The sequence below is a fragment of the Anas acuta genome, chromosome 3 (genome assembly GCF_963932015.1).
Source record: "Anas acuta chromosome 3, bAnaAcu1.1, whole genome shotgun sequence".
Lineage (NCBI taxonomy): Eukaryota > Metazoa > Chordata > Aves > Anseriformes > Anatidae > Anas > Anas acuta.
Genome location: NC_088981.1, coordinates 63,212,346 through 63,284,434, shown reverse-complemented (window position 1 = coordinate 63,284,434; position 72,089 = coordinate 63,212,346). Strand labels below are relative to the sequence as shown.

Here is a 72,089-nt window from a genome sequence, read left to right as displayed (position 1 = left end):
AGTAAGAAGTAAGTTAAAGATCTCAGAAAGAACTAAATAAAAATAAGGAATTGCAGAAGAAAACTATATTTCCTCCCATTAAAACATGAAAACAGGAGGAGGGATTTCATCCAAGAGAGAAAAAAATCAGTGAAAATTTCTTGTTGAAAGGTAAATGCACTTGTATTTTCTACAGATGTTTAAATGGGAGCCAAAGAAACGTTAACAAATAGTGAAAGATAAAAAGTTTAGAGGAATCTTAAAATAGCATTCAGGCTGGTATCAATGTTATATTTCAGCTGGGAAAAAATCTGAGCAACAAAAGAGTTGTCCTTGCAGTTTGAGAGATCTGTAAATAGCATCAGGAAAAACATATCTGCTTTGAAATTTCATATTAAGTAACCCAAGGGTGAGACTGCTTGTTGCCATGTGTCTCGGTAGAAGTACCATGCTCTTTGGATGCTCTTTATTTTTCAGACCTTGGTTTCCCCAAAGCAGGGCATGATCAGCACTGTGCAATGCCCCACGGACTGTGTCGTACGTACAGCAATTAGTCCCACAGCAGCAATAGCAGGCATCTGGTGTAACGTGCTTCAGTGTTATTTTCTGAATAGTCCCATGAAATAAGCCTTTTATCTCTGTTTCTTGAGATAAGTTCTCTTGTGAAACATGGATCCACTTTTGCTTTAGGAAGTGAGTGAGGAAAGTCACAATGTGCAGAACAAAGCTCTTGGGTATGTGGACAGCACCCAATAGCTTTGAGCTAAAAGTCTGATCTCATTCTGTATGCCCTCCTGCCAGAAACGTTTAGGGAGATTAAGTCTGGGTCTGAGTCTGGTCTGAAGGTTTGTTGGAGAGAGGCCTGGAGTTCCTGAAAGACCACAAGGGATATCAAAACTCCAGCAGTGAGATCCTCCTCCATGAGGGTAAGGTTTAGGTAATACTTTCTCACAGTCCTTTGGAGGGGTGACTCTGTGTCCTGCTCCTTGAGTGGGCACATCATTGCTCTGAGAGGCTTGCAGTTATCAGAACACTGATGTGTTGCTTTTTATATTGCTCATTTACTGAACTACAGTCTTCCCAGGCCAGCCCAGAGCATATTTGCTTTTTAGATAAAGGAGCCTCTGCCTTAGTCTAAGTTCGTACTTTGCAGACCTTTCCATAAAGCCCTGCTCTTTGCTGCTCAAGCCTATTCAAGCTCTTTGTGGTATTTTCCTTGCCCTTCCCACAAGGCTGTGTCTGGAACATGCTGAAAAACATCCTGAGAAAATGTCCCCTCATTTAACACAGGTTCCTTGTGTTTTCTACTGCCTAAGCACCTCCAAAGGCTGGAAACCTGTAGGCAGGGTATTTTGTGCATGGGAATTAAGTAGGAAATTCCATATATTGTGAGAAATACTACCTACTATATTAAACTGAGGTGGAATTTAGCCTTCATGGACTTAATGGTGATTCAGTGCCACAGTTTCTCAGGGGTTATTGTGCTGCTCTGTATGCACAGCTGAAGCCATTGACTCCTAAAGCCCACACTAGGAGGGCAGTCAAAGCCATCTCCTGGGATTCCCGATGCTGTCTGCTTCCGTACACCTCAGGTGCTGCTGAGGCTGGCCTCCTCTCTCTGAGCACCAGGTAAATTCAATTACTGTGTCTCCTGCTAGGGTGAGGTAACCAGACATCCCAGACTCCCTGCTTGGCTAGAAGACCTGTGATTTTTAATAGCCATTAAAAATATATTTATTTTTTGCTGTTCTTGGCTGATCTTCTCCTTTCATGCTGATTAACAATGCTCTGATCTTTTATTGCTGCCTTTTAGTAACATAACAGCCTTCCAAGATGGAAGAAGGCCATGCTATTCCTCTAACTGGTGTTTATGTACCCTGTAATAATTTTTCTTCCATGGCTGCTGCTTTTGCTAGTTTCTTCTACAACATATTCCATACATTCTGTTTTAAATATAGGGGTCTTTTTCTTAATTTTCCACAAAGTCTTTTATGTGCTATTAATTTAGAGATTTGAGTGTAGCTTCTTTGTCTGCAATCCTTGAAGATTTAAGTTACTAGTTATGATTTCATGACATTGCTAACCATTTCTCCTTTTGTTATAAATGAAATATTCTCTGATATGTATTCTTTTGATTAGTCTGAGATTATTTTCCGTTAACATCTCAGGGAGTAGGTAATGGGATATGAAAATGTTTGCCACTATCTTGCTTCTACATGTCTGGACTAAGAAAGTTAAAAGAATGTAACTGTATGAGAAGGTTATTTTTTTTTTTTCTTTCATCTATTTACTTATTTATTTATACATTTGATTGCTCTAATTTGATCCTCAAGAAGTGATTTTTAATAGCTGTTAGAGTGTGACATTGCTAATGAAAATGAACAGATTGCCATTTCACTCTACAATAAAAACAAGCCTGTGTGGTGATGTTATTAGAGGAAAAATTCTTCATGTGTAATTGATATTTTCCTTTCCTATATTTTATTTGTTTATAGTGTAGCAAAACAATTTACAGCTAAAACAATTGCGTGTGGCAAGCAGACTGTTTCAAATGAAATCACATTTGTTCTTCCAAGTGGCACACTGTCAGATCTGTTGAAGATTTAAGTAGCAGACACATATACACGAATCCCTTTAATGTGTTTCTTTTTTTAATAATAATAATAATAAAAAACGACATGAATGGAAACTCTTGAAAATGAACTACAATCACAGAAATGTTTCAGCTTTTGCAGGTGGGCAAAGGAAATTCTATTTCAGTGTATAAATCACTAAAAAATGCCTTGGCTCGCAAAGCTTCTGAACCTTGCTCTGTGCAGTATCAAAGGATTATGGGTGTTATGGAAAGAGACTGTGGATTAGGCGTATTAAATAGGGAGATTACCAGGGGATACATGGCACACACATGAAGAAGACCTTGTGGATAAAGCGATTTACAGAGTGGAAGATTTTTCATCTACCTTTTGTGGCTTGATGCCTTCATTAAAATAAATAAATAAATAAATAAAATTACTCTTCCAAAACATGTTGTTTGGTATTGCTGCACTCAGTGCTTTATCTCTCTTTCTCTTGGTTCAGCTTTGGATCAGTGGGTGTCATTCAGGCTGAACCTTGCTGTTGCTCTGATGCTTTTGTTCTTACTAGAGAAAGAGTTATCTAAGTAGCACTAATAATATACTGTGTAATGACAAGGTCACAGTGCTATGTAATACAGATGCTAGTGGGATAAAGAGGCAGAAAGTAGTATTTTATCTCTAGGAAAACTTTTGAAACAGGTCTCTTCAGTCTGTTTGAATCAACCCAACTGACAGTGATCCTGGCTATGTCTGGAGTCATGTGGTGGTACTCATCTGAAGCTAGTAACCTACTGCACCCGAAGGCATAGGGAAGTTTTATTTCAAGGTCCGTGTCAGCTTACAATAAAATTGGCATGTGGAGGTTCTTTATGTAACTGCAGTTATGTTCACAGGATGGCTTTGTTTTAAAATGTACTTAATTATACACCGCGTATAATGCAAACATGCACATGCAGTGGTATATTTTAACTCAGCTGGGTGCTTGTGACACAGATGAAGCATACAGGCAGTGAGCAGCGGGCTGTTTACAACCTGAACAATTAGTTGTCTCCATTGGCACCACTGAAGCTCACAGGAATACTTCTGACAGTCTTTCCAGTGCCCTCTTTCAAGGGTATGCCATTACCTAAGCTCCAAATTAAATGTCAAAACTGAGCAACGTGAGGACTTGAATGATCCCTGAACAAGACAGCATTTTCTGTGCAGGAATGTTTTATCCATGCTGAATAAATCTTACAGGATCAAACCCATAGATAGTGAAAAATAAACAAGATGTTAGAAATCCACTTTAATCACACCAGGCAGTTATTAGTAACAGAACAAAAGGAAAAAGGAATAAGTTATTCTGAGTATCTTCCTTTTTTTTTAAAAAAAAAAGAAGTCTAATAGAAAAATTATTTCCATTTGCTTGAGCTGCTCTTTTCCTATCCCGCTGTCTTCATCTCTCAGCTGCCAAGAGGAGAACGATGTGATTCATAGACTTTTTAATTGAAATTGTACACAGCCAAATCATAGGGCTGCTGCTCCCTTGGAAGTCAGTGGCAAAATTCCCATTGACTTCAACAGAAGCAGACTTGGTCTATCAATGGGTAGGGAAAAATACAACATCAGCCTGGGTGATCCAGAAAAGGACTATCTGAATGGGACATTTGGGACACCATGCCCTGGTTTGTGTCCTCTGTCTGGTACCTTACATTACTGGTTCCTGCATGGCTGCAGGTCTTGTGGCTTCATCTGCCTCTTTTGTGAGCCTGCTTCTCTGGCTAACTGATTTTATAGTTAACCTCTGATGTTTAGCCTAGATTTGTCATCTCATTGTGTTAGGCTGTTCCAGCACGTCCTGTACCTTGTCAAATTAGGACTATTTCTCTTTGTTTATTTTCCCTATTCTGTGTAGAGCAAGATTTCTTAAAACATCTGATCTGAAGGTTTTCTTTGTTTGCTATAAAGATGACACCACTGTCGCTCTGCTTCTGATCGCATTCCTTCAAACCTTTCATGATTTCCCTATCCTTCTATGAATATTTATCAGGTTTTTCTACCCTAAAAGCATCTCTATGTAGCATGCTGGATATACAACTAGGGTTGCAGTGCCAGATCCTGGGTGGTGCTGAGTGGCTTGGTTTGATCCAGCAAAGCACTTAAGCACTGCCTCAGAAAGAAAGCAAGTGAGTAATGCCAGAAGCAGAAGACAGTGTCACTCCTTACATGCTTTATTGCTGAGTGGAATTCAATAGACTTGTCAGCCTCTGGCTAATAAATGGGAACGTTTGCAGAGCAGCTGGCAGTACCAGGGCTGTCAGACTCACAGAAAGCAGGGAGACCAGGCCTGTCTAGCAAAGCCTTTGCAACGCTGACAGAAGGAGGACATTTTCTAAAGAGAGAGATGCTTTAGTTAGATGTATGTTCAAAATCTACAGCTGGAGTTCATTATTTTGTCTCATTTTGGTCTCATTTTGCATATTACTCGGAGGTCTGGATGATCAGTGAGCTTGCTCAAACTATCAGTGATCTATGGGCAGTGTAGGTGGGTCTTCACCTCTTCCACCACTTGGGAAAGATGTTGGATTGATTAGTGCCAGAGACTGAGGATCTCTAACACAGTGGTTCTCAATCTCTTCCAGACTGCGACCCCAAGTCACAAAAAGAAGGAGTTTTGGCATTCCTCTTCTCTGATCCTAATAAAAGGAGGGTGTTTCTTGCACATGTGTATGTATCCCCGCGGACTCATCAGACCACTAGACTGATTTTACTATTGTTTACCCACTGAATTGATTCAACATCTGAAGCACTGCAAACATCATGTCTTTCACATCCACTTACAGTGGAGTCCTCCATGGCTTTGAAAGCCAGTCTAAAGCCTCGCTGCATGCTTTTGCACCTCCCAGTCTTAAAGTGGCTTCTCCAGCTATTTAGCTTTCTACCATGCTACGTCTAAATCTTCTCTCTGGAATGCATGGATCACCATTGTTCATCTGGGAGAAGGGGAGAAAGATGGTTCATATAAAAAACAAATCATATGTTTTGCAATGGGGAAAGCGTTTTCTACTCATAAAATTAAATTGATTTTCATTTTCAGATAGCTGCACAGTCAAATTATACATTATAAGAAATCCTTGCAGCATAGACAGTTGCAATTCCCCATGAACTTGTGATCTTACTGATCAGTTCAAGTGAAAATAATTAAGTCAGTTCTGCCAAATCCCCAGCACATGTATTTCTGGTGAGCTAGGCAGCAGTGCACTGTTTCAGAGTACTGCACTAAACATCTGCACACATTTGCAAATGTAGATGCATTGCAGAGTGACATTTTCTCAGTAATATCTGTAAACTGCAAAGAAAATACCGTAGCTCCTGGATGAAAAGTTTGCTGTAGGTCACCCATCTGTTCTTTTTTTCTGAACTTCTGTTCATTTTATAAATGCAGTTTATGCTATTTTGGTCCCTCTTATAAGTGCAATTTAGGCTATTTTGGTCAGAGACCTTGCCATGCCATATAGTTTGGTCTGCTGCCTCTTCCCACAATTTCCATGTTTGAAGCAATTTTCCTTCAGGAAAGAAGGTGGCTTTTCCTGCCTGTGAGCCAGAGCCGCAGACAGTGGACATCTGGGAGGCAGAGCAGATTTGGGGCAGCTACTCTGAAAGAGAGGGTTGGCACAGGAGGGGTCCCACCCACCCCTGCTCCTCCTCCCCACTTTTGGGACTGTGATGTTTAAGGAGTGCTGGGAAGAGCCATGCAGCTCTACATGGGGATCAGTGTTCATTTGTGCCTCTCAGTGGTAAAGAGTCAGAGGGGACAGGCCTAGGGGAGACTTTATTCTTTCTGTCCCCAGCAGCAGTGCCAGGGTCATGCTCCCTCCCCTTGTTGGCTCCTGAGTCCCACAGGGCTCTTAGGGATAGCATTGCCACATGGGCACAAAGAACAAGGCAGTGAGATGCAGCTTGGAAACTTCCCTTTCATGACCAGCCCCTCCCCAAATGTCACGGTAAGGCAGTAGTGCTGCGTTTGTGCTGGCATAATTCAAGGCACGTTATGCTAGGGGTGAAACTGTACAGAGTTTCTCTAGGTGGTATTGAAATTCTGGATTTTTGTCATGTACTACCTTACACTAGTGGAACAGGAGAGATGTTAGTCTGTTTTATCTGGGTACACTCTCTCTGAAACCATTATGTCTCCAAGCACCTGCTCTTTGTGCACTAAATAAATTTTGTGGAAGTAGAGAATTATATTATACTCTGACTAAAATCCTAAATGAGTTTTCAATGAGCTGTAGGTTAAATTTGCATTTATCTTAGTATGCTGAATAGTGTGAGGTTTTTCTCTGGTCTGCTTAAACATGTCAACGGATCTATAGCTGACAGTAGCAAACCGCTGTATCAGATCAAATGATGGGTAAAAAGGCAGTTTTGCCTGGAAATTTTCATCGTGATTTTCTTTCCCTCCTCCCTCCAAGTTTTCAAATGCTGCCGTGTACTTGACACTTCCCAGTGGACAATAAATAACCTATTCAACTAAGGTAGGTTTTATGGGAGAGAAAAAAAGCTGCGAGAGCAGTGAGAAAAGATGTCTCTTGTGTTATGATGCTAAAATGATGCTGCTAGGAGTTAAGCAAACTCAGAAATTCAGATCTTGCCAACATCTGGTCTGCATCAGCAGAAACCAAAAGCTTATAGCAGTCTGGCTGGATCATTACACGGTGTCTGTGTGTGTGTGTCTTGACTCCTCCTGATGTTACCTGAGAGATCACTGGACAGGAAGATGCTCCCGTTTCTTCAAACACACACGTTTGTGCGCACACTAACCAGCATTAGGTGGATTCTTACTTGCTTAGCCTCCTCACGTCATTCATTGCCAGTAATGTGAGCAGTGCCATCTCTCATGGTCAGTCAGTTCACCTAATTTAAGTGTCTTCCTCTTCCACCAGGACTATAGGAGACCTCCGGAGAGGTACTGCGGTATGGGGTGACCACAGGAAAAAGCAGCAGGAGACATGTTGACCTAAGCTGATTATTAGCTGGATGCTTGGCTGGGAGGGGAGGAAGCTGGGGGTTAGAACGTGCTTCTTGGGATGGGCATACATTTCCCTTCAGTTTGTCACTGCATTAGATGTGGATTAAAGAGAATCCTGAGCAGACCTGGGAGAAGGGGCTCAACCCCCTCCTTCCAAGATGCATGCCCTAAACATTATCTGCAGTCCTGTTCCTTGTTGCCTTTTCTCTGGCTGCCTCTGTAGCTCTTCTATGCCCGGCTGCACTGTGGCTCAGTTTCAAGAGGGAGAGAGAGGAATGCTCCTGCCCGGCGTACCCTATGATCTGGTGGTTAGAGCACTTTAGGGGAGTGAGTGGGCTTAATCCCTCTTAGGCTGATCAGTCCCTTTTGCTTCCTGCTCTAAGCCTTTGCTACCCAAAAGGCAGAGACCAGCACTAATTCTGACTGTCTTTAACTCTTCACGCTTTTCCTAGAGACTTGTGTGGTGTTTCAGTGTGGTGTTCATGCCCCAAAATGACTCAGCAGCAGATTTTTATGTCTCTGTCTCTGCAAAACATGCACTTACAGACATAAAATGAATAAAGATGGAAATGCCCAAGGAAGATTTATATCTGAAGAGCAAATTAATCTGTGTTAAATAGTGGAAGGAGGATTAGATTACTGTTTGTGCAAACCTACTCATGCCTGTAGGTAACATTTAGAGGAAAGAATGGCACCTCGATTGTCCACGGAATTTCACTTGCGGTGCTGCTCAGGATGTGAACCTGAAGTGCTCCAGTTCTTGGGAGTAGCCAACTCTGTTTTGTCCCTTCAGGAATCCATAGGACCTGGATTTCCTGGATTTCTATTCAGGAAACCAAGAATTCTTCTTGGTTTAAAAGGAGGCAGAGCATCCTTTGGAGACCTATTTCTGTACGCCAGCACCCTCACAGAACCAGGCACGTGTTTTCTGCGGTTTCCAATTTCCACTACTTTGGTTACACTTCTCCTTGTGTGACTACTGACAGGGCTTTTCTTTGCAACTTTTTTGTTTTTCTTTTCTTGGGAATAAAAATTTTAAATGACCCATGAATCTTATGGGTTCTTAGTAAATAAATAAATAAATAAATAAATAAATAAAAAGGCTAAATATGCTCCTAAATATTACAACGTGTGATATGCTTCTAAAGTTACTGTTACTCTTGTCAGTTAAAAGAAATGCTAATGTAAGAAAAAAGATTTTTAACATCTTCTGTCATAGTGTTTAGGAAGTTTATGTTCCATCTTAGCCAGCTCAAATCATCCTCCTATGTTACAATTTATTTTATTTTTTGTTATCTTTGCAGAAATGTTTAGGAAGTAATGAACCGAGGCTGTCCTAATACAGTTAGATATCTTTGCACCTGGGTATCCCTTACAGCTAATAATATTTCAAAGATGGTTTTCTTTGTTACCTCCCTCCAATGTGGAGCATTCTTAAGTTACTCTGATTTGCTGGTAGTTAGAGAGAGACACAAAGATGGGCTTCTGCACCCCTCTGTTTTTTTTTCCTCTTTTCTGGATCCATCCCTCACTACCTTTTCCTCTCCATTCTTAGGAGTTGCATTGCATCTCATTTTTTGTCTGTGCTTCTGTTCTAAAGACAAGTGCTTCTGCAAAGCAATACTGTGCTGTTGAATAGTGAAGAAAACACATTGGACTTGTGGACTAGTAAACTGCTGGATTTTAACTGTTAAAATAAAAAAGATTTGATTAGTAAAAGCAGAAGATAAGTTTTCAAGCTTTCTGAGTGCTCCTTAGAGGACCTCAAAGTCAGTGATGGAAAACAGGAAACATACATTCCTATCATACGTTTTTTTCCAATTTCCAAAACATATATAATTATGGCAAATCCTGTTTAAATTATATTCTGGAAAAAATTATTTAAATAGTAGAAGATTCCACTGCATTAGGAAAAAACTTATAGCTGTGTGAGAGAGTCTGTGTCTAGCTGTCTAGAAATGTGGTTGAAGTCCAAAATGACCCTGCTGGAAGGATCAGAAATCTGCTGTCTCACCTACATGGTCAGGGACAGGACCTGACTAGGATAAAGGTGGTCAGGGACAGATGTACTGGGGGAGCAGTGGTGCCTAAGCTAAAACATTTAGGATGCTAAAGGCAGATTTCCAATCTCCTTGGCACCTGTGGGAGGTTAGGAAGGGGCCATTTCACACCTGTTTCACCTCAGTAGAAGATCTATCAGATTATACCTTTTTGCCTTTCAAAATTTTAGAGAGCTGGATGGAATATCATGTTTTTCAAATGTTTTTGATTTTTTATTTCTTCAGGAACTTCTTTGCCATTTCCCATTGTTATGTTGTGAAAGAAGATGAAATTTTAAATGCTTCTCTCACATAATGCAGTGCTAAGAGATTGAGCTGGTTGGGTGGTAGCACTTTCACTAGTAGGCTTAGATCAAATAGATGTCTGGAAATACCCATGTTCTGGTTAGAATTAACTAGAGAAATATAGAAATTACCACTGAAGCTACTTCCAGCCCTACTTGTACACATTCAGTGGAGCCTAAGGTTTCAAGCTGGCTTCAAAGTCAAATGATCTTCCTGTGTTTTATCTGTGGGACAGCCACAAAGCAAGTAGGAATCTCTCCTTTCCTTTCTGGTAGGCCTTGGGAGATGAGTCACAGGGGGAGCTCCTGGGAAGGAGGACGGTGCTTGAAAAGATGGCCGTAGGTGTGGGTAACCCTTCTGGTGGGAGTGCTACCTGCAAGGTCTCGAACAGCATTTTGTACTTCTCAGTCCTGGGGCCCAAGGCACTGTCTTTGCTGCGGTTTTGAATCATCACTTGTTAACATATGAGCTGTGTCAGGGTGAAGGAAAGCAGCAGGTGGCTTGGGGTGGAGGAGAGGCAAGACAGGGGACACTTACCTGCTTCTGTTCTCTCCAGGGCAGAGACGGACAGGCTGAGGAAGTCTGTATTAGCTGACTGCCCCCACTTATCTCCATGCTCTTCATTTCCCAGGCTCACGCAGTGCTTGGAGACGTGTAATTCATTTACTGCACAGTCTGGTCCTTTGACTCTGGGTCTGGGCAGTGGCAGGCAGAGATCACAGTGGCCTTGATGACAACTTATGACCATGGGGTGTCCAGGTGAAACAACTTGCTCTCGGGCTACACAACTCTCACAGAACCACAGAATTATCTAGGTTGGAAGAGACCTCAAGATCATCGAGTCCAACCTCTCCTCACTGCTTACCCAATACAGGGTCTTTGGGAGAGCAAGGGAGTGTGGAGATAAGCTGTATTTGTGCTTGGGGTAGGGCTCTCTGCATTTGAGGTGTTTTGGTGGGGTTTGCCTGAGGAAAACCAGTGCTGTTCCTGCCACAGTGGTGCAGAGAGGCTCATCTGGATGCATTTAGGCTTTGGTGCAGTACCTTTAAGCTCTGATAGACCTCACTGATTTTGTCTACTTGTGTATTTAAGCAGGGGCTAGCTTTTGGTGCTGGGTTGGTTGGCACTATAATGATCACTAAGTAGCCTGAATTCCTTCCCTTCCTCCTCCTTTTTTAAAAGCTGTCAATATTTTATTTTTAGAAAGAACACAAAGAAAGCAATGGCAAGGGGAAAGAGGAAACTGCTCCCAGTGTTAAAACTTGTTTTGAATTGTGGACATAATAATGAGATGTATTGCCTTTTCTCATTCTGCAGATTAATGATTGATTTACCAGGAAATGTAATGTTATTGCAAATGTGGGGCCTAATTTGGATTTTGGTTCTTGGGAGTTGCCTGGGTGGGGAAGGAAAGCGGGATCCAGCCCTTATTTGTGCTCCTCTTCTCAGCCTTGGGAACGTACGTGTTCAAATAACATTTGTCTCATTCTGTTTGCACAACCTGCTGGCCACTGCCATTTGCTGAAGTAGACCAAATAACGTTAGCATGAGAGAGCCCAGACTGCACACTTACTCTGCCCTGTCAGGCAGTAGCTACATTTTAGAAGGAAACCGCAGCACAAAAGTGGGATCTCAGGTTCCATGCAGTGTATGCAAAGCAGTTTCATTTAAAATGTCAGGTTTACCTTGGCAAAGCCACTCTTTAGTAGGGATTAAGGCTGCAAAAACCACTGAATCATACTCTGTGTTTCCATCTGTGTGCCAGGTCACAAACATAAATTGTAACATTGGCCCTTATCCGTCATCACATAACGCTCTGGCATACTTTTTCATTCCCCGAATATGAGTGGAATGAGAAGGTTACTTGGAAAGTCATCTGTCTGAGAAGCTGTCCTGTTACAATTAACAGGCAATCTTGAATTTCATCTCTGGAAGATTATGAAGTGGAGGGGGGAGGGAATGGGATGTGTATGGTTACCGGAGTCTTTGGTAAGTCAATCAGAACACGACACAAAAGACCAAAGTAGAAAGGTTGGGACAATCAGACAATGCTACTTTTTAAACAAAATGTGTAAAGATGACCTCAAAGAGCCACATTTGGATCTAGATATGAGTTTAAATTTCAAGCAACTCTAAACTTCAAGGATATTTAGAGGTGGGAGTTTGATTCGGCTTGCATCTGGTATCAAGAAATTGCTTTTCTTTCTAAAGGCTTCTCAGATGCCAGAGTGAATGAAAGACAGCTCTTAGGTGGGAGCTGTAGGGTAAGGGAAAATAGTAGACAACTAGATGGAGGTTGTAGCTGTAGATTAATTAAAAGTTAACAATGATGACCTTGCAAGTTATTTGAAGCTATCTTCTTGCTCTGCACCTCTTCACATTTGTACTACAAGTCAAGGGCTGATGTCCTTCCCCATGCATCTTTTGCAACACCTGCAGGTTGTGTACAATCTGCTTTTGCTGTACTTTTAAGAGGTCTGCAAATGCCAAGCTAAACCACCCTGATGCTGTAGTAAGGCAAAAATGACTTTTCTGCATATCACTCATGTTTCTTTCAAATATACAGGGGACATTATCCTTCCAATAGCTTTCAGAGAGACCTGCGAAAGAAGCTTCATACTTCAAACTTCTGTGATAAATGCTCTCTCTCTATATATATTTTTATTTTTAATATTTTTCTATTTTTACTTTTTGGTCAGGAAATGTGTTACCATTTCTCCACCAGCTGTAGTGTGGGATATTAGATGTTCAGAAAGGAAAATAAATGCTTAAGGCTTCCTTCCTCTGGCACTTCATTAATGCCAAGAAGGAGGCTGGGTAGTGTTGCTTTAATTAGCAGGCTTTTGTTAAAAGCACTGGTTGGAAATACCTGATTGCAGTTTTACCGAGCTAAAGAAACACAAAAATTACATCCGAGAACAGAACATTGCCTCTAGCAAGAGCAATGCTTATAATATATTTGGCTATATGTGTCACACTTCACAATTTTATTCGTGACTCCTGCTGGGGACTGACTTAGGCCTTGAAGCATGAGGATTGTGTTTCCTGTACTAACTAATTTAACTGCTTGGTGGCTTGGCATCACTGTTTTTATGTCCCCCTCTTACCCTCCAACCTACATGGTGTGTAGTCTTTTGTTAAATAAGTGTATCAGATTTGTTGTCTGTCTCTATGGTGAAGTCAGTTTTGTAGCAGTCCTGATATTTCATTGGTCACCCAGTTCTACTGAAAATGCTTTCCTTTTATGTTTGCTATCAGTCTTTGCTCATATGAAGTAATGCTGAAAAACACAGTGTTTGGGTATTGATGGGGTAGTGGTCTGTGTGAATATTCTGTTTCATCATGGGTATTCTAACACCCACAGAATTTTGCAGGTGTCCAGTGACGTGTAGAAGAGCAAGATCTGGCTGCATGAGAAGGAGTTTCTTCAGCCATTGCTGTGATGTATATTGTCAGCATAAATACAAAGGCATTCCTCCACGTATGGGATGTACAGCACTTTGCAAGGGATTTGTATAGCACGTTGTTCCATGAGAAAATTTTATCACAAACCCTGGCAGTAAGTGTCTGGGTTGCTTCCCAAAGTTTGAAGTTTTCTATTTCCTCTGTGTTTCTTTCTTACCATCATTATCGCTGTTTTGTAACTTATGTAATTCTGTTCTGAGTTCCTGTGCGCTCTTCCCCAGAGCTGTTCCAGCTTGTTCCACAAGCACATATTAGACAACAAATTACAAAAGAACTGTTTCTAAATGGGGAATATTTTGAACAAAAGGAGAAAACTGTAATTATTCCAATGAGGATTCGAGCAAGCCATCAGAGTTAACAGTGCTGCTTTTCCAAATGGGCCACTGTTTTGATTAGCTTATGTGCTTATATAGTCCCCGCTGTGGCAGTGACCGTAACTGAATGCCTGCAACTGCAGGCAGACAGCTATTAGAGCCCATCCACAAGAAGACAACTATTCCGGTTTTCTTCTCATCAAAAGTCTACAGTGACCAAGTGATGCCAGCTACATACTTGTTTCTGTGGGAGTGCTATCTGTTTCTACCATTCAAAATGCATTTTTGTGCAGAACAGTTTAAAGGTATTCTATTAATGTTTTTAAAAAGTGTGTTCTTCAACACATTTTGTGGGCAGTGCCAAAAATTGGCCCTTGAAGCAAAACAAAACAAAACAAATCCCAAAACAACAACAACAAACTCTCATCTCACTGACCACTTGAGGGAGGTGGTGTGTTGTCTGGGTGGTGGAACTGAAACCAGTGTCCTTACTTGCTTGCAATAGAAATATCAGAGTTTTAAATCTTTTGTAGGCAGAAGGGAATAGTGGACTTCAGCAGTGACTGTTTTTCCTCATGAAGCCATTCCCCATGCTGTCTATGATAATTCACTTGCGATTAGCCAATTTCTGCTCTCTGAAGGGCATAGTTTTCACAGAATACAGAAGAACAAAGCTGGGCCAAGTAAATATCTTCATTCTCACCAGAAATGAAGGAAAAAGTAAAATCTAAGAAAGGATTTTAAGAGACAACAGAACAAAATGCAGGATTACAATAGCTATGAAACATATTTTTTAGAATAAGGATGTTTATCCACTGGCCTGAACTCAAGTAAAATTATGAATGCAAAAATTTTTGCAGTCCCTCCCTCAGTGAGTTATGTCTAATATTCAGAGACCTGACCTTCTAGCCCTTTCTCTGTCTCCCCTTCAGTCCCATGGATGTTTGGCCTGGCGGTGCTGCAGAGTGGCTGAGGTAAAGACAATACAAATGTCATTCAACGTTTTCTCATCTGAAGGACTTAGAGGTAAGCCTAGAGTTTGGGGGAAATTAAAAACTGAAACATCTCAGAGCTGTTGTCAGAACTGGGTATTTGGGCCAATATCCTCCAGTGAAAATGGAAAAAAATAGCTGTGCAAAATGAGCAGCCCCATCCTCAGTTTGGGGTGCTGTATATGGCAGAGCTATGTAGGAAAGAGGCACTGCTGCAGCCCTGCTCACCTGCTCATGGTCAGTAGCATGGCTCGTTCTGCATCCCCTGATGAAAGTATCACGAAGCCTGGAGTAGTAATAATGACACCAGAGAACAGCACTGGGGAGGACTGAGAAGTGGAGAGCCCACAACTGGCTAAAGCAGAACACAAGGCTTTGTGTTCCCAGTAGAACAGAAGATGCTGCTTGTCTTTTCTCCTGTTTATCTTAGTGTTTGGCCTTTCAAAGAGAGATAACATTGCTGATTTATAGGCAGACAGCAGTGCTTTATAACCCTGGGACCTTCTTCTATACTTGTCCACCTAACCAGTTGTTCCCCATGTTCTGATATCTGAGTCTTTTTTTTTTTTTCTTTTTTTTTTTTTTTTCCAATCTGGCTTACTGTAGCACTTTGCATTCTTCCTTGTTGAATACCATCCTGTTTTTGTGTGTAACTTTCAGTTTTCAGGATCCTTCTGACCTCTTCATCATGTCTGAAGCTCCACCCTTCCTATTGTCTGCAAACTTAATAAGGTCTTTCTGTTTTCCATCACCTAGATTGCTCATGAAAATGCTCATATACTCACTGAAGGAGATCTCTCCCAACCCTTGGTTAACAGAGTTTAGCTTAAATCTAAACCAGATTTAATTGTTTTCCTAAAGTTTTGTATCTGCTTACTATAACTTAATATAGCCTTCTGTATTTAACGTATTTTAATTAGATGATCTTTTTGAAATATGTTGTATAGTCTCTCCAAGAAATGGGGCACTGCAAAAGTGGGAAAACACAGGATTTTCCAAAATCATTGCAACTGCATCCTGTTTTCTGGTAAGGCAAGGACTATCAGGAAAGAAATGGTTGAAGAAATTAAAGCATTCTCACAGCACAAAAACACTTCTGAACAAGAAAATTCTCTCTCTTCTGCATGTCATCGAAATTCAGTTAATCGGGGACATGAAATCAGCAAGTTGAAGCCTTGACTTTTTTTCAAAGCCCTTATAGATCATCAGGCTTCCTACCTAAAATACTCTAGATTTCATAATCTGCTCAATAGTTTGAACTCTGGTTAGTTTCTGTCTCTTTCTGTTTGTCTGCCATTTTTACTCTGGCATCAAATTAAGTTTGAACCCCAAAACCAAAAATACCTGTATGAGTGCAGATTGCTAAGAAATGGAAGTCTCTTGGAAGTGAGGCTTCTGAGTGACAGCTTTGACACAAATAAGGCTCAGCCTCCATATTAATTAGAACATGATGACGTGTCAGTAACAATATCCTGTAGCTAATAAGTTACAATAGTCTGCTTTTCCTCACCAATAAAATAGATGTTATCCTACACACTTACATCATGTTGACTGCTAATTTTGAGAAGGTCTCTGCTGTCCTACATTTAGCTGGCACTAGTTTAGGAAGTCACAGAACCTCACTGTCCTGGTTTCAGTTAGAACAGAATTAATTTTCTTCCTAGTAGCTGGTAGAATGCTGTGTTTTGGCTTAGGATGAGAAGAGTGCTGATAACACCCCAATGCTTTAATTGTTGCAGAGCAGTGCTTATACTAAGCCAAGGACATTTCAGCCTTTTGCTCTGTCCTGCCAATGGGCAGGCTGGGGGTGCAGTAAGAGCTGGGAGGGGACAGACCCAGGACAGGTGACCCAAACTAGCCAAAGGGGTATTCCATACCATCTGACATCATGCTAAACAATATCTAGGGGTGGCTAGCCGGGGGGAGGGGGCCGGACTGCTCGGGGTTAGGCTGGGCATCGGTCAGCAGGTGATGAGCAATTGCATTGTGCATCACTTGTTTGTACATACTATTATTACTTTCGTATTATCACTATTGTATCATTATTATTATTATTGTTATTATTATTTTTGTTATTATTATTTTCCTGTCTTATTAAACTGTCTTTATCTCAACTCACGGGCTTCACTTTCCATTTCTCTTCCCCGTCCCAGAGAGGGAGGGGGGAGGGTGAGCAAACGGCTGCGTGGTGTTTAGCTGCCAGCCGGGTTAAACCACGACACTCACACTTTTTTTTTTTTCTTTTTTTTTTTTTCTGTATCTTGTCCGCTTAGCCAGTATTTTCATCCATGAGAACTTTTCTACCAGGGTGTTGCTGAACCCCTTTTTGCATATTAACCCAATCAGCTTTCACTGCTTTCTTCTCTTCTCTTCTCTTCTCTTCTCTTCTCTTCTCTTCTCTTCTCTTCTCTTCTCTTCTCTTCTCTTCTCTTCTCTTCTCTTCTCTTCTCTTCTCTTCTCTTCTCTTCTCTTCTCTTCTCTTCTCTTCTCTTCTCTTCTCTTCTCTTCTCTTCTCTTCTCTTCTCTTCTCTTCTCTTCTCTTCTCTTCTCTTCTCTTCTCTTCTCTTCTCTTCTCTTCTCTTCTCTTCTCTTCTCTTCTCTTCTCTTCTCTTCTCTTCTCTTCTCTTCTCTTCTCTTCTCTTCTCTTCTCTTCTCTTTTTTCGTGTCTCTAAAACACACGGCTGAAAGAACCTAGAAATGCATGTTATTCCCATATGGAGACAATAGTAAGTTTGACAATGAAAAAAATGAATACCAAATGTTTGAAGTGCCCCATACAACAAAAAACAAACAAACAAACAAACAGAAAAGGGAACCAATAAGGATGTTTTAAAGTATACACAGTATATATTACTTCATGATCTTTACCAAGACTTACCAAAAACTCAAAATACACAGATGGTATGCAGCTGGGTAGCTAGTAAATGATAACTGCACACACACTACTTCCCAATGCACTATTTTTAACAGGGTTCAACTCTGTCAAATATGACCTTTCTTAGTAACTCTCTTTATTACCATAGTTTTTCTATGTGTTTATTCCTGTTTTTGATACTTAATTTATCACTCAGGAATTTCATGGAATTTGACTTATAAAGATGAAGACTACATAGTTTAAACTCATTGTCTTGTTCAGAAACACCTATTTTTCTTCATTCATGGTAGAGCAAATGATCAAATAGTGTTCTCCTTTAAGTAAGGAAATCAGTTGCTTTAGTTGCTGAAGTCCTTTGGTAGGTATTAATAAAGCAATGATAAAAATGTTTAGAATCCAGTTTTAACTAAATTATTGTTTTATTACATTAAAGAAGAGCCACCAGCCAGAAGTAGTTTCCAGATTAACTTAAAAATTCTTTGTTTCCTGTGAGTTCTACAGCTTACAAACACTCTGTATCTTACGAGAATACCTGCGAACTGTAATACATATTAGGCAGATACCTTGCAGACTTTGAGTACTTAAATATTGTAAGAATACAATTCTCTTTCTTTCTAACTCAAAGGTTTGTATATATTTTATGAAACATTGTAATATAAAAATATTCACAGAGATATTTGTTCCAATGGTGTTGCTTTTACAAGTTGAGTAAGAGTTAATGGTATCCAGGCACTTGGAGGTGAAGAAGCATGTGATTTGTGTGTGCTTATTTTCCATTTTTCTTCTTTAATATGAGATGCCTAGGCTAGTTCCACAAAAGAGCAAATATAGAAAATCATCACATGAAAGACAATGTGATGGCAGCATAGCAGGGTAACTAGGGTGTAGCCTGCTGTAGGGTTCAGGCAGTACAAATTATTTAAAGGAACACACAAGCAAAGAAACCTTATTCAAAGAATTCTGTTGTAAATGTAGCTGGCAGTGGCTATGTGTTTTATTATCTCCTTTCCTGATTAGCTTGTTACTTTACACATTATAGTTTGACCAGTAAAGACAAGGACTCTCGTACTGCTGGTGATTAAAAATATCTCTCTATATACAGAGAGATATTCACATCTATTCAAGATAGCAGAGAAAAAATAGACACAGCAAAAGACTTCCACCACAAGCTATGGTATGGTGAGATTTGTTACACTGAATGCAGAAACACAAGCTATTATAATGCATTTCAGTGCACACAGTTTCCAGGACTAATTGATGACATTTCCATATATAGTTAAGAGTAAGACATTGGTTTTGAAAATAGAATTAAAACTTTCCCTTTTTAGGAGGAAGCACCACTTTGGCAACATAACCAGCCCCAAGTACATTAGTTCTTTTGGTCAAAACATTAACAGGGTACTTTGTTAACAAAATGTTCAGGTCACGATGAGGTCAAAGCATGAACTGTAAGACTTTTTATGAGCTAAATATTTCCAAATAGCACTCCAAGTTGAAAGTGCTGAAATTAAAGCTTTTCTTCTGTAAACAGGGTGTTGCTGAGCTGTTTTTTTGTTTTTTTTTTTTTTTTTTCAGTTACTCAGCATAGGTGATGGGGCTGTGCGATAACATGCACCCCCTGAGCAAAGACAGATGTTATCAGAAATAACTGGGTGGTAGGGACACTTCAAGAAACTTGAAGACAATAAAGACATATTTTGTTGCTGTGTTCTGTCCCTCTTTGCAGCTTGGCAACTGCTTGCCTTCTCTACAGAATGAAAACTTTGTGCAACATCATATTGTCTCAACCGTAGACATGAATCTGATATTCTGACCTCATTTCTCCCATATTCATATTTCTGAAGTCAGGGCTTGATTTGAAAATGCCCATGGACATTCATTCCCAGTGGGGTGGGATATTGTGTAGAGCAGACCAGCTGAACTGAAGGGAGCAGTGGCTACCCCATGATGTCTGAGTGAAGAGTGAGATATAATTTTGGATGCTATTTTACTTTGCTATGGTATTTTTATGCACACTTTGTATAATGGAGAAGGTAAAACATAAATAAAAATTGCATACTATCTACAGAAGTACAAGGTAGTTCTTATCCAACTAAATCCATTCTTTACCCTCATGAGATCACAGGTCAGTAGGAAAAGGGCAAAGTACTAATGGGAGATAGTTTTGAAAAGAAAAGACATGGCTAAAAGTATCTGAATTTTGTAGAGGGGAACAGAAAGTTAATGCAGTTTCCTAAGCTCCACAGGCCAAGCCATCATGTAATACAGACATTTCCAAAACTGAATGTGGGTCTGTGCAAGTTTCTGCTACCCAAAAACACTTCAGGTTTTGTTTTGTTGTAAGAAAAGACTCAAGAATGCTTACCCAAATGTTTTTATGCATATTTCTCTACCACCCTGAATCAAGCATGACAATGGTAACCCTAAAACCACCAGAAATGCTGCTTTCAGCCAGAAACATAATATTATTATATAAGTGCATCTAATTTGTTTTGTACACAAGAGAAAATTGGAAATAAACTGTTGAAATAAATGGCATTGAACTAGAACTGAGCAGTCTGTTTTGCCTGTCAGGCCATCAGTGGCTTCACAGTAGAAATTATGATGGACTTCAGCATCATGGTCTTATTAGACGAGATCATGGTTTTGGAGGTTGCCCTGGGTTTTGTCATGGAAGCAATGAAGCTGAAGAGAGCATAAACTGGCATATAATTTGTGCAAGATGATGTTTTGCAGAGTATAAAATGAAGTTGCAGTGCTGAGAGGAGATTTTTTTGTTACATTCACTTCATGATTTAATCTGGATTGTTGTGCAGTTAGTGTTTACTCTGAATCTAGACCTTTATGTTGTAAAATTATGATGTGGGTAAAAGAAAACTCTGTTCCAGTGACACAAAAGCAGCAACACTTCAAAGACAAGCTGAAAACAAATGATTTCTATTGCTTATTTCTGATCTTCTGAATTAAAAGTGATGTTCAGACTAGTATGCAGAACAAAAACTTCATTAAATGAAGACAGTGCCAAATTTCAATTTCTATTTTTTTTGTAATGTTGCAAAAATTGTAAGAGTGGTTTAAGCAACCAGAAATGAGATCTAGCTTTAATAAAAGCATAATTTCAACTTTCTCCTCATGCCAAAGTACAAAGTCGTGTTATGTCTTTCATCATGGATCTTGTTTAATTTGAAAATCTTGTGCTTTATTGAGATAAAAAGAAAGAAAGAAAGAAAGAAAGAAAGAAAGAAAGAAAGAAAGAAAGAAAGAAAGAAAGAAAGAAAGAAAGAAAGAAAGAAAGAAAGAAAGAAGAAAAGAAAGAAAGAAAGGCCTAGACAAAGGAATCATTGACAGAGACATAGATTATTTTGTGAAACTGAAAAAGTAAAAGGCAAGTACTGCATTAGGAATACATACTTAACTATAGCAGGGGTGCAGATCTGCAACAGTGAGCTGACACAGCTCCTCTCATGAGAGATACTGCTGTAGCTGTGTATATATCCAAGCTGATATAGCCAAGCTACTGGCTTGTTAGTGGGATGTGTGTGCCATGGCCAACCCAGAGCTAGATGTGAGCTCTTTCTACCATGTGTGGGAGGTGTGAGTGATTGTCAACCTGCAAGCAAGCAAGAGGGGTAAAATTATTCAAGTATGAAATGGCCACTCTTTGTGTGAATGTTAATCTGAATGCTAAGCATGATTTGGGGCAGTATAGCTGCTTCAAATCACGCCAGCTAGAGAGAGATTGTGCAACTATGCTCACAGTTTGGGTCCTACAAATATACAAAAGAAAAATAATGAAGTGAGATAACCTTATCAATGACTACTGTTAAATATGGGTGAACAAGAAACACAAAGTACTGGAGCAATCTAGCCAAAAGGAATTTTGACTGCAATTGAAAAAGCATGTTAAAATCCTGTGTTACAAAGAAGAATATATGACTCATTAACAAATCATAATAAAATTTGCAAGGTACAGTCAGATTTAAACTAATGAATTATGTATACTTTTGTTCCTGTTATCCCAATCACTTCATAGCCCAGTCTTTTATGTGTTACAAATCAGTCACACAACACACATTCATCCTGTTTATGGAGTTTCACAGCATTATTTTCACAGTAATTTGTGTAGGAAAATATATTTTTACTGGAAAGGAGAGGTTTACAGAAACTGATGTGAGGACTGATAGACTGATGAAGTCTAAAAATAGTTTCAAAAAATTTTAGATAATATTTGATATTCAGCTTCTCAAGAGCTGCAAAGACTTGAGATGAAAAAAGTTGAGGTGCCCAGAGCAGAGTAGACTTGTATAAGTTCATCCTTAGAGATCTCAACAGGCCAAGGAACAGAAATCCAGTCTTCCTGAATGCCATGGTCCTTGCTCCATATGCTAGGCAGCCGAGGAACATACTAAGGTATAATAAAATTAAACTATTTCTTCCTTAGTTCTCTGATAGTAGTCATCACTGAGCAGACCTATTGCTCTCCAGGCCCATGCTGGCTCTGTGCTGGGATTTTCAAAGTAAGTGCGTTTACTCTTTGAAACATTCTCCTGCAAAACACAGATCATTGCTGTCAGCATCTCCATCCATGGCATATCGAATGCTCCTTTTCAGCTCATAAGGACTGCATTATGCACCACAGGCTTTGGTTTCCCTTTGCACCTGCCCTCCTCAGCCATGGCAGAGTTTCAGACCAGATCTATCACCGAGAGGATCACCTGGACCAGAAAAGCACAGGAAGGATTTCATCACGTTTGCTGCCTTGCTTGCCACACCTCCGTGTCTGCTCCCTGCCAGTGGGATGGCACTCCATGACCTGCAGCACCGTCCTTGGTTCTGCCAAGGTTATGGCCAACAAGAGTCAAGAGGAAACAGAACAACACAAAAAAGTGACATTCTCCCCTCTGACAAAAGGGCCTATCACACCAAACAGATCCTGTTTCAGAGCAGGTGAGAAAAAGTAAGAAGAGCTCCTTTATCAGCCACGTCAGTCTGGAGAGATGGATAGTGAGAGCAAGCTTTGAAAATACCTAACGAGGCAGGGGAGAGCTGGCGGGAACATTTCTACCATAACTTGCATCCTCCTTACTGCTGTTTCTCTGTCCTCTGTGGCCAAATTCTCAGTGTGTCATTGCTCAGGAAGGAGCCCAGAGAGGACAAAACAGAGGCCAGGGTGCTGGGGCTGAAGAGGGTGCCCTGGGGTATCTGAAGTCAGATAGTGTCTACTTGATAAGAGCCTTGACCATGAGAGGCAGCGGGCAGAGGCACGATGTGATGGTGTGCTCTCAGGAGAAAGGTGCAGCTCACCCTACATTTCCTTGCCGGACAGCTCAAGATTTCCAGGACATCTCATATGTGGAACTTAGTCTCACAGGTGTAGCAAAGTGGTGCCTGAGAAACAGACTACCTATTTCTATCCCCTTTGCCCATTCTCTGTGCATTTGTGTTTCTGTCAGAAGTGAAGAAAATCATCCTGAAACAAATATCCAAACCTGCCTCCAAGCAGAGGAGTGGAAGGCTGCATTCCTCTATGTGCTGGGATTTTCTTTTTCTTTCCATGAGCTAATACTGTAAATCCCACAGCAAGGCATGAATAAACAAAAACTAGGAAGGATTAGGATGTACTATTTAGCAAATCATGACTAACGCAGCCCCATCTTGTTTCCTCTGAAAGCATGCCACAAAAGTTCAACAAATATTATTGTGAAATGAACCACGAAGTCTTTACACACTTTAGAAATGGCATCTTCACCCATTTTCCCTGGCAACAAACAAGTGGATTTAGTTTCTAGTTGATGGGAAAATCTCTATATTTAAAACACTTGATAATTGACACAAGGCTGGAGTTTTTCAATTCTTTTCCTCCCTCCTACACCCTTCCTGTATCACAAATATAATTTAGTAGGAGATTCCAAAAGTCAGAGAGTTTTAATCAAGAAGAGAGGCTACTTGCTTCGCTTTTTGCTAAGAAAACACTCCTTCTGTTAAGTGAAAGAGAGATTTGGAAATATTATTGGGACATGTGCCTCTTGTGTGTATAGCAGCTGTAGGTGTTGGGAGGAATGAGATACATATAAAGAGGAGTTTTCTGCTCTACTGACAGTGAGGAAAAAAGTATTTTCTTGTTGAAACATGACCTGTGGTGTTATCAGTGCTTGTGTGTCTATGTGTATATGAGTTTTTCAAGTGATTGTCATAGTCACTAGCCTTGGGACAGACTAAAATATCCACTTGTAAAAGAGGCCAGAGGAAATGCTGGAAGGGGAGGACAGGTTGAGGTTCTGAAATTGCCTGTTATGGTATTATTTATAAATATTTGTTAAAATGACATTAAAAAAATCCCCTATGCAATACAGATAGATCCTTATCCATACACATAAATCTAAAGAAAGGCCAAAAGAAAGAAAGAATGAATATACCTGCTGTTGCTGAAAATTTAATTTTTTATTTTTTTTTAATGCAGGTGCTGTAATTCCATTACCTTGGACATTAGAAACATTTTTGAGTTTCACAAAAATTGATCACAGGATCTTAGTATCTCAGAAAATGTGGCCATGAGTGTCACTATCTTTCAATGCTGGAGGAACAGGCCTAGGAATTTTGGGCTTGCCCAGATACTGCCTACACTGCAGAAAAGCATTTCTTCCACACATGGGATCAATTCCTTTGTGCTCACCAGGATCCACCCATTCCCTTCCTTTTTCCCTTGCTTAGCATCTCCTTCAAAATCCTCACAGGCAGTTCCTTGTGGCTGCAAGAACCAGATTTTGCAGAAGATAATCTTGAAGGAAGGGAAGGGAAATATTGGAAAAAAGTGCTAAGAGTGGAGCAGGATAAAAGTTCTCGTTAAACCACCCATTCTTACTGGAATTTAACTCTTCTAAACTTCAGAGCCTTACTTTAGGCTTTTATTTCCTCTCTGTTTGGAGAAATGTTGTCTTTTGCTTCCAGAATAGGTTTTCAGTAACTGTCTTCAATCTCCATTTAACATTAACCTTTTTGCTATGCTCAGGAAACTCATTCCCTGTTTATTGCTTAAGAGGTCCTGGGGACATCTTTTTTATTTGGATGACTCCACTTTAAATGCAATCACGAGAAAAGATATAACTGGCATTTGATTTCTAAGTGTTGCATGTATGTTCAAAACAAAGCCCTAAGCCCTAACTTTGGCATAAGTCTTTGTCTTCCTCCATCTCCCCAGCTCCACTTGCCAATAAAAGCAACAACCAAACAAACAAACAAAAAAATACAAATCCAACCAACAAAACAGAAGCCAATGCAGGCTAAAAATAAAAGGTCCATACTGATGTCTCTAGAAAAAAATATATTTTTGGACATGTCATAATATAGAGATGTTTTCATCATTGAAGAATGATCAACATCTTAGTAAATGTCAGTCTCACCTGGAGGGAAAATAAATGGATAGGTAAATCTGGGATTGTAATACAGTAGACTTGATGATCTTCCATCCCTGGACGTCTTTAAAAGACGTTTAGATGTAGAGCTTAGTGATATGGTTTAGTGGGGACTGTTAGTGTTAGGTTAGAGGTTGGACTCGATGATCTTGAGGTCTCTTCCAACCTAGAAATTCTGTGATTCTTTGATCTTGAAGGTCTTTTTCAACCTAAATGAATCTACAAGTCTATGATATTTCTAAGATTTTAAAAGCTTTTTTCTTTTAAGAATTTTTTTTCCTTTGGTAATCAGATTTATTTTTTTTTCAAATAACATGTTTTTCAGTGGTGTTGCAGTGTCAGAAGTTACCTGTCCTTTCTTAACAGTTTTGCTATGCTAATGACTTCTTTCTCTGTGTATTTGTTAAGGTTCCTATACACTTTGATACACAAGGGTTAGACTTACATGCAGCCCTCAACATGGATTCATACAGTGGCTTAATGATGTGGAACTATTTCCTGAATGTCAGTATTAATATTAAATTTAGAGGCATAAATGTACGGGTAACTGTCATTGATTTCCCCATCTCTTTTGCTTTCTGTTTATTAATGTCGATTGCTGCTTCACTGTTCAAACCATCAGAATTTCATTCTCAAAGTCTCTGCAGACAGGATTAGTTTCATAGCTCTGAGTAATTCTGTATTCTCAGAAAGCTCAGGTTGTACAGATTCTTGTGGAGCTCCATTGGTAAAGTCGCCCTGGTGCAAAATGACCGGTTATTTCTGCCTTGTTTCTTATCTTTTTAATCCATGTGAAGCCTGTCCACCTTACTATTCCATGACAGCTTCTTGAAGAGGCTTAGTTAAGGAAGTGGTTGAAAGCTTTTTGGGTGTAGTCAACTAGAATATCATAGCAATATTCTCACTAATTAATTTGAAGAAATATTTAATATGACAGTTGTGACTTCCATCTAGAGAAGCAATTTTGACTCTTTCATTTTATATAAAATCTTTCCATGTTGCTACTAATTCTAGATTTTATTACAGCCTTCATAGTTTCCCCTGTATGGAAGTGAGATTTTTTGATCTATAGTTCCCCAAATCTTTCCTGACTGCTTAAAAATTTTGTCACATTCATTGTTTTCTGTTTCTCTAGGAATGAGATTGATTCCAAGTGACAGATTACACATAACATTTTCACATTGATACGTGCATTCCTTCAGAATGGGTGGGTGAATACCATCTGGTCCTTGTGGTTTGCTACTTCTCATTTTATAAATTTTATTCAAAAATCTCTTCTGACATGGCAATTTGAAACAGCCCTCTGTAAAGAGGAGCTGTGGTGGAAACATCCCTTAATAAGTAAGTACTTGATTTAGCTTTTCTTTCATGGACTTATCTTTCTGGAAAACTATTACAGTTGAATTGTCTATTGTCTCTACAGACTCTTTGCCATGTTTCTTGTTTCTGCTGCGTTTGAAACCTTGTTAATTTTTGTTTAATTCCTTCCTCTATTTCATGAGAATTCTTCATATTTTAAATGCTCTCATAAAACTATAGAATTTATGTTAAATATGCAGTGAAACATTACATTTGTAACTAATAAAAACTAAATAAGTGGCACTAACTTAAAAAGAAATAATAAGCTAATGGCTTCTCTTTAAACCAGTGAACTATCTCTATAGTCTTTTTGTGGTCACTCAGTGTTAATGAAGTACAAGGATAATATTTCTACTGAGAAACTTCTAAAAATATTGATTCTTCATTAAATAAATAAATAAATCACAAGATTTGTTTTCCTCTTGGAAAACAAAAAATAACTAAACAATTGCATATGCCACACCTGTTCATGGTCTGTAAATGAAATTGTTCCTTTCCACATGTGCTGCACACTACATTATGTTGCAATTCATAGATGAACTTTCTCGTTCAGCATGAGATCTCATATACTCTCAGACACAAAGGCAGAAAGACAGGATATAAATACACAGCTTTGCCCCTTCCCACATACAACTGCCCAGGGCTCTTTCAGCATCCTCTTCATTCAGCTCCAAAAGCAAGTGTATTAGTTTGAAGCTCAATTTGTCATGAAATCAAATAGTGGGACTGTTGTGAGTGAATGGTGTTATGGGAAGCTAATCTGACTTGGACAGGAGAGAAACTGATTACTAGCTTTTGGTGAGAGGGAAGAAAGAAAACATACAGCTTATGTTATTGCATGTTGAGCTCTTCTGCATTAAATCTGCTTTATCACAGAAGTACCTCTAGACCAGACAGATGAACTTCCAGGAACTCTATCTGGGGGCCAGAAGCAGCTGGATCATGGCAGCTATGTACACACCCACACTCACTCACTCACAGAGGTTTATGTGCCTTAACCTCTGGCAATGTTACTGGCTTCTGGCTGTACACCTTTTCATCACACATTCTTAGAGCCCATAACAAGGGTGAGACTTACTGACAAATGTGGTATGAGGCAGAAGAAGAAGATTAGTTGGTCAATATCAATCTAAATATAAAAAATTCTTTGTAGAATGACTCCCAGGGGATTTGAGAATCAATAACAAAAGTAGATGAAAGCACAGATATGGCACTGCATATTTGCTTCTTATCTTTTCCTCAGATCACGAAGCGTTATAGCCATGTCCTGTTACAGCAATGCAGTGCTGCTCACAGCGAGCTTTGGTGTTTCTTAGACATGATCTCTGCTGTGTAAGCAAAGAACATCTGGATTTGGTCCTTTTTAGCTGCATAATTGAATCACACACATATACACACATGAAAGAAAAGCCTGATTACCTGAGTTTTTCAATTATGCCTTTACTGCAAAATAGCTCCTGTATTTAACAAGAACCAATTATAGGATCTAAATACCCTTTCTGGGAGAACAGTATGTCCAGACAGACATAGTCTTCTCTTTTCTTCTGTTATCCCACAGGTTGCTTGTTTTAAAACTGAAGTTATCTGTGGGTACCACTATGAAGTGAGCTTTGCTATGAAACAAGTTATTAACAGCTTTTGGCACAGGACTGTTTGTTCTTCTTTTAATATCAAAGGCTGTTGTGAGTAGATCCAGGAAATGTCAAGTACAATAAGATGTTTCATCCATAGTGTTTGCATATTTATTTTCAGTTTTTCAAAAGCAGCAATGATGCTTTCTTTAGGTATGAGATGCCTACCTCTCACCAACCCCCTCCCTCCACACACACACACAACACATGTAATTCTCCCTTTCCTTCTCTCACTCCAAATAGCCATAAATGAAACAACGTTTTCCTGAATCAACATAGATCTTTTTTTGTATCCTCGCCTTCCATATCCCACAAACTTAATCCCCCTTTAAGAAAGACTTTTGTACAGAGCTTTCCTTCACAAGCAGCCCCTAGGCAGGGGTTAGAACTCCAAGGAAAATCAAGAGTTAAAGTAAAATTGTTCTTATTATTTTCAGTCTGTAAAAAATTAATTTTGCTTGACAATGGTCTAGCATTGCTTTTGTTTCCAAGACTAATCAATTTGTGGGGAAAAAATGTAGGGATTTTTGTTTGTGAAAGTTATTAGTTAGGAAGGAAGTTGAAAACAGACACACAACAGAAGCCAGTTAATATTCAACCAGTTATCCATCATAGCTTTTTTTTTTTTTTTAGCAGACTTCTTACTGAAGATAAAGTGAGTCCCCAAAAGATGTATTATGTTTTCCTTAAGATTTTCATTTTCCCATGCTGAACAATATAACTCTGATCTCAACCCTACTAACCAAATTGTCGAGGTTTCAAAAATCATTTCTTTACATTATTTACATATATGCAGTATATTTGTTATTTAGAGATTGTATTCAAGGTTTTCTCTTTGCTCATCGATAAAAGTTGTTTACACTGCAGGGCCTTGAACTGATTTTTGTGGCCAGGGATGGCTCTTTCTATTTCATTGCAGCAAGAAATAAATGTTGCTCTCCAAGTCTATATGTTCACAGGAGCTCAGACCTGGAGAAATTTGTTTGTTTTACCTATGCTGTAATACAATAATGAAGATGTAAATCAATTAAAAGATTCCATGATCTTTTTTTTGTCTCGTTCCTTAAAGAAGTCAGTTCGCTGGAGTCTTACAGAAGAATTAATTAGGTTTTAATAAAAAGCTATGTTGATTTTGGTCCCCAAAATTCCTAAAAACTATTTAAGAGCAATATATTCTCCAAGGATAAAATCCACAGCTGTTCACATTGTGAAAGAGGTAAAGAAAACATAAATATTGATCAATTACATAATACTTCCTCTCTTTTTCTGTCATCCTAGGAAGCTCTATGTTCTGTCCATGTGACACACCAGCTTTTCCCGAGAGACCTCTGGACCCTCATCTCTCCTGTACTGCTTCTTGCTTTGACATTTCTCTTGAGGGCTTATTACCCAGTAATTAATTCATTTAACATGAGAATCATGTTTGATTTGCCATAGTGTTTTAATCAAAACATTCTGCAATGCTAAATTAAATATCCCACCACAGAAACTATTCTAACTCTACTACCTTTATCAAAAAAAAAAAAAAAAGAAAAAAAAAAAAAAAAGAAAAAAGAAAAAATTGTATTTCAAAAAGTAGTTTGACACAGGTTCATGGGAAAAGGCTATGTTAATAACAATCAATTGGACAGCACCTTCTTTTAATCAAATCCAGTATTAGTCATAGCATTTTGCTTAGGACGGAGGGCAGAAGTTTGACAGGCCTCCAGTTTAGTCACCTCGTTTACCCTTTTGAATAAGCCCATCAGATGGCACTGTTGCACATCATCTTCTAAAATCTCTCAACACATATGAGCAAATTTTTAGTCCTGTAAGAAAAGGGTTTTGTTGAGACTTTTTTTTTTTCCTGCCATAGAGAGTCTTTCATCAGATAGAGCTATCTGACCTTGAGAATCCAGCATAAGCATTTGAACAGTGGTCCTTCAGAGCAGAAAAAAAATCCTGAAGTGGTGTATAGGTGTATTATAAAATTAGTTGCATTAGGATGGGACTGGTATACAGTGATAACAGAAGCAGAGGTGCAGAGCCATAGAGAAACGGAAAGTAATCTTCCTTTCCCTACTTCTGCCTCTCTTGCCTGCCATGCAGAGGGGCCTCCATCATACATTTCCCACTGGTCAGCTGGTTATCTCCAGATTTCTGTGGACCTGGCCTTCCTGGGCCAGGAGATGGGGCAGAGTCTTCATACTAGATAATGAAAGAAGATGAAGATAAACAAAGAAACAAAGGAGATAAAATAAAAGATGGACATCAGGAAAAGACTTCTGTGATTTGTTCTACATGGCTTCAGCACTGCCCTTGCCTGCTTTACACCAATTGCCATCATGCTGTACATTCATTCTGTATGTGTTCTTTACATTCCCTGTGTTAGCTAAGAAGGAAGAGGCCGTTAAATGTTGATTAAATAGCACTCTATTAGCTACTGAAGGATGTGTATGCAATAGCAGAAATATCCAAACAAACCAGTGAAGCAAAGAGAACAACTGTCCTTTTTCACATTATTAAAAATCTGATTGTGTTGGAAATCCAGCAGAAAGATAGTAAACAGTTAATTTAACCAAAGCAGTCCTATTACCTGCTAGCAACATCTGCTTAGGCTAGCTGTTCTTGGTTTCTTTGCCTCATGACAGCAAACAGGCTTGAATCATAAGTAACAAAGATTCCAAATGTCCTACAAATTGAGTTCCTATCCTAATATAGCATCATATTGTTATGGTTATAAGAAAACATTCTCTGTGGCAGATATTCAGCATCTTAATAAAAAGCTCAATTATGCAAGATCCTAAAATAAAACTGAGGAAATATGTGTGTGTGTTTGTGTGAGCACACGCATCGATGCTGGGAGGACATAGATCATTTCTTCCTGAAAGCTGTTTTTTAAAATATACATTATTTATTAATCCAATTGTAAGATCACTGATTTACTTCTTTTTCATATTTATGCTTGGGAAAAACACCATCCTAGCTTGAGAAAGAACAAGAAATGATTCAAGCAGAAATAGTGTATCCAGTCATCAGAAGCTTCAATACTCTTTAAATGAAACCCCCAAATAATTTTGATGATGAATGACAGAGAAATTAAGCTAGCAGATAGAGGACCAGACCTTCACCAAGCAGAGCTCTATCAGTGTAATTAAATAAATATTGTAGAATATACAACATGCATCCAAAATTGGTCTAATTGAGCGCAATGGGTCAGAAAGTAATACTAGAATGGGTTTACATGTAGATAAAACACATACCAGACTCTTTCCAGTTCCATTGGTTTTAGCCTGACTGTAACCATGACCTTCATCCACTTGTTTCATTTGAGTCAGTTCTCGTTTACACCAGCATGGCAGAAGGAATACGTCCCTTGCTGTGGCCAGATACTTCAGCAGTGATCTCAGTGATGGATTACAGAGTTATTCTTATGCAAGAAAAAGCTGAAAATGTTTGTGGGCTGCTTGATTTGTCTGTAGTCTTGAATTTAAATTAGTTCCATGCTCCTTTGTGAAACGCTCATTGCCCAGCAGGAAAAAAAAATCCCTTAGCTACCCAATCCTGCAAGGGAATTGCAGTACTTGTAGCTTGTGCTAAATGGCTTTCTGTAGCTGTCAACCCATTTTTTTTTGACCCCTGAGTTCCACAAAGCTCTTTCCACTTGGCCAATTTTACTGGAGGGCATAGGTGCCCTTTCTTCATGACACCCTCTTTAAAATGGAACTAGACTGTGGAAAGTCCTCATGGAGTATTTCCTGACATGTGCTCCATGGGGAAGGAGGAATACTGGGGAAGAAACTGACACAGGTTTTGTGTCCTGTTGTAAAGCTACAGATTTTCTGCAAAAGAGGGCAGAAAAAGTTGCTTGCTCTTTCCATAAGTGGTCTATTAGAAGAGGTTGGTTATAATCTTATGGTAAACCTGGATTACTCTCTTCCCACCTCCCACTCTCAATTCTCTAGATAGTGAAGGAATTAAATGACCTACCATATGCTAGTTAATGTTTCAGCAGTCATACAGATGAGTCCTACAAGGATGTGAGTTCTGGACGGGGTAAGCACAATATAGCCATCTAGTAAGGCTCAGCTGAGCACAGGGCATCCTGGCCTCAGTACCAATCATTTTAAACTGACTGCGACCTGAAGATACAAGATGCTCATTAGAGGCCTTAGTAGCCCAATATCATCAGTAGATTGAACAAAGCTGTTCTACTCTTTGCCAGCACAAACGTTAATAAAAGGGACCACATCAATAAAAGTTTCCAAGATGAACCCATAGAATGAGGCACTTATAGACTATTATAAACAATTTGCCCCTTGGCGGTTGTCCGTTATCAGTCCCAGTCAAAGCCTTGATAAGCCTTGCCTCTTTAGGAATCATTAATTTCCTTGGAAATTTAAACAGCTGTCACTTGTGATATTCTTCAGGTGTACATGTGGGAAAGATTAGCCAGTGTTTATAATCCAATCTGTTCATTAAGCGCTTGCCCATGTGGAACCTCCTTTACAGGCTGAGAGTCCGACTTGCAAATCTCCCACAGATAATTGGAGGCAGCCATGAATTATGCGAATAAGCTGTCGACAACAGGGATTGTGTGGCCTTACTAATATCAGCTGGTCTAGTACAACATTTAATGATTTCTTGTAAATGGGATTCAGTCTTTCTGGGCTCATGTGCTTAGTCCCTGTGAATGAGGAGATCCAGGTTGATTGCTTGTGCTTCCTGCATAAGTTGCTTCCTGTTTGCTCTTTCTCTGTGATGTGGCATCTTTCTATAATACAGAGAAATGCCTCACACAAACATAAGGGCTATGTGACGTAAAAGCACTGCCCTGAGGGCACTGATGGTCCTTAATGGCCCAAACCCCCCATCTTCAGCTCAGGGGCTCAATTTACATTCAGTACTGGACATACAGTCCTGTCATGAGCCATACCGTAGGCATGCCTGTCTCCATCCCTGCCTCCCAGATGGACCTTAGACTTGTGCTGTAGGTAGTTTGTATCCTAGATGGACCTCTTGGTTATATGTTATAGCTTGTTTCCAGCCTTGTCTTCTCTTGCTCCTGATTGGGGCCCCAGGGTGGGCCCTGGCTCATCAATTTCTGTTCTGGGGGCTGTTGGTAGTGCCTACTGTAGCTCCTTACTCTGCCTGCTATGTTCATGGGATAATACCTTGCTGATGAAGGCACAGCCTGCGTTGGGATCACTCTTGGCTTGTCCCCCTCTGTGGGTCAGTCTTGTTCTTGCTGCTCCCTGACTGTAACCCTCTGAGAGGTATATGTCCCTTCATTGGGAGCACACTGTCTGTGTCCTTTGGCTCAAGCTCTACTGGTTGCTGATTGTATGTCTGCGGAGGCAGTCAAGTGGATGGGTGTCACTGGGCAGCAGTGTTTTCTAAGACAGTGCTGTAGCTCAAGAAGTCAGGGACTCACACAAGCGTGTTCTTAAGAGCACAAGTGCTTTTAATCACCTACTTATTTCCACTCTTGCTCATTGTGTAACTCCACTCAGGCAGCAAGATCAGTCATCATCACAATACTTGGCATATGATCATTTAGCATGAGCTAAGTGTCTCAGATGGTTCAAGGTTTTGCTAAAGAAGAGGGAAGCAGTTGACAACGTACAACCTCTCCCACTGAAGCTACTGGGAGTGGAAGCTGTTAAATGCCTTGCACTGGGTGTTAATAATAATAATAATAATAATAATAATAGCAATATCAGTCTACTGCTTCTTCATTATTGTAAAGAGACTTTTTTTTTTTTCTTCCCAACTCTTAACCTTTTCTTGAAGTTACTATTAGTTGGCTTGAATACAATTCTCTACATTTTCTTTTTCTTTCAATGCCACTGCCTTTATAATGAAATAAGAGAGACTATATCTCATTTCAGGGTCCACCCAAGCCTGGTTTAGGCAGACTGCAAGGTCTACTGGGCCTTCAGCCAAGATCGCTCATCTAGGCCAGGATGGAAGCTTTGCGTTTTAAGTGAGAGTTTTTCAAGGGATGGGTGGAGGTGCATGTCAATACTTCTGAATGTCATGCTCTGACTTTGAAGTATTTTCCCAGATACAATCAGATTCTGCATATACCACACATTAATTCTGGAATTTGTGATACTGTCTGGCCTCCTTGACTAAGAAATCTTTGATTTTCAGATGGGTTGCATTCTTGCAGCAAAAGTCTGCTTTCTCCCATCACAAACACCAGCAGAAGAATAAGTCTGCAAACTCTGAAGGTGTGCCAAGTATCAGATTGCTAAGAAATGCTCGGTTTGGTTGAACAATTTTTTTTTTTTTTTGCTGCAATGTTAATTTATTGTAGTCAAATGGTTTGTCACCAGAACATGAAACCAAGAACTTTGGGGTATATCTTTCAAGAGCAGCATAGGTTGTTTTAACAATATCATTAAATCTACGGATTCATTTCAAACAATGACTACATATTTATGTTTCAGAGCATGAATGTAGGATGTGGCAGAAAAATAAATGAGTGAATAAGGCAAGCTGCATATGGGACTACATTAGGAGGACCATGGCTTGTTGTTTAAGGGAAGTTATAATTGCTATAGTTCCCCTTTACTTGGTGCTTGTGAAGCCACACATGGGATAGAAAGTTTTGTTCCAGAAGAAGAAACTGGAGAGGGACCAGAGGGACTACCAAGCTGGTTGGAAGCCCCTCTGAAGGGGCTGAACTACATCACGTCTGAGGAAAGCCTGAAGGAGCTGGGCTTGTTTATTCCTAGCAAAGAGTAGCCTGAAGAATGATTTAACAGCAGTAGAAGTAGAGCTACAAAGATGACAGAGCCAAGCTCTTCTCCTTTTTGGCAGATAATGTAAGAAGGGTTAATGGTCACAAATTATGGCTTGGGAGGACATGATGTCAGAAAAAAAACTTTTAGACTAGGAGGGTAGAGTATGGGAACCAGGTAGTGTATTCCAGGAGCTAGACAATTCTCAGTATTGCCCAATGAAAGGACAACAGGCAATGTGTGTAAAGTGAAGTACAAAAAAATCCATTTAAACATAGGAAAAAAAAATCTTTTTATGATAAGGATAATTAAACACTGGAACAGGTTGCCCCGAGAGGCTGTGGAGTCTCCATCCTTCGATATATTCAAAATATGACTATGATGCTCCAGGTCTAACCTGTTCTAACTGACACTGAGCAAGTAGGTGGACTAGATGTTTGTGAGAAGTCCCTTCCAACCTCAGCTGTCCTCTGAGCCCACAAAGCTTGTCTCTTGTTGGTAGACTGGTCAGAATTCTGAACCATTATTTTTTTTCGTATTTTTTTTTTTTCCCCTGTATATGACAGACAGTGTAAGGATGGCCATTACATTTGGCCATATCGATTACTGCCAAAATGTGAACATTTAGGCATTTGTGACCTACATGTTACTTGACTAGGTACAAGGTGACAGTCAATTTTTCCTTAGCCACTAAAAACTATCTTGCAGGAAAGGCAGTATATATCAAATTGCCTTGAAAAAACATTTGCATCCCAGGCCTACCCATTTTCCTTTTGACAGAAAGAGTGTTTTAGAAGAAAGCTTATCTTAACTGCTGTTTACTTTAACAATAGTAAACAATTTATAAGAACAAATTGGCTGAAAGAGGACCTAACCTCTTTTTCTCATACGCTGATCTTATCAGTGCACCCTTGCTTAGTGACAGTGTCTTAACACTGTGTTGCAGTTACTGACATCTTTGCTGTTCTGGGAAAAGTCTCCATCCCAGCTGTAATCCAGAGCTACATGAGCCTCTTCTTTTGGTCTTTATTGAAGACAAGTAATTAATCTTGTGAGCTGAAGGAGGAGGAAGACACTACCTAACCACTTTTTTTTTTTTTTTTTAATAGTGCTAGTAGTTGAAAAGGGCACTACACACTGAAGGCAATATGTAGTTAACCCTAATATATCAATGACTCAGCTGCACTACACTGACATTTAGATGGTGAAGAATGAATGTTATTTCACAGTGTGCCTACACTGGAGGAAAATAATAATACATTCACAGCATGCTACATGCCCAGGTTCAGTTTCACGGTGCTTAGTGCCTTTTCCCTCCTCTCACCAAAGGGGTAGTCTTGCACAATGCCCAGCCAACATGAGGTGTGTGGGGCTACACTGGCAGATGTGGGTTCCTGAGCACTGGTCAGTCAGTGGAGATTAGACTCCATATCCTACCTGCAACATGAGGTATGGCAAGGAGTACAAGCAAACATCAGAACACATCAATCAGGGAGAGAGACTGGAGATGTGAAATCCCAAAGCAGAGGTTCCCATTTCCAAGTTTTGGCACCTGTTCCTCCCTTCTACAGAGTCTGCTTCCCCCTCCACTGATCAGCTGTTCAGGAGGTTGTTCCCTGGGCTGGAGCTCTGAAGCACCTACGTGAAAAAAGCCTACCCTCCCACTTAAAAGAAAGGGTAGTGAAAGCTGGACCATGTCACACAACAGTGACACAAGCAGCTACGTTTGCCAGACAAGGGAGACACCATTCCTTGACTGAGGTGCTCTGTGGCCAGAGACACGTGGGCTTGGGCCCAGTGCAGGGCATGGTGGCCCTCAGAAAGGTTGGGTGGGAAGCACTGAGCAGGACATTGCTTGGTGTTAGCTGGAGAGGGGCAGTGGGTCTGACCTCCAGCTCCTCTCTGCAACCTGGGCAACAGCTCAGGGCTGAAAGCTGAGTCTCAGGGCACTAAGGACTGAGGCATCTCACGGAGTAAGGCACACACTTTTAAAAACAGGCTCATGTCTTCTGCTTCTCTTGCAGAGACAGATTCCTCCAGACCACATCAATCTTTCTGTCCCTTGGTAGGGCCATTAGAGGAAAGGTTGCTGCCAGCACTGGTTAGATTTTTTGGGAGAAGGTGGCCGTGCTGTGTGCTACGTGCTGACCTCAGTGCCCCGTGTGTTTGTTAAGTAGGTTGTAATGGACTGCAGCTGTAGACAGACATCCTTATCTCTGAATCATGGTGGAGTGTACATGATAACGTGCTTCATAGCTGAGGCCCAACTGTGGATGTGCAGGTACTTAGAGAACTTTAAGGCCATGAAAAGGCACAATAGATGTGCCCACTACGTTTTATATGATCTCATGATAAAGCACTGTTGAATAAAAGCTATCTTCATCACTTTTCTTGGACCTAAGTTCTGTCTACACTGCATCTTGGGTGCTCTGGATCCTTCTCAACAAATTTGAGGTAATTTTTTTAGTATAACTGAGTTATATTTTGATACTTTCAGCATAAGCATTTTAATGAAGTTTTGGAATTCTGTTTCCAGGACAAAGTTTGAAATTTTGATATATTTTCTTTTCAGTTCCTCCCTTTCCTTGGCCGTCCCCTGCTAGCATTAGATTAAAGTATTTGCCTTTCTGAATTGCAGCCTAAATGGTTACAGCTGTTGAATCATCCCAGGCTAATCAGGATGAATTATGGTATCTGATATTTGAATAGACTTAGCTCTCTCTCCACTTAGCTTTGTAAATCACTTTGCCTATGTCTATACAACCTTTGACATGAAACCATGATCATGGCATGCACCCTGACACAGCTGCCTCCCAGGCGGCTCACAGACAGCCTGTTGGGGCTAACCAGGTGGTGTGATCAAGGCTGTGGGATGCCACCTGTTGGGATGGTCTCTGACATCACCTGGGCCCAACCCTGCAGTCTGGCTCTCTCTGCAGCAGCTGTGAAGCTGGTGCCAAGATCGGCCATCGGATGGTTCTCCAAGCTGTACCAGGACCAGCAAAGTCTGGAGATGGTAACCAGGGTCCATCAAGAGTCCAGCTCACCAGAAACATCCATACTGAGGAGACAGGTTCAGGGCCAAGCTGGGAAGTTCAGTCACCTGGTAATGGTCAAGTACAGATAGAGCTGCAAATGTTGCTTAGGCAGAAATCAAGGGTGAGGTCTGAAATTAAAAGCAGCTCCTCAGGAACAAACAGTAGAAATCTGCTTCTTACAACTCTTTGCTCATGGCTCTCTGACTGAAGACTGCATCAAAAACTGGCCATGAGACCAGGCAGCCAGTTTTTGGAAAGGGGCAGGGAAGACAGAGGTTGTACTCAGGGCCCTGACAAGATGTGTAACCTTTCCCTTGGAGGTAGCTGTATGTAAGCTATTGTACAATATAGATCTGGCCACAGAGCACCTCAGTCAAGGAATGCTGTCTCCCTTGTCTGGCAAACCTAGCTGCTTGTGTTACTGTTGTGTGACATGATCCATTCTGCAAGCAGGTTTGTGAATGTTTGCACTGCTCTTGGAGAATTTAGCACAGCATATATGTGGTAAAGTTTCTTATCTTACATCATCCTGACTTTGAAAGCACAATAGGTCCTGGTTTAAGACCATTGTGTTTTGTGGGTCACAAATCCGTATAGCGTAGATCATATCCAAAGACTAACAACCCAAAACATAACATGCTTTCAGTATTTGCTCCTCATAAGTCGTTAATACTTTCAACATGAAGCCTGATTCCTCTCAGAGAAATTCATCATTCTTTCTCCCTATAAATAAATAAATAAATAAATAACAGAAGTCCAAATTTTCTCAGACAGTGTGCTGTGTTTTTCTTCCTTATCACACTTAATCATGGTAATGATATGGAAGAACTTGCATTTAGGGTAAGTGATAAAAGCATCAGATGTTTGGAGGGCATTGTTTGGACTCACCTAGGTTATCTGCAGTCCATTTATTCTGGCTCCTTTGTCAGATGTTGTGTTGTGAACTCTGAGGTCCTGGGACCACATTGCTGCATTCTTCTTGTATGTCGACTACATTGATTTTGCTGGTGATATTCACACCAAAAAGTGTTTCCTGACCAAATGAGGCAGCTTGGCTTGTGGCTGTAGTGTTTAAGTATCTGGGCCCTTTTGAAAGATTGGTCTGTTTTTTGCAGCATAACAGCGGTGTGCATTGTGGTACAAATACAACCTCTTCCTCCTCTGCACACAGACACCATTGGCCATGCTAATGAATACCACTATCTTCACTCATCTCAGAAACTGTGAGCCCTGCCTTATGAGAGCTGTGGAGAGATAAATGTGCCAAGATAACCAGAATTTGGATGGCTGTTGGGCAGCCTGTCCATAAAGCCTGTACTCCAACATGGTCCCCAGCATGGTCTGGCCCCAACCTGTGCTTACATTTTTCAGCTGAAAGAACTGTTGGTAAATACTAAAGCAGACAATGAATACAGACTATGTTGTTTTCAGGAAGAAGATGGAACTGGCATTGGAGGTTGGACCCGATGATCTCTTGAGGTCCCTTCCAACCCCTACAATTCCGTGATTCTGTGATAAGGATGTTGATTCATGTTGTGTAAAGTGGCTCAAAAGGTTCCTGACTTGAAGTGAGTGAGAGGCTCTGACATGCAGTGTGTTGAGTGCTTGACTCTGCAAATCTTCTGGCTTAAGGACTGAAAAGTCCTTGAGACTATGGCAGCATTTCTCTCCTCAGATTTTCATTTACACCCTCCTCAGCTGAGGCCTCATAAAGCCAGGAGATCTCATTGTCAACCTACTCCTGGCCCTGGCTATGCTGGCTGTTTGTGGCTCTTTATTTGTTTATTTCATCATCCTTTACCCTGGCTGGATAGCTGGTATAGGAATGGACTGAAGTCTGTCTTTAAGGGGAGATCTAGTGAGAACAATGGCTGTAAGCAGTTGCCAACAGAAAAGTAAGGACAGATCAAGCAGATATGAGTATACCCTGAGGATTCCCAGTTTTATGCTATCTCTAGGTGAGGGATATTCTGAATCAGCTGTAGTTTCTTTGTATTTAGTAAGCTATTATGCATTTTTCTTCCATTAACTTGTTTAGTGTCCTCTCGACGTCATCCACTACTGCCACCAATGTATGAAGAAGCATGTTCTCAAATTTGTTTGGATCAGGATTTATATTATTCAGTTAATACCTTCCCAGTTTTGCCGTGGAGAGAATAGTGAACAGCTGATGCCTATCTACCTCCATGTCACTTATGATTCTATAAACTCTCTGTATTTTCCCTCAGTGGGTTTTTACCAGAATAAAGGATGCTGACATGCTCAGTCATTCCTCATATCTTTAAACTATCTTTAAATGAGCCACCATTTAAAACTATGATTTGATTTGTTGGTTCCAAGGCTGTTGTTCAGAGGCAATTCAGATTTTCTCTGGATAATTAATTTTTCATGGAAGTAGAGCCGCAACTGTTAAAGGTCATCTCCTTCTGCTGACTCCGCAAACACAGAAAAAATATCCACAGCATTATCATTTCAGTGGTAATTGTTTATGATATCCTTTGAACTGTCTTGTAACTGGGGTAAAAGGAATATTTTACCCCTATACCACAAAGACATTCCTATTTTTATAAACTTGGAGGCTTCCTGTAATGCAATACAATAATTTCACAGCTTAATAGACAATTCTCTTGTGTCTGGTTTGCAGTTTAATTGAGGCAGCACACTAAAAAAGAAAGCATGTCCGAAAACTCTTGGAAGGTATGACCTGAGCTATAGCAAGCATAAGTCAAGTGCCTGCAAATGCTTGCTTGTATTTTTTCTTCTTGCAGCAGTCACAATAACCACATGATGTGCATGTAAGCCTTCAAGAAGGCTTGTCCTGAAGGCTCCAGGAATTCTTGTTCAAGTGCTGCTGCACATAAATAACATTACCTCCTGTGGTTCAAGTTTACTGGCCTTGAACCTCCTGCTTCTGATTTTTGCTCTTTTGTAAATGTAAGGGCGCATACTGTCAAAGATAATCTATTAGGATGGTCTAAGAGATTTTCTTAACCACAATAGGCTAGAGGATTCAGTTTGTATGATCAGACTGTGTTTTTGTAAATGTTTCTTTTTATTGGCACGTGTAGCTCTATCATTGCTGTCTCTAAATATATGATATATAAATCATCTTACTGATGCCAGCATCCTAAGAACGATGTATGTGAAAGAGCTTTCACAAATAATACCTCTTGCCCTTTGACCATTTAAAAATCAAAACAAACAAAAAATCCTCCTGTAGCTAAGATGTGATCTGCTTAACTCAACAGGGGGTTTCCAGGACTTGGGTGAATTTTAACCATTCTATTTGACATAAGTCAAGCTGTGTGAAGCAGTGAAATTCTGATTGCTGTGTGGTGAGATGACTGGATAGTGTTACAGTTCCCTCATTAAGAGGTACTGGAGCTAAGCAGGGGGAGTTGAACTTTCCTCTGTATTAAAACAACAAGTGTGGGAGATGAGGAGAACAAGCTGGAGTAAGGGAGTTCACCTTAAAACAACAAAGACTTAACATGCAGTATATCAAGTCTCCTGAACTTCGTCCTGCTTGGTAGTTTATCAGGCAACCACGATGAATAAAATAGCAACAAATGATTTAAATTCATCATGATTTCAGTCTTCTGACCTAATTTTCAGCTTCATTCTTTTTCTCTTCTGTCATTTCATTTATGTGTTTCTACCTCCTCAGCTTGAAGTTTATACCAGTCTTAGCCCTGAAAATACTTGCAGATTGGAGAAAAAAACAAAACAAAACAAAACAGTGAAGATGGGTGAGATGTAAGGCAGAACTTCTGCAAACTTAATGATGATTTCCCATTAATTCTGATGCACACTAAAGTTCTTCAGCATTTTATCCAATTTGCACTAGGAAAGAAATATGGCTCGAGCAGTTTCCACTAGTTCCTTTTGTCAATGCTAACAGCATATTTCCACTGTTAAAATCCATGACAATATATCTGTGCCTTTTTGAAAATAGCAAAGAATTTTCATACTGCTAAGATATGAATCAACCTTATAATATGACCTGAAACTCTGTCAAACTTCACAGAAAGCCTGAATGAAAATCAGAAGGGTGACATTTCAGTTCACAAAGTTGGCATCAGCATATTAGTGTTGTGTGGTGTCAGTAACAGAAAAACAACAATGCCACTACTCCCAAGACCAATGTTCAATCCTGCTAAATTATGTAGAAGCAATCAGTCTGAAAATAATTTGCACTTGAACAGAAGAATGACTGAAGTATTGATCTTGAGGCAAAATGGAGATACTGAGAATCACTGTTGTCATTTACAGCTGACAGAAAGCAAGTTAGGGAAGATAATTACAAAATAAGTGAGCAGTGGAACCAGTGAATCCTGGATTTGTGTCCTATGTTCTCTCCTATGCCCCTTGGGGACTACAACTCCCTCTCAAGTTCTCCTACTCTTTATTTCCCATGTGCTCAGGCTCTCTTATGGCCATGCATGCACTGACTGGCTCTTCTACATGCACATATTGATTAGACACCTTAACTGAGTTGTAGTCTTCTCCTCAGAGACAGCACTAATTCAAGGTGTTGTAAGTATTTTTGGCAGGATAACTAAGTGATGAGGTCGACATTGCAGTTTAATCAGAAAATCCAGGTGGTGGTAAAAGAGGGAAAGGAACCTGGTTCATTTGCTGTCAGTATGAGTTTCCAGCTCTCTTACAACTAAAGTGAAGCACCAGATTTTCCAGCCAGGCTCTGTGCCTCACAAATGGGGCTTGCAACAGCTAACAGCAGCAAGGTCCCTCTTCTGTTCAGCCACTGGATCTCAAAGAACACCTGGGGACTCTGTCCCCTTGGCACAGTTATTCCTCTGGGCTATTGTGTTTAAATTGTGCCACCATTTTAGAAGTCAGTAAGAGAGGACTGATGAGCAGACTAGAGAGCAATCTTAATCACATGTTGTCTTCCAAGAAAAGAGAAAAAAATTGCTCAGTGATACTTCCTTAATGCTTGGAATCACTGTGTTTCCTAAACAACTTACTCACTTGTGGGTTAGATAGGCTAATGTCTGGGCTAATAGCCAGAGTTTAAAGAGGGAAAGAGCAGTCATGCACTTAATTTTTCCTTCCTAAATTATCTGCTTTTTGATTTATCTTGGTAAGCATTTCATTGTGGCAAATGTAGGCTCTCCAATTACTCAGCCCTGGCATGCGATGCTTCTTAAGAATGCAAATTTCTTGGAGCAGGGACCTCATGCTTCTCTATGGCGCCTCACACAATAGGGCATGAGACTGGCTGCAACTGCTGGATACTGTGGCAGCATATTTAAATAAAACAGTGCTCTGTTATCCTGTAGGTTTGAAGTTTGGCCCATGCAGATCCTCTCAGCAGTCTACAGCCTCTGTGCTAAGGAGGCAGAATAAAACGTTTCTCCAACAGAACATTCTCTGTTGCCTTGGGTGTTCTGCATTGCCTTGGGTAACGCTGTGTGATAAATTCACTGCAGGTGCTTCCAAATGTATAGTGTGACAGTACGTATCTGCGGTCTAGCTAGGAAAAACGGAAAAATTGTTAGCCTGGATGCCTGGCCTAGTAAATACATACGACATAACATAAGTCCCAATTCAGGAAGGTACTTAAGCACATACCTAAATACCCACATGAATAGTCAGACACGCTTTTAAGTGTCTTGTTGAATCTGGGCCATACAGAAGCTGAATACATCAAGCAGCTACCCACATCAAGTTCCCGTAAGAGAAAATTGATTTCCAGAGTGTATTCCCTCTGGCTGTTAACACTGAAGAAGAGTGAGTAATAAAATTTCTGCTGTTGCTTCTTGGATAGAGGCTGTGCATATACTCACTTTCACTGAAATGTTTTCTCTCTGGTATTAAAAGTGTTTTGTGCGTTTTGGGAACTATACTAGATAATGTGAAATAAAGATTCATGGGTTTTAGTGTTATTTAGTTCCTGTGTCTTTCATAATATCAGAAGTAGTCAAATAGGAAAACCCTAACAAATACATTAAATAATGAAATAGCTGAAAAATAGTAACATGAAGGCCTTTTGGATCTGGTTGAACTTTGTGGCACGGCTGCTCTTTAAGTGGTTTTGCAGTCTGTGGCATAGTCCTCCCTTTTGTATGCAAAGCCTACAGCTTCAGAGTGAGGCAACTGTTCTGGAATACAGCAGTTGGTTAACCAGTGACTGGTCAGTGTTTTGATGTGTATTTTGTTACCATTCTGAAAAGTATCAGTGTGCTACAGTTGCCTAAGTTATTACTTACAGATGCTTCATGCTACATGGATGCAATACAGAAGACTGTGAATCAATAATTTATCATACACTCAGAGATATGTGGAAATGTGGACCACAGCCTTTAAATTTTTTTTAAGGCGACAAAAGTTCTCTCTTAAAGTACATTGAGTGCTATCTTGGGATTTATACTACCACTATTGTTCCACTGCCTGAACACAGTAAAATTACTGTCTTTGCTGAAATGATTATTAAGAGTGCATTATAAAATAGTCTGGTTATCTGAAATGGTTAATTCAGAATGCTCTTTGGATGGAACGTATCATTAAACCTTACTGTGGTACAATCAGAAGGGTTATTGCTTTACTATCACTAGACATAGATATAAAAAAAAGTATTACTAGCCACAAAAGAAGTCAGAACAAATCCTCTGAACATTAACTCTTCAGGATATGGTTGCTGAATGAAAACATCAAGCTTTTAAAACTGTATTTTTCCCCTCTTAGTTTAGACTGATCTGTATTCATCTGCCCATCTTTATGTATGTTTCTGTTAAACCTGACGCTAGATCACATAATAGAGCTATTCTAATTTGCTGTACAAATCTCAGGACAATCTCACTTGCCTTTATGCTACACCACAGTGCAGAAAACCCCACAGTTACCACGAAAGTAACAGCATGATCCTTGCTGTGTTGTGATAGTCCCTGCAGACTAGGGAATCATTATGTTCTGGTCTAGCCAAACACAGTAACATGGCAGTCCCTTCTCAAGAGGGTTTAATCATTCAGTTAAAACAATGATTTAATTAGCGTGTTGAAGGCAGTAATGATATTAAGAGAAAAATAGGGTTACATGGTTTTTAATTATATGCAATTTTATTTATTTTTTTAATACATAACCTGTAGATAATTAAGAAGAAAATCCAAGAGAGATTAATCATTCTCTGAATAGGGCAGTTGGTATCTTCAGGGATTTGATAAGAAAGGTACATTATGGATAATTTGTGGCTGTAAATGACTGCCTGAGAGAGAGGGGGCAGACTGATTTGGCTTTTTGCAGGAAACACTCCTTTCCCATGTTTCTCCAGTGCAATTTCTGCTGCTTGGATCACCTCAGGTATCTCTAGACTGGCCCAAACCATATATACGCCTTCATGTTTGTGTCTGTGGACAAGAACACTCTTAAGTTACTCTTTTATCAATTTTTGCAGTAAAGCTGTATTTTGTGTAGAACAGTTGTTCTCTTCAGACACCTAAGGAACCCAGAAGGATTTCCTTACTGAAAGACAAGACAGACCTCTTTCTTCACTTCCCTGGTCTTAAATCCATCCTTCAGGGCTTCATTTTATATCTCCTTATTGACTTACTGGTCTAGGGAGTCAATTTCTCTGAGGGACTTTGTCTCCATGTTGAGCATAGGTAGCTATTACTGACTTTGAGAAACACCAGCTTGGCAAACTGGACTACTGTGAGGCTGAGCAAGGACTTTGATCTCAGCCTGTCAAATAGTGTTCATCTTTCTTATTATGAAACCTGAGCATATTAATTATTTTCCCATTTTATAGTTATGCAACATTTTCTTAAGACCATCATTCAAATCTTCCTCTGAATTGTGAATTAAAAGGTAATGCAAAGGTAAGATCCATTTCACAATTCCCAGTGAACGGGAAGATTTCTGGACATGAAAGGAACTGGCCTCACATTTTTGGCTAGAGGCTTCTGAAACCAGATGGTATACATTTTGTACCTAAGCTTATTCAGCGTTTACTGCTGGCTGCTATATTGGTCCTGGCAGCTGCTTGGAAACCTCCTATCCCCCTGAAAATTAACACCTGGTTTCAGAAATACTGAAGTACAAGTGATGGAAAAACTATCTAGCTTCATAAGAGGAAAATTCATGCATTATTAAGTGGTCTGGAAATTTGTTAGCCCAGAAGTAACTCCTCTTCTAGAAGAAGCGAAAAGCAAATTATTGAAAAAAGTAGCCTTGTCTCAAACATGAAGTTCTAAAAAAAAAAAAAATTGTCTGTAAACACATGCAGATAAGTAAATATAATTGAACAACTTTGGAGTGTTTGGAAGCTAAACATGAACTTAAACAGTGTTTTCAGACTTGGGCATCTATCTCCACAGACCTTAAGAACTTTGATGTTTTCAGTCCTGAGAACACTTACATCACCTGTTTGTTATTAAATATTGTCTGCAGATGTTCTGATTTAGGGTAACAAGCTTTACACTTTGGTCTTTATGTCTTAGAACCAGTTACCTTATCTCCAAAGCGCGGATTGTGATTTCCGTATCAACTTTACTGTAGTTTAGTCACGTTGAAATATTCATTTTTAAAGGTCTATTAAGTGCTAAGTATTGGCTAAAGCTGTCAATGTATGTGTGAGTGGAAAAAGGACTAGATTTTTTTAAAGGGTTGAAGCGCCTTCCAGTTTGCTTATCTTAGAAGGTATTAAGAACCATTCTGGTTTTGTTTGTTTGTTTTTCTTTTTAATATAAACTTAGATAAGAACTAATCCCTCTCAGTGGGGTGTTGCCCAAGATATATACTCCAGCATTTTCTCAGCTAAAAAGTTACAATATCACAGTGTCTCTCTCTCTAAAACACACATACCCAAGAACATATATATGCTACAGGTTTCAGATAAGGTTTCATCCCTGGACGCTCATCCTCCTTGTTTCATGTCACTGTGTCTTGCACTGCAAGTTATTCAGCATCAGTGTAAAAAGACATCTACATGGAAGCACTTTTTTCTTAATGCCTGGCCAACGTTAAGGCATATGCATTATGCCAGCATGTATGCCCTGACTTACCTAATAGCCACATGAAGAAGGACACTCTTGACATTCACTTATCACCAGACAGGGTCTTAACAGCTCTGCTTATTACTCTGGGGTCCCCACACTGCTTATTCTGAAGGTGTGGGCAGGTGCCAGGCAGTGACTTAAATACACTGAACTTCACACAATTTGATTTTGAACTAATCACCTACTTTCGACTGCTCAAGTATGGCATTATGTTAAAACTTCAGAAAGCTTAAACTCCACCACTAAACATATATATACAGAATCTCAGAATCACAGAACTTCTAGGTTGGAAGAGACCTCAAGATCATCGAGTCCAACCTCTGACCTAACACTAACAAGTCCTCCACTAAACCATATCCCTAAGCTCTACATCTAAACGTCTTTTAAAGACCTCCAGGGACGGTGACTCCACCACTTCCCTGGGCAGCCTGTTCCAGTGCCTAACAACCCTTTCAGTAAAGAAGTTCTTCCTAACATCCAACCTAAAACTCCCCTGGTGCAACTTTAGCCCATTCACCCTCGTCCTGTTACCAGGCACGTGGGAGAACAGACCAACCCCCACCTCACTACAGCCTCCTTTGAGGTATCTGTAGAGAGCAATAAGGTCGCCCCTGAGCCTCCTCTTCTCCAGGCTGAACAAGCCCAGCTCCCTCAGCCACTCCTCGTAGGACTTGTTCTCCAGACCCCTCACCAGCTTCGTTGCCCTTCTCTGGACTCGTTCAAGCACCTCGATGTCCTTCTTGTAGTGAGGGGCCCAAAACTGAACACAGTACTCGAGGTGCGGCCTCACCAGAGCTGAGTACAGGGGGACAATCACTTCCCCAGCCCTGCTGGCCACACTGCTTCTGATACAAGCCAGGATGCTGTGGGCCTTCTTGGCCACCTGAGCACACTGCTGGCTCATATTCAGCCGACTATCAACCATCACTCCCAGGTCCTTCTCCGCCAGGCAGCTTTCCAACCACTCATCTCCCAGCCCGTAGCTCTGCTTGGGGTTGTTGCACCCCAGGTGCAGGACCCAGCACTTGGCCTTGTTGAACTTCATACAGTTGTATGAACTATATATAAACTGTATATACATATATATAATATATATAGTTTGCAAGATTTAATGTGGTCAAAATCATGTTTATAACACACTTTTGCACTACAAATCAAGCTTTTAGATAACTTGGGAGGGAGAAAAACATGCTTTTTCTCAGTAGTTGCAATCGCTCTTCATTCTGTGCAATATGTCTGTGCTTTGATACAGGGGTTGGTGTTTGGCTCTGTGTCTGCTCGCAGAAGACATACGCATTCCTGAGTTGCATTCATGCATGTTGTTTTACAGAAATGTAGTTGGGCTGTACATGAAAGCAATAGAGAAGGTGGAGAGTGGTACAGTTTTGTAGCACACATTTACAGCAGTGCCTTTCCGGCACTCTCGTCCTTGCACTCCACTGAACTATGTTTTCAATTTTGGCTTTGACATGTGAAAGAGTACTCGTGCTCAGTTCATGCTTTTCTTGCCAAACATTTTACTGATCTTTGGAGTAAGCAGACGACTACTCATGCAACTACTACAGAGAAGTCCTTTTTTTTTTTAAACATTTTTGTTGTGTTTTGTTGTGTTTCACTTGACAGTCAATGAGAGGAGATAACCTTTAAAAGACAAGCTGTACCTATTTAACATATCACACAATATAGATATTGATTTACAAAGTGGCTGAGGTTGCAGCTGATCCTACAGAATTCAGAAAATATTCTGATTCTTTTGTGGACTTAAATTTGAGTAACAGGAAGGTTTATTTATATTTAAAAAATGAATTTTATTAAGAAGAAATGCAAAATAAGAATGCATATCAAACTTATAATGCTTCACTAACTTCTGAGCATGTTGCTGTATAGAACTGTAACATCTGAAAAAGCCCATGTCTCTAAAACACCAGATTAGATGTCATGCATTCATGCACATTACTTGTGGTACTAGTGCATGTACTTGGTACCACTGATTTATGATATGCCAGAATAAAGTTAATGCTGTACAAAACCGCATTAGTCATTAATTGCTACATATAGTAATTCATTTTCCCCATGTGTTCAGTCATTTTTATTTTTTTTATGCATAATACAGCATACTCATGTAGCAGATTTCAGATTATCAGAGAAATGTTAGAACTGGAATTCTGAAATCAAATTTTGCCAAAGAGAGAACTTCTAAACCCAGTCTTGTACTTGTATGATTGAACCTAGTCTTGTACTTGTTATGGACCCAGGAAACAGAAGTACTTGTTTAATTGCTAAATTCAGGTTTATATATGGATGGAACAGCATCTCCAAAGGAAGAGACTCAAAACGAAATCTCTGGACCAAGGCACTGCTTCTAAAGTAATTCAGGACTTTTGCATGTATAGCAATATAAATACATACAACTCATTCTCCCATGAATTTATGAAGCTGATGCTGTAGGTCAGTGACTAGGGTAGTCCCCAAGCACATGGGAGATCCATCTGCTGGACCCTGGTCCTGGCACATTGGAACATGAAATAAGCCCCAGATACAATCCCAACATGGATTCTTTGCTGAGTTGGACTGATGAGCCTGTTTATTTTTGACTTGCAACTTCTTGTTTAGTACTAGCTGCCTCACTGGAAAATGCACTGCTACCATGCAATTGTAACTGCATTACTGCACAGCTACAGGTGCAGCATGCTACACTGAGGAAGGTAGAGGCACAAACACCAGCACATAACAGCAGCAACTATTCTGCTTTGCAGCATGAGACTAGCAGGCACAGCTCTGGCCCCAGACACTCTGGGGCCAGGCAACACTCTGCCAGTCAGCTCCTGGACATGGTCCAGAGGCTGGTACATTGGTACATGGCAGGGTTTGTTGGTTTTGTTCCCAGTAGTCAGGACTGACCAGATCACTTTTTTTTTTTTTTTTTTTTTTTTTTGGTGGGGGGTGAAGAGAGTTTAGCCGTAGGTACCTGCTCTCAGACCTGTGACTAACCCTAATGTTACATTTGTTAAAATGCCTATGAGATCCTATGAGATCAAAAAGGGGAGTCTCGCCCTGAATGAGCAAGCAGGCTCTGCTGTTTGGGTCAAGGCAGCTGACTCGTAATACAGAACAGATGCAAAGAGAAAGTAATAGTTATTTCAAATTGTTCTCTGAGCAGACAATCGTAAATAAAAACACTAAGGAGTTGACATTAACATACTAATGTCTGTGGCTTTCTCTAGACAGGTATTTCAGGACCGTATTTCAGGACCGTATTTCAGGACTTCTGTAGCTAAGGACAAAAAGAGATTTGTCATCCACACATAGAATTCACACATGTAAGAACTGTGGCAGAATGCAATTATTAAATTTATTTTGGAAAGAAAAATCAATTTACTTCTTTGTAAAAACAAAAACAAAACAAACAAACAAACAAAAACAGAAAAAAAAATGAAATGCAACAACGTTAAGAGGACAGACTAATGAAGATGCAATCCTGGTAATTACAGAAATTAGTGAGAGTTCTGAGTTCACTAGGCACCCAAATTGGATTAATCTGCTCAAAATATAATGTTACACTGAAACATCTAAAGTCTATGCATTTATGAACATGTGTTCTATGGTATAATTTTGTTTAATCTTCAGAGGCCTCTCAGAGGCCTCTAAATTTAATCTTAGGCAAACTGGCAAAGTTTTGCCTGACTAAAGAATGCCAAATAAAGCCCTAAAAAGGGATTGCTCGGATCAGAATTACTTGATGTCTCCAGCTGCTTTGTTGTGCACTGGTATTGTAAAGATGCCATAAATTCAGCTTAATTGGAGAGCTAAACTAGGTTTACAGCTGTTTTGCTTACTTGAAGCAGCACAAAACAGCTGAACATACCAATGAGTACGGGCCTTCAACTGTATGACATTTACAGTAAAAAACCTCCAAAACAACAGCACCTAGTCACAGCTTCCCATATTCTTGTACAAGATTAATTTTTTTTCTTTTTCTCCCGATGGTTCACTTCCTGGATACTTTTCACAATGCAGCAGACACAGACCTAGCGACATCACCACGTCATCCGAAAAAGGTGGGAAGAATTCCAGAGAGATGTAAACACATCTTTCAAAACAGCATGTATGTTTAAACCAGTTTGAAAAACATACTGAGAGAAAAAAAAAAATCAGGATGTTAAATATAACCATATTGTTATTCCTGGCTCAAAGCAGGACAGTGTTCAATATCAATGTATTAGCACCAAAAAACCCTGGAATAGCACACACCCACCACCATTTTAGGCAGAGCTGCCTCCGAGCAGCATTTTTATGTTTACCACTTCATTGCTTAGTGGCAGCATTCAGTAAATGGTTTGTACAGAGGTAAAATCAGGATGGTAAATAACAGCGGTCTGACGCTACCTACGTCCTCCATAAGATCTAAGGGAACTATTCCATAGTACATCTAGGAGCTGGTACTTTACTGGTGATATCAAGGAGCCAGAGCCCACACTCAAGTGAATGGACTTGTTTAAGAAACATCACAGCAACCTTATTCACTATTTAAAACATCACTGTACTTTGCAAAATGAAGCATAACATTTTCTAGCATTCATGCTAGGCAGTCTAAATACAAAACGCACATCTGCAATACCTCGGATAAGGTGAGAGTTACACATTAGAGCTGACTTGCATTCTGTCAGCTAACTTTAAAATACATTCTTTCAAAAAATCTTGTATTTGTGTTATGATTCACTGCGTTTTTATTGGGTTAGTTTTGTTATAATTGATCTGTGATGATGCAAGAGTTGTGAATTTCAAACAGAACTTTTTCTTGGCTTTGTGGTAGTTAAGTTATGCTATGTATACTCAAGGTAGACAGCCTCATTGTTTCTAGAAAAATAGTATGTCACTTCCATTTGTTAAAACAGTTCTTATAGCTACTGTGCTTCAATGTACATTTCTGTTGTAACAACATGCTTACACAGCAGTTTGGGGTAAATGAAGAAAAATCGATATGGCTTCTCTTTTCCACAGAAAACAATGGTTATTCTTACATTAAGGCTCCAAAGCAGTTTCTTACAGCAGGGAGCAGTATCTTGCCTCTGTGCAAGGCGGCAGCTACAGCTGCTATCTTTTAGTTTTATTAACCTGAAGCGTTACGCCCTCACTGTTTTTCTTTGTGTCAAGCACTGTTTGAAGAAAGTAGGCTTGTTCTGTAGGAAAAGAAAAGGATCGTATCAACAGTTGTTTATTTACAAAATTGTGGTCAAAGTTACATTTATTTAAGCAATACTTACTGGTGTTGTTTTACATTCATGAAGCTTATACAATAGCCTTCACTCTGAAAACTACCACTTCCAATCAAATTTGAATCTGCAAATGTTACCGTACTCGCAAGGTAAAAATGATTCTAAACTTGTAACAGAATTTTTATCTCAATGGATAATTAATGTTTGAATCCCTTGTCTATGCCCTATATAGCAGGCTGTTTGAAAAAAATGAACAACAAAACACAGAACAAAACAACAACGAGAACAAAAAAAAAACTAGCTGAAAGAAAAACTTATTTAGTAATTCCTATACTACCACACTCTCTGATAAAGTATTTTCCCTTCATTTATGCTTATATAGCAGCAAATATTATTTTTTTTTAATCTGCAGATTTTTCATTTAGATTCTTTAGAAAAGAACTGATTCTCAGTCCTAATCTGGAATAGTTCTATTATGTGTGTGTTATATTTTTCAGTTCTTGCTGTTGTTTAGAAGTGTGTTTGCAAATCTGAAGAGGGCATGGCATATAGTCATATTCAGGAAAATTTCTGTGCACTCAAAATGAATGCAAGTGTAACAAAGGAAATTAAACAGTAGTTCTCTTGTTCTCCAGGGTGCTTATTCTTTACTATTACAAAACTGACATTAAAATTTTCAATTCCTTTTTTTTTCCCAGGGAAAAAAAAAATACTTGAATTATATCTATCTCAATCTTGATAGTTCATATTTGATCATTAATTTATTAACATAATTTTGAAGTCCAATGATTGTATGTCTGCTTACTAAAGAAGTTGGATCATTGACCGAGGATCCTTTTGTGCTAAACTGTTTTGTGTAAATTATACTGCTTATTCTCAGGTGACTGTAAGTTTGTTTTAGCATTCAATAAAACCCTCTTCATTTCTGAAAATCTGCCTGAAAAAATACATTCAGATTACAATTTACTCTGAAGTATTTGTTTTATTTGAAACATTCTTTTTTAAACTCCCTTATTGGCAATGGAAATAACTGAAAAATATTTATTTTTTCCCTCCCCTGTCTCATTGACTGCATAGTACATGAGTATTTTGTGCACTGAAGGCCACTCCTATTGTATCATAGAGTTATTCCATGCACCTGGAAGTCGATAGTCAAATTCTTGCTTCACTACTGCTGCTGTTCTTTCTTCTATCAAGTCTGTATATAATGATAACATTATGGCTTAGCTTCTGGCACACAAAGCAGGATTTAAGTTATTAGAAATCAACTGACTTCATCTGAAATCTAACCTATCTCTCACTTTATTTTTGTACTCTTTGAATTTAGTTTGCTGTAATCTATCATCAGGGGTATTGCAGCAAATTATCTGCTACGCACACATCCCACTGGTTATCACCTACTGTTTACTGATTAAAAAAGTATAAATATTTAACTGTATTTATACTTTTGGCCTGAGATATACTTTGTGATTAGGTGCTAAGTGGTTATAATGTTAGTAAACTCGCGTGTATGTCCTGTTGTGTCAGGGCATTCACAAGACACACGCAGTACCAAGCAAGAAATATACATCTGTCATTACACTAGCCTCATCACTTGTTCCTGCATTATTTTAGGATTGAGGGGCAGAGGATGAGTGGCAATTAGGAACACCAGCGAGGAGATTATTTTTTGGTGTAGGGTTTGATATCTCCAATTGGGATGACCCATTTTCCTCTGCAGTCAAAGGCAGAAGAGAGACGGAAAGACGCATTGCTAAGCAGGCCTTTCTGTATTATACCATTCTGCATTTGAGATGGTACATAACCTGAAAGAAATCAACAAAGAGGTAGGAAAAAACTGTTTTATATCAAACCTTTCTGACAGAAAAGAAAAAGATAAATGATAAATGTAATTGAAATGTTGGTAGTTGAATGATATTAATCGTTGAGTTCTATACCGATGGTCATTACTATTAATTATGTTAATTAGACATGCTTTCAGTAAAGATCTGAGGGTATGTCATTAAGTTTTGTGCTCTCCTTTTTTGTTTATAATATATATGCATAAAATATCTTTTTTGGAAGGCTGATAAGTATTTTTTTCAGAATTTTGCTAGTTTGTGAAAGTTTCTCAGAGAAGGTGGTATTTTTCTTGGCAAATCTGGATTAGCTGATCAGACTACAGGTGCCTGAAGACCCTTCTGGCTTGTATGTAGCCCTTGAAAGCACGACATCTGAAGATGATAACACTGCTCCTTCTGGAATTTGGTGGAGGATGGATGACTGGCATAAAATAGGTGGGTCTGCCTGAGTATATATGAGAGTGAAACATAAATAATCTTAAAATTTGTAAAAGTCACAACAGAAGTTACAAAAACACAATCAAAGTGGCTACCTGGAGATCTTTTTTTTTTTGTTTTCCCTAATTCCATTAGAAAATTCTAAAGGTGACTACTTTTTTATTTATTTATTTTTTTAATGAACATAGTCCCTAGCTACAACAGGTTGATGGACAGTCTCTCGCCTGTGCAGAAGTCAACTGACTTTAGGCAGGCTCTACACAGCCTTAGGAGATCTGATATACAGAATGTCCTGAAAAACTGAAGCTTAAATTGTATAACCTAAAATAAGCAAATAGTGTGACTCTCAAATTTATTTTATGGTTTTGTGCCTTTTTGATTTCTCACTATTTAACATTGTGCCTGAAAACAAATAGAAACAAGGCTAAATAAACAGTATTTTTAAAAAATAAATTATGCTAGAGCTGTCTTTCTCTTTGAGCTGCTAGTATTTACCACTGCAATCCAATTACTGCCACATTACAAATAGTGACAGCCAGAAGAAAAAAGCCGCTTGTCAAAATTGCCATTTCCATCCTTCTTTCTCAAGCAGGAGATCAGCTTAAGTTCCACGGAAGATAAGAAAACATACAATTTTCTCCTTTGTATTTTCTCTTTTTCTGTTTCTCTAATGAAGGGTTCAACCACACCTGAATTATCCTGCATTCAAAAGAAAGAATATATAGGTGTAACAGGAGAGTAGGTCTGTGTACCTCCAACTACTATGATCAAGCCTATCAACTACATTATAGAAGAGTTTACTTCTGCTGAATTGTTATGTTCTGGTTTTGGACAGATCTTTTCATCGCTGAAGACAACATCAAAAGATTTTAGGTTCTGACATTCATATCCAGGATATGTTTTTAAAGTCTTTCATCAGCCACTGAAACTGGATTAGCACCAGAAAATACCTAACAGTTAGTATCTGGCTAGAGGAGAAACTGAGGGACCTTTGGCTTAGCAAGAATCTATAAAATGTGACTTAATTTCAAGATACCACACAATTAAAATGGAGCTCTTCAGCATTCTTTGGGACAAAAATAATGAATTGATGAAGGGCTGATGAAGAGTCTGATTGAAGATAATGTCAGGATCCAGAAACAAAATAATTAAGTTAATAGTTATAAAGGACAGGTTGGTAGAACCACTTTAGCAAGCTGAGATGGGTTTATAAGAGCTTCACAACAGAAGGGAAACACTGCCCTTCAGTTTAATTTTACCCACTTCATTAATACCTTCTAAATTGAAGCAAGTATGATATTCAGAAATTAGTTTTTAAATTCATCTGTTTCTTTACAGAGACAGAGAATAAAATGTTTACTGGTTTGCAGTTCAGTAGTGATGGTCCCAGGTTAGGCCTCTTCTTAGTCACTGAAATGTATCAAGCTGTTTTCCAGAAACACACATAATCTGGAAGCAAAAGTGACAAAACTATGTTACTGAAATTGTCTTGATTCAAACGCTGCAAAGGCTGTTTGTTTTCTTGAAGAAGTCACACCTGGATGGTGGAATTTTAACTGCTGAATTTTCCTAATCTCATCATCAGTATCAGATGGTGCATTTAGTTATAAAATACAGCTCAGTATTCCTGGAAAACTGGGAAGATCCAGCGCTGCAGCTGAAGCCCTGAAACATGTCCAGCTCATTAAATGAACTTGCGTGTTTAAAAGTTGCAATTGTTTAAAAAGTGAAATCCTTAAAATTCTTGAAATATTACTTGAAAATAATGTAGCTGCATGTAGTAAATGGATGCAAAACTGCGACATTTTTGAAATCGCAAAGCATGAAAATATGTCAATTTTGTACAGAATTGCCTTTTATTAAAGGCTGCAAGAGCACAGCAAAATTAACAATTTTCACAATTTCAGTAATTTATTTAAAATATATTTGGAATGATTCTTTTAGCCATTTACATTGTACTTCATAATAGCATCACAGCAAAACATTACAGATTCTATGAGATAAAAAAGGAAAACAGTTATGTTCAAAATTGGAACATAATGTAAGTTTACAGTTATTTTATGATTCACTGCAATGTTACTATTAATCCATATGTTAAGACAAATCAAATAATCTGAACTTTAGTGATTGTTATGGAATTTAATTTGTAAAATCATTTTGTCCATTGCAATACATTATGTTCGGCACTATAATTTTTTCTTGTCCTAAAATTTTCCTATTAAACTATTCAAAAATCATATTTACAGAAATATTTACCAATAAAGAGAATAAATTAAAAATACATATGGAAGCAGAAATTTTAGCTGTTGAAGCTTATGTTCTTTCCATAGATCAGAACCTATAATTTAGTATTTTTACATTGGACCTCTTTGTTCTCAATTGCAGTAATTAATGTCAAGCTTTTCAAAACATAAGGAGAAAGAAAATCTGGTATATAAATAGATTTGAGACTGCATTTTAAAACATTGTTTATATAGCTAAAATCAAAGAATAGCCCATTAGAAATATAAAACTATCAGAACCATGAAAGTCTAACAGTATTAGACTTAATAATAGATTTTATTATTCAATCAAAATTGTTCATATAGCTAACAGATGACTGGAGATATTATGAGTCTTGATTCTCAGCATCTGTCGTTTTATGCAGGTCACTTCAGAGTTGCAAACTTATATGATGTATGCTTTACACTTATGGTGGAGTTGTTTTGCATCTCATTCAGTTTGTAAAATGACTGTCCATACCAGTTTCCTACAGACTCTACGAGATTGCAAGGCCCAATTCTCAGCTAAAGAAAGGTCCGGTGAACTCCTGATTTATCCCAGCTGTAGATCTGAATCTGTTGACATGCTGAATTATTGCCGATCCCAATGCAAGCTCCTATGTGTAGACTGTACGTCTTACAGAATTCGAGCCTGTGTAGCTCCTGAGTCATATGTATTTAGTTAACTGGCAAAACAAATGTTTACTTCTGTCAGTTCTGCTGAGCCAGTAACTGTGATCATTACTAAACTGCAGAAAATAAAAGAAGCTATGTTTTAGTGTGCTTATCCATTTACAGAGAAAAAAAAAAAAAAAAAAAAAAGACTGATTTTAGGATCTGCATTGCTGTTGATGGTTAATGACAAGTGACAGTCAAAGCTGAAAGAACAAGCATGATTTCAGATACCCAACGGAGTATGATGAATTTTAGATGGCAAATCTAAAATTTTCTCCTGCTGTCAGATATCATACTTCTATTTGGACCACATTTGTGTGTATTGCAAAATTAACTAAAATACCAAATCCTTCAGATCTAATAACACACTTTAATAAAACCAGCTTGTATCTGGGTACTTGACAATTGTGCGCACGTTAAAATAAAGGCAATTTATTTATCCTACTGACTTAACGTTTAAACTTGCAAACATCCCACAGGCCAAGGAAAACAAAACAAAACAAAACAAACAAACAAAAAAAAACCAACACACTAATAAATACGCTGAAAAGCTCCATACCTCAGTCTGAAATCCTGACCCTTTCTCCAACTTAAGTACACCGAGTCCAAACAGACCGGGAGGGCCAAGCTGCAGGGGCCCCGCTGCGGGGAAACCTGCGGGGAAACCTCCAGCCGGCAGCACCCGCCGGCCGAGCCTGGGGAGGGACGGGGCGACCCTTTGGAGGGGCGGCTGCCGGGGGAATCGGGGTGTTTGTGCCTGGGGCTGTGAAGTGGCTTCTCTGAGCGTTTTGCCTGGGTGTGGGTGACCGCCGCTCGGGCGCGTTTCGGTGGGGGGTGATGGTGGGAATCCGGCTGAGGCACCGAGCGAGCGCCCCACGGCCCCCCCCTCCTCCACAAATCCCGTCACACTGGCGAGAGGGCTGCTTCAAACTCATGTTTTATGTTTTTGTTTTGTTTTTTTTTGCCCGGCGGCGGGGCGGGCCGGGCCGTTGGGAAGTGCGTCACGGCGGGTGCGCGCCTGCGCTGGGGCGGCGGATTCGAACCGGGGCCGGGCGGGATGAGGCGCGGCGCGCCCCGCGGCACCCTGCGGGGCCTCCTCAAGAGCCACAAGCCCCAGCTGCGCCTGGCCGCCGGCGGGGACCTGCTGGTGAGGGCGGCCAGGGGGGCGCGGAAACACGGCTGAGGGGCTCGGAAGTGGCCCGGCGGCAGCAAGGGAGCCTGGCCTGCTGGGGGGGGGGGAGGCAGTATCTGCGCGTAAATTATTTATTTATTTTAAAGAATTTACTGTAATGTGGTGCTCAGGGCGGTAGCGGGGGCATGCTGTATGTTTGTGTGGCTTGGAGGTTGGCACCCAGGTCTGCACAGCTCAATGAAGGTGGTAACTGCGTGACAGCGTTTGCGTTTGAATGCAAATGGTCCATGTTTTCTCTAATTTGTCTAATAAAAGGAAGGATCTCTTCTTCTGCTTTTGCTATCTGTGGGGTATTTTATGGACCTGGCTACTCTCTACTCGTGCTGAGACCCACTCAAAGCTTAATCATGCAGTAGGAGCTAATCAAACTCGTGCAGTCATTAATAATTTCTTATAGTTATTAGTAACACTTGGTCTGTGTTTCCATGGTCATGTTAATTTGGCTTCAAGGAAGCATGGCTGTCAGAAAAGAGGTAAGTGAGACATCCCTCTAAACCTTGGCCATCAGTCCCTATCTCTGCCTCATCCTGGCACTAGCATTTTGTGGGCTGCAAAGGCCATCAGCAAATTGAATTGATCAAAACTAACAAGCAATATCAATCTTGGCTGGCTTAAAATATGGTTATGCAAGTACTCATCCCAATACAAAGGATGAGATCAAAACAAATGTTAATAGCGTGGGGGAAGCTTAGAATACCTCTTCTGGTGATGTGGAATTAAATGGCCTTTAAATGTTAGGATGCTTGGTTTCTTTTTGTTTTACCTTTTTCTGAACAGGAATGTTCAGGGGTGCTAATTGTGCAAGATCTTCAACCAGGCATATAGCTAGCAGCTCTTTCATTCTCCATTTCTGTGAATAAATAAGCAAAACTCTATCTGCCTATCTGTGTTTATCTTTTTTTTTTTTTTTCCTGGGGGAAAAAAAAAGTTCAGCTGATGTAGTTAAAGCAACAAGTTATGAGAGTTTTTTCCAGCCTTTCTCCAGCAAAGCTTTAGCTTCTCTCTTACACATTCCCTACAAATTTTGTAAGAGTGATTCATCTGCATACTTTGGAAATTTATGTACTAGTTCTTTTAGCAAGAATAAACCATATACATCTTGAACAGGCTGTTTGTCTTCTGCAGGGAAATGAGAGAGTCAGCTATTTTTCATTTTCAGGGGTAGTTTCCTGAATGGTTAAGGCTTTCTTTGAATGCATTGTAGTACTAAGTCCAGCAAGGAGGTGGTGTACCTGCCTGTTTTGTGATATAATCTGGTTATTTACTTTTTTTCTTGGCTCTTCAGTAAGCAAATGTCATCTTCAATGATTGTTCGTAAGAAGTTTGAAAGATCAGTCATAAGAATACAAACATTTTTGTTAAATATTTGAATTGAATCTCTTCTTTCCCCTTTCAGGTTCTCTTCTTCAAGTCTCTTTCTGCGCTTTGAAGCTTTGCCAGAACCTATTTTCTAAGTGTTAACATCCTTCTCTATACACAGTGTAGCTTATAAATTTCCCAAGAAGCTGTTTTATAGAAGGAATATGACAATATTTTTAAGTGAAGAGAAAAGACTAGTGCAGAGGTTTGTCCAATTTGCCTAGAAATCAATAATTTACCTTCTTGAAAATAGGTGAAGGACTTCAGTGATGAGGTTGAGATGTAAGAGCAGTGTGAACTGTGTTCTAGCTTGGAATTACAGAAGGAAAGCACTCGGCTGCTTTTTTATGCTAGAAGTGCAGGTTTGTTTTTATATTGCAGAATGGTCTTGAAGTATGAATGAGCACTTCTGTTTTTGTTATGGGCATAGAATAAAATGAGTAGATTTATGTATCTAATTGAAGACAAGTTATTTATCTAATAAATTGTTAATGTGGCAGCAAAGCAAAATGAGGGAGCTTGCCACTATCGTTCATTAGTTCTGCCCAACAGATGTGTGGAAGTTGGTCAGCAGGCAGTGTTACATTTTCTTCTTTTATTCTTAAAAGTTTCCAACCTTTCTGTTATGGAAAATAAGTATACTGTTGTGTAAGATTTTTTTTTTTTTTTTAAGTAATTCAAAACTATTGAAGTCATATGCTGAGGGACAATAATCTGATCCATAGTGAAGCAATGGCTTTAAACAGGTGTGGCATCACGTAAGTACTTGTCAGGAGCTGTCACATGGATGGTGTTCCACTATTACACCTTTCATTAGCCTTTCTGTATTTCCTTAAATGGAAGCTATATAAATATCGAATAATCTGAAATATTTATTAACATGCTCTGACTTTACTCATCTGACTGTTTCTTTTAAGTTGATAGGAGTTTGGGGAACACAGAGTAATTCCCTTTGAAAGTAGGGAAACATAGGTGCAATGAGTCTAAGAAGATGCATTTTTTTAAAGGCAGTTTTAAAATTTGCAATTTTGTATTTAGGTGCCTCAGCAAGAGGACATGAAACTAGTTTTTGGCAAGTTTTTGTTCCCCATAGCTCTCCTCCTGCAGGTTGTTCCCAGAAATCTAACCTTTATGTTTGTAAGTCTAATAATGAGAAGTATAGTGTTTAACACTATCTCAGTGTCACTACAGATTTTCTTCAGGGATAACTTCCTCATGCAGAATTTAATAGGTTAAAACTTGTTTTGATATCTTGCTAAGTAAACCTGCAGTAGCATCTGCTTTTTGTGTAGTAGGTGCTTCCAAATACAATAATATAGTTGTATGTATTGCACAGTGACATTCCTTTAGTTCAGCAGTTTTAAAATGAATTGAATTTTGTCATATGAACGTTAAAATGCCTGCAGATTGCTTCTGCTGTAAGCGCCCTGCCAAGCTGTTTCCCATAAATTCTAAATTGTAACTTTCCTTGTTAGCTGATCTACAGTCTAGAAAGATATGATGGCAAAACAAATATATCACCTAATTCATATAAATAAAATCTTCATGTTTCAATAATATTCTTGAGCTCTTGATTGAAGAAGTATTTAATATGCTTCACATAGCAAAGTTAATATTGTTTGAAGGCTTAATTTACAAAATGTGCAGTTTCCAATGTTCAGGTTGAACTATTAAAATACTTGACATAATGGCTGTATAACGCTAGGGATTTGCACTGTAGATTTGTTACTACACGGGGGTGTTTTTGATGGCAGTTTTTGGTACGAGTTGTAACAGTTTTTTGGCTGCTGAAATTCTTGCCGCTCCTGTATTGAACATAGCAGGATCTTGTATTGAACCAACATATTGACCTACCAGCTCTTTTCATGTAGGAAGGTTAAGTAAGTGATGAGCTGGGAAAAAAAGAAAGGAAGCTCCTGACAGTGGGGAGTTACTTGTGCCGGAGAAATTAATGTAAATGCTCCTTTGCCCTGGAAAAGGGCAGGAGTCCTTGAACTTGTCTATGGCCCATTTGGTGATAAGGCAGGGATGAATTTGCTGTTCTTTAACAGTCTGACTGTTTCAGTCACTGAAAGCTGATTGTATCTGCTAGTAAGCAAGATGTTTTCTCATTCTCTGCTTGATACTTTTGTTTAGCAGGCTTTTTTTTTTTTCTTTTGTAATAAAATATAATGTAAATCAAATTTTTTATTTCTGTAAGATGTCTGTATGATCACTTCTACAGCACTCTTACAATTTAAATAATCTTAAGTATTTACAAGAGTCTTGCAGTACGGAATGTCATGGGCATCTATTAGGATTTGACCCAAATGATACTCTGTCTTCCTAGGAACACCCTTCATGATTTTGGAAGCAGTCTAATATAGGAATCCTCTGTCTCAAATAATGAATCTCTAACAAAACAGTGCATGAGCAGTCTGAATTCTCCCTGATTTTATTTTTCTTCTTTTAAAGGTACATTTGAACTTCTTAATGTTTCTCCATCGGCTAGCAGAAGAAGCCAGGACAAATGCTTTTGAGAACAAAAGTAAAACAATTAAACCTGAGCATACTATAGCTGCAGCAAAGGTAATAAAGCATTTGTAGTGTTTTTCTCTTCTGTTCAATGCAAAATGTATTATGAGAGTATATACAAAAGTTTCCTGTCGTAGTATGTTTTCATACTAGTTAGTAACTAGATAGTTAATGTTTTCACTTACAATCTAAAACTTGCAAAAATGGTACCAAGGCATCAAATTAATTTGCTTTGCCCTGTTAAATATAGTTCTATTTTTACTTGGCTATTCCATGTTTAAATTCATAGTTCAATACGTGGGTTTGTCTATGCAGAGGTCTACCAACACACATATGTGGGCTGAAAACTGTGGCTGTGACTAGCATGGCACTGGCAATGAGTTAAGTACTCTGTGTTATAGGACTGTGTGGTCCTATAGCTCCCTGCTGCTTTGGTGAGCATGTCTGACTTGAATGGGTAGTAGGAGTTTACATTTGCCTATGAACACCTGTGACTAGCAAAACTAAAATTTGTTTTGCCATTCAGTGTCATGGCTTTGGGGTGGGTAAGAAGAGTCTGGACTCTGGCAGGCAGGGAATAGGAGTAAGTTCCAAAATTGGAGGATTCTTACTTCAGATGATATCCTATCAAGGAAGCAGGCTATCTTAACTGCAGTAACATAAAAGAAGCTTTATGGAGCAAGTGAGGAATAGTTCATATATTTGTGCCTTCAGTTCTTACCTTAGTCTGATAACAGTCATAAGCAGATTCTTGCAGCTCATTTCACTTGGTGGGATACGACAGCTTTACCTCTGTTTCATGAGGGAACTTGATCTCTCTAATGTGCAGGCTTATCTGTTCAACCACCCACTACTGCTGTGTGAATTGGAAGAGTAAAACGCAGTGATATCTGATTTTTTGGTCCTGTGGCTTCTGTTTATCTTCAGTCTTTTCTTTTTTTCCTCTGGCAAAATGTTTAGTTTGATAGTTTCTATTACTATAGTAACAGAGATATATACAGGATGCGTAGGGTAGCCAAGTTAATGTTACAGTTGGAATCTCATGCATTTGTAATTTCTTTTTAACTGTAATCTTAACGTTATTTGAACATTTTTGTGTTCCATTTGTTTTTTCTTAAGATGAGAAGAAAGGAAAAACTGTCTTTATTTTAATAATGTTAACACTTAAATGGTCCCACTTGAGCTTTGAATTTCATTTTTCAACTTAATCTCCAAACCAAAAAATGTCCTTCCAAGGGTCTGGGCACTCTTGATATAGAAAGAAGCAAGGCATTGCAAACAAAAGCTGAGCATAGTATCTGTGTAATTGCAAGTCTTAGTTATTTCTTTTTGTCTACGTCTAATGGAATAAGAGCTTCAAGGAGTCTGCTGAGGGCCTGAGAGAGCTATTGCAATTTCTTGACAGTCAATTTAAAAAAAAAATAATAATTTTATATTACAAAGTTCTTGGTTATGAGCATTCTTTTAATATTTTCTGGTACAGCATACTTCTGTATGCCTTCGCTTTATTCCTGTCCTTTTCCTTTGACTACTAGCGTTGGTCATTCTACTGTTGGAAACAGATTGTTTGTCACAATGAGTAGTTGGTCTGAGTATCCTAGTGTTTTGAAACTTTGTAGCGCTGCCTGGATTGTAATACCTAATACAGTATATAAGCAGTGATAAATATACTTCTGTTTTTTGTTTTTTTTTTGCAGGTTATTTTAAAGAGAAGCAGAGGCTAGAAAACAGAGCAATGGAATTTCAAAGCATGTTTCTCTGTGTTTTCTTACTGACTGTTGAGAGCCTATGAGTCAGCTTTGCGCTTCTGGAAGTACTTCGTTTTACTGATGTCTGTCTCCTGACTCTGAATATCTTGCTGCTTCTTTTTTTTCTTTTTAAAAAATAATAATTATTATATGCACACACAATGTAATGCATTCACTCACTTCATGCATAATTTTAAAATGTCACCTATAAATGATAGTAAATTGTCATTTAAGACCTTTTTTGTAGCTTATTTCCTCCATAATAATGGAAGGATGCCTATACCGTACTCACTCTTCAGGTACAGTGTGTAACTTTTAATCAGAAGTGTAAAACTTTGTAATGAAAGCAGTAATAAAAATGCAAGTTTCACTAAGTCCATTATAGGTTATGCAATTCAGAGCAGATTTTACTAGCTAAACAAACTCTTGGCTTTCAAAATAACTGCTCTAGAAGCTAGTAAAGTACCTTGGCTTTGTTTTATTTATAAATGTCTTAATATTTTTAAATGACTGAATTGTAGGCTAATGCTTCTGGGTTCTGCAGGAAGAATACACTTTGTATTTAGAAATTGTGCTTTGAAATGTTAAACCTGGTCTATTTTTTTGGTGTGCTACATAAGACAAGTTGGGCTCTGATACGGTTGCTGTGGACAGATGCATTTGGGGGGGGGGTAAGGGAAGTATCAGGCAGAGCTAATGTTTTTGAAGTTAGACCCTGTACAAACAGTGAAGATAAGTTGACATGAATGTTGAACTACCACCTTCCCAATTTTAAATGTCATCCTAACTTGTCAGAAGTCTGGAAGTGTGCATTATATAAAAATATATATTTTAATTAAAATCCATATGCTATTCTTGATTTGATATTTTAAAGCAGTTTCTGAACACTTTGCTTAGTTAATCTTTTTATAAAGACAGTTGAATCTTGCTGTTTGAGCTGATAATACTGTTTTGTAGATAATATGCACAGTGAGCTATTCTCTAAATAAAGATTTTTTTGCAATGTTATGCATTGAGTAGTTTGTTTTACACATTACAGAATATATTCCACAAACTTAGCAAAAAAATGTATTTCATAATTTTTTTTTGTAGTCTAAAGAATTTATAACAATGCCGGAACTTCAAATTTTGTATCACGTCTGTGCCCTTCTTAAAATCCTGTACAACCCAAGAAAAGTCCTTTTACGGTATGCAGAATGGAAAGATGTGTATTCTGCGTTACTTAACTCTAACGGCTTAGTTCAGTCTGCTTCTTATGAAGGTTGACGATTCCTTTTTCTGCCTTTTCTTCTCTTACTCCCCTGGAATCAACAAAGAAAGCTGAAAACATGCATGTTATAGAGGATATTTTGATTTAATGATCTGAAGTACGTTCTCAGGAATGAGAGATCTGATTAAGTATTTATATTTTACTTTTTAATTACTCTCCGCAACTTAAGTTTTTGAAACACTAGATTTTCTTAGAGCTGTTTTCAGTTATTTTTTTCCCTGAAGTATTTTCTTACAACAGTCTTATATAACCACATACCTTTCCTCATTGGACAGATGTCTGAGTGCTGTCTTGCTTCTTTTGGAACTTGTTTTGATTTGACTTTAACTTCTTCTTTGATTTGCATAGGAGAAAGATCCACTCAGGCTTAGTCTAATGTTCTCATTCTTGAGTAATAGATGGATGATAAGCTGCAACCGGGGAAGGGAGACAAGGCCTAAAACTAGCCATCCATATGTGTTTTCTTTAAATATTTTAGTGGGTTTTTTTGTTTTGTTTTTTTTGGTTTGTTTTTTTTTTTGATCTCTGTTCATGGCTACAATTCTTTTTGTTGTGGGAGAGGGATGCTTTTCTGCAAGCCCTGAGAAATTTGGGTCAAAACTAGATTGGTAGTACTCTGAAGCAGGCAGGTATTCAGTAGACGTATACCTCAGCAGGTATTCATGTTTATCTCTTAAATTCTCACTGAAAATTAAGGCGGTTGACATGTATATTTCTGACTGCTTAATCAGACAACTATTATGTCTTCCTAGTAAGTTCTTCAATATTCCCTATAAGGCTAATTGTATTTGTATTTGGCAGCATTTCTCTACACCTTCATGTGTATCCCTCATTTTAGAATAAAATCTCCTTACAGCAGTGTTTGAATACCCCCAGACGCTTCCAATTACTATAACCTTGGGGGATATAGTTAAGTAATATATCTTCGGGTCAGCGAATCTGAGGTGGCTAATTACAAAGCATTAAAACATAGTTTTAGAAAGTGTCTTTTTCAACTGGATTTGTGGTAGAAGGTCTAATGACATTGGGCTCTGCATGTACTTGTTTGAGTTCCTGTGAAGTTTCTCTGCCATTGGGAGGAAAAAGTGAAGAGCTATGTTGATATATTATTAGGATTTCTTCTACTCAATAGTTTTCAGGAGTGATGAAATTTCCTTGAGAAATTCAGTGTTTGAGACTTCACTATTTGAATTTTCTGTGATTTCAAAGGTAGGATTCAAGGTATTTGGGGAAGGAGAAAAATAACAGATACTCACACCATTACTATGACAGTTGACAGAGGGAAAAGATAAAATGAAGCAAGGGAAGAATGTGGCAGAAGTTCTGGTGGCTTGCGTGTTTTATTTCATGTTACAAACCAGCTAAAGTAGCCCCATTAGCCAGTGGGCTTATTCACAAGTGAATGAGGCAGTACCACAGCATGTAAGTCACCTGATTATTAGATTTAAAACTACAGAATATAAAAGTGTGAGTATCATGAATGGTATATCAGCAAAGGTTAGATCTGTAGAGAGGTCATAAAATCATTAAGGTTGGAAAAGACCTCAGAGGTCATCTGGTCCAACCATCCCCCTACCACCAATGTCACCCACTAAACCATGCCCGTAAGCACCACTTCCAACACTTCCTTAAACATCCCCAGGGATGGTGACTCCAACTCCACCACCTCCCTGGGGAACCCGTTCCAAAGCCTGACTGCTTTTTCTGAGAGGAAATGCCTCTTGATTTCTAATCTCAACATCCCCGGTGCAACGTGAGGCCATTCTCTTTTGTCCTATTGCTAGTTACCTGCAAAAAGAGGCCAACCCCCAGCTTCCTTTCAGATAGCTGTGGAGAGCAGTAAGGTCTCCCCTGAGCAACCTCTTCTCCAGGCTAAGATCTAGCTGTTTGACTCAATGGAACCAACGGCAATACATGAGCCTCTATACTTTTGTGGATGAGGGACCAAATAATCACCTTGCCATTTGAACACAAACTTATGTTGGAACATCGTCTGCTGTTTTGATTCAGGAAATCACAGGTGCTGGAGAGCACACATGCCTTGGACCATAATTACTGTTATAAACAGAGGAGTGCATGGTTGCTAATATTAAGTTGCAAAATACAAATAGTAAGTATTCTCTGGCTATAAAAATAAAATAAAGGGTGCATAAACCCAAGACAGTAATGTGTACTGTAATAGGAAAATTCATTTTCTAGCCATAAGGTGGGGATAGAGCAAAAATTGTCTTTTTCTTCCTTGCAGTAACATCCCATTAAGATAAAGTGTTTATCCTTACTAAAAACTTATTTATGATGCTTCCTGATATTTTTTTAAATACTACCAATCCTGCACTGCTGACACATGCAGGGCAATTAAAGTTAAATAAATAAATAAATCTTTTACTTCAGAAAAGGGTGATTTGTACTCAGAGGGTAAAATATATGTAAGGCTTTAATGGATCTTGAAGATTATTCTCAAAGCTCAATGTTGCAGCATTAGATCATTTTCTGACTCAGTTACAGGTCTATAGTTATTTGTACAGCAGCTTCATTTTAGAAGCTGGCATGTTTTATAGGCAGTTTAATACAGGAAGTATTTACAGGACATTATACATATAGCAACCTTAAATTTAAACATATAGCTAGTATTGGTTAAGTTGCTGATTCAGTTAACCTTCTATTAGCCTTTCATCACCTTGGAACAACTAATGATAGGCCATCATAACTACTAAATACATAGTTTTTTGAGGTGACATGATTATAAGTATATATTTAGAAGGTGTGACTGGTATTTCACGTAAAAATGCTGATTACAGTAAAACAAAACCCCTTTTTCCACAGCTGTAAACTTTATGCCAAGTTTAAGTTCTTCACACTGTCTCAGACTTTCAGACCGAGTAGTTTTAGATCTAGGGTGAAAAGATCCTGCTAGCATTTTTGTTGCACTAAATAAAAAATTGTAACTTTGAGGAAGACACTGAGGAGCCTTTTCACCTGACAGCTCTCAATTCTGCGTATTTGGTCAGTTGGAATTCATTCATTTGCTATTTGGTTAACAATGGTGAGGATACAATGTTTTCTTTGCAGTCCACACAGGTTTTGGTACAAAATACTCTGCTGTGGACTGGGATATTAATGTTATCCTGAGCAAACAGCTGAAAGACCTGTTCAGATCATTTGATATCTGTAAGATCAGGTTTCTTACTGAGAGGGTCTTTCCTGCAGGAATAGTTTCAGTGGATGGAAAATAGGCAGAGTGTAGAAGAATACAGGTAAGGCCACCAAGACATTCTGAAAATCACATCTGGTTTACAAAGCAAATGTAGACAACAGCCTTACTACAAGGTAAGTGCTGTTGTGATTGCAGTGGTTAGAGTAAACCAGGGGCACTTCCTACAGGAATAGCTTGCTCTTAGCCTCCTAGCACTGCCCAGGTCAAGCTCTTTCAACTTCTGCAGGAACAGACTCATATTTTGTTTCATGTGTGCAGAAGGCACAGAAAGATACATATTTTGGCAATTGAACAGATCCTGAATAAAAAATCATAAAGGGGAAACACTTCCAAATAAATGTAATAAGGAATACAGCTGGATTAGCCACATTTAACTCCTTACATCAGGTTTAAATTGGTCTAACTGTATTTGTACTAATCTTTAAAGTTGACAGCCTAATGTGTATTTTTAATCTGTTTAACTTCATCAGGTAAGTACACACAGATTAGGTTATATAACTGAAATCAGTTATAGTGAGATTTGAGCAAGTTTTATAAATAAACCAGCTCAAGGAAAACATTTACAGAACATGTAAACCAGTTTTTAAAATTTTATTGCATAAGCTAAGCAGAAACATTACTACAAGGAAGCCTTTAGTCCCAGCTGTTTGAGGGTACTCAGGATAAAAACTGAAGTTTACATACTGATGATGGATTATTTAAACACACCTATGTTCTTTATTCCTTTTTTACTCTTTAGAGAAAATTGTGTGTACAATGTTGTTTCCAAGATCTATGAACTGTTTAAATTTTATTAGTTTCTGAAGGTTGGATAGCAACTAAAAATTAAAGACACTAATTTAAAAAAAAGAGAGGGGAGCAGTTAGGGAAAAAGGAAAGGTGGCAGATGGCATAGTAAACATTGTCTGTCCAACATTAACTGCACTTTCTATCTTCCAGTATTTGTTTTTTCCTAGTTTATTTTTTCAGGTTGAAGCTTACTTGTGGGTTACCATGTTCTCCAAATTTAAAGGGTTTGGGTTTGGGGAAGGGTGCCAGTGTTCTGCGTGTAGTCTAAGTAACAGTGCTCTTCTAAAACTTTTTCCAATAAAGTTAATGCTATGTCTGTTCAACCTTAACTTCAGCTTAACTAAGTTTTTCTGGGATATGGGTTATCTTCCTAAATTGTCATTGGAGTTCCACATGGTAATTAATTTTGACAATACTTTTCCTGTTGCCTTTTTATGAAGGTTTTTCCACAAAATCATTTGAATAAACATTGAAAATTCAAATCAGAAGTGGACAAAAGAAATTCATCTTGCGTGCTTTAAGAACTTTAACATAAACTCTTCCATAATGAATAAAATTTTGAAAAATATATGACAGTACATCAAAATTAACTTAAATGATTTTCAGAAATTCACCTTGATTTTCTTTATTGTTTTCCTTTTCTTGATAAGAATGGAGAACATGATGATGTGTTATATTAGGGCAGCTACAGCATTTAAAAATGCCAAGTTAATAAAATAACTATCAATTTTATTTGAAGGCACATTCCCATTATTTATAGGAATTTGGGCAAAAATCCATTTCCCATTTAAGTGTTTGAATACTATTGATGAGCAATAGGTTGTTCATCTATAAATGTTTTGCGTAGATTAGTGTATATATAAATGTCTGCGGATATTCAGAATGAGAATCCCTATTCACCACTGCTCATGTTTCTTTTTTTTTTTTAGAAGAAAGAAAGGGGAAGTTACCAAAGATGGTTAACTTGATGAATAGGTACTGTAGTTAGTACAAGAATCCTTCAGCAGTCTGTTGGCTTTGAAATGTATACTGAGTTCAAGAGAATTTAAGGAAAGAGCTTTAAAAGAGCCATAAACAGCCAGGTGAAGCTTTCTTTTCCTCTCTTTGACTGAAGTTTATAAAATGAGAAAGAGAGATGGAACAGTTGGCTAGGAATGGTTTCAAATATGAAGAGAAAAAAAAAAGGAAAAAAGTCTTAACCCTATCACTAGTATTGTTTTAAATATATATAATGCTTTGCAAATGAATTTCCCAAAATTCTGGAAGATACTTGCGCAAGAGAATAATCTCACCATCAAGCTGAAATGTGTGACTTCCCCTGGTCACACCTGTCATAGCCCTGAGGAGTGTGCTCTCCTGCTAGATATGGTGTGCTGTGTAAGGAGCTGCTCTGGGCAAATATCTGGATCTTGGGAGATTTGTTGCTGTATCTATAACACCTAAGGGAATTTCTTTGGACATCAGTACTGGGAAGACCTTGGTGCCTTTGCACATAATTCTACAGTAGGTCTAACCTGGATAATTTATTATTATTATTATTATTATTTTTAAACCTATTACTTACTTGTAGCTTTTCTGTGTTTTTATTGACATTAGTATATTTTATTTTGTTTACTTTACTTATCCTAAATTTAAAGTAAAATCCAAATACAAAATGTTCCCCAAACACATAAGTGTTCAGGGAGGAACCAAACACAGGAACTAGTAGCCCTAACACCAGCTTTCTGTGTCCTGTTGACTTTAATACTTATATACGAATGGGGCATAGACACAAACATTTTTAGGTTGTGGATATAGGAGCGAGTGTTTAATGGCATTTTGTTGACTACAACTTTTGAAGTTTAGTTTCAACAAAGCAAGGAATAGTTTATTGGCTTAAGAAAGCATTACTTGTACTGTAATTTTGTACCTACAAACACAATGAAATTGATTGTTATAATTTTCACAACAATACTTTATGTAGTATTTTTCTTATTTGCTAAACCGCTATCTGGCAATGCAGTTATAACCAAGAGTTGGAAGAATAGGTAATATTAAAAACACAGGATGAATGAAAGCACAGCAGTTTTCCTTTGGCATATTATTTTTATGAACCTAGCGTCTTTTGTAAAGTTTTCCTGGAAATAGAAAGAAAACACCTTTCCAAATAATCTTTATTTGGGTAGAAAGGATGCTTAATTACAATGAACTTCTCCAAAACAAACATCCGTGTGTTGACCTGAATTGTGCCTTGGATATTTCTGCTAACATGTTTTTTCCTACTTCTTGTTTGCCCACTTCCACTCGCAAGGGAGGAGGTTGGGATAAGCTAGATACTTCATTATTCTAAAGAAAACTCTTCTAATGGCTTTTGTGTGTGTGTATGTATGTGTGTGTGAAGTTCCCAATGAAGCAGAAGGCCACATATATTTAAAATGATGTCTTAGAAATTTGGTGATTTACCAATAATATATTTTATCTTGCTACCTATATTTTAAAATATTTGCTGTTCTGCTCTCTGAAGACCTTTTCTGAACATACTGGAATATATACAATTTTTAAGAAATTTGGATTTATTTTTTTTAATTTAGAAACCATAGATCCTACATATTGTAAAAAGCTCCTTGTGAAACTTAGACCACTTGGAGCTGTTTTATTCTCTGAATAATCCATCAATTTAATATATCAAAGTTTTCTTTTAGTGGAGAATAGAGGTGATTTATATTAGATCTTTTATTTATTTATTTATTTATTTATTTATTTATTTATAACTATAGGTATATTTATATTATTTAAATAGATATTTAAATTATTTTTTCTAAGTATTTGATACCTTCTTCCTTCATTCAAG

At 38.8% G+C, this 72,089-nt stretch overlaps 1 protein-coding gene and 2 long non-coding RNA genes across 6 annotated transcripts; 1 reads left to right on the top strand and 2 right to left on the bottom strand.

Moving 5' to 3' along the window:
- Positions 1 to 25,262: 25,262 nt before the first annotated feature.
- On the bottom strand, positions 25,263 to 38,923 carry LOC137854279 (uncharacterized). The gene is made up of 2 exons (XR_011095062.1): positions 31,202 to 38,923; positions 25,263 to 30,146 (listed from the first exon to the last, which is right to left on the bottom strand). It is a non-coding gene; the product is annotated as an uncharacterized lncRNA (long non-coding RNA).
- Positions 38,924 to 50,070: 11,147 nt separating this feature from the next.
- LOC137854278 (uncharacterized) lies at positions 50,071 to 58,168 on the bottom strand. 4 transcript variants are annotated; one of them, XR_011095061.1, is made up of 3 exons: positions 57,733 to 58,168; positions 51,764 to 55,686; positions 50,071 to 50,875 (listed from the first exon to the last, which is right to left on the bottom strand). It is a non-coding gene; the product is annotated as an uncharacterized lncRNA (long non-coding RNA). The 4 variants fall into 4 exon arrangements; XR_011095060.1 differs by having other exon boundaries at positions 50,071 to 54,936; positions 55,512 to 55,686; XR_011095059.1 differs by having other exon boundaries at positions 50,071 to 54,936; positions 55,598 to 55,686.
- Positions 58,169 to 58,188: 20 nt separating this feature from the next.
- Positions 58,189 to 64,994, top strand: CENPW (centromere protein W). Its single transcript, XM_068677514.1, has 3 exons — positions 58,189 to 58,320; positions 62,179 to 62,292; positions 63,936 to 64,994. Exons 1-3 carry the CDS (start codon positions 58,231 to 58,233, stop codon positions 63,960 to 63,962), a joined length of 231 nt encoding a protein of 76 aa, XP_068533615.1. The 5' UTR covers positions 58,189 to 58,230; the 3' UTR covers positions 63,963 to 64,994.
- Positions 64,995 to 72,089: the final 7,095 nt, after the last annotated feature.

Excerpts from the sequence above, each read along its gene's own strand:
- CENPW (XM_068677514.1), top strand. The coding sequence starts at position 58,231 with ATGAGGCGCGGCGCGCCCCGCGGCACCCTGCGGGGCCTCCTCAAGAGC. Across the intron at positions 58,321-62,178 it reads CCGCCGGCGGGGACCTGCTG|GTACATTTGAACTTCTTAAT; the intron begins GTGAGGGCGGCC and ends CTTCTTTTAAAG. Across the intron at positions 62,293-63,935 it reads ATACTATAGCTGCAGCAAAG|GTTATTTTAAAGAGAAGCAG; the intron begins GTAATAAAGCAT and ends TTTTTTTTGCAG.